The 72,089-nt window shown below is 40.5% G+C and overlaps 1 protein-coding gene across 1 annotated transcript; it reads right to left on the bottom strand.

The window, feature by feature from the left end:
• Window positions 1-36,755: 36,755 nt before the first annotated feature.
• Window positions 36,756-40,296, bottom strand: LOC147617947 (pentatricopeptide repeat-containing protein At2g33680-like). Its single transcript, XM_086776213.1, has 3 exons — window positions 40,123-40,296; window positions 39,831-39,913; window positions 36,756-39,731 (listed from the first exon to the last, which is right to left on the bottom strand). The coding sequence occupies exons 1-3, from the start codon at window positions 40,163-40,165 to the stop codon at window positions 37,266-37,268; spliced, it is 2,592 nt and encodes an 863-aa protein (XP_086632339.1). The 5' UTR covers window positions 40,166-40,296; the 3' UTR covers window positions 36,756-37,265.
• Window positions 40,297-72,089: the final 31,793 nt, after the last annotated feature.

Below are 72,089 nucleotides of genomic sequence, written 5' to 3'. Positions count from 1 at the left end.
AGAATGTGGTGGTGGGGTACTAGGGACTTTCCCTGCTACACTTTCCTAGCCGTCTACATGATTTGGGGTGGAAGGTGTTGGGGAAACATACATTGGGCGCATTGGGGGTGGTCTTGACTCTCTTCTTCTTTTCCTATACTGGGGAGCCCCCAACCCAAGCTTCACCATGAAATCCTTTGTCTTTGGTAGCACTATGTAATCTGATCCATAATTCTTCTTTATCTAGGGGAAGATCTTTGGGTCCTTAGGGGTGGCTCTCTGGTAAGGGAATCCTAGTAGCATGGCTAGCACATGTGTGAGGATACACGGGTTGACCACTTTGTTTCCATGCTTACTTAGGTAATGGTGAAGTCCCTATAGAGCATGCTAGCCCAATCATCTTTGTCACCCTTGTGCAACCTATAAACCTTGTGCATATCTACTCTGTTGTACATGTCTGCTGGCTTGACCTACATAATCATTGATGCCACCTGACATAAATTTTCTAGCTTTGGATCCTGAGGATAGATAATTTGGCACCATTGTTAACCTTGTTGGTTGGGAAAATATCCAAGAAATCTAGCTTCTTTGAGAAGGGTATTAGTACCAACAAAGGTTAGGCGGAGGGATTCGTAGAGCAGCAGATAGATTGCCTTCTTTGAAGCATAGTAACATTTTTTACTTTCGATACTGAAGGGACTTTTTCTAAATTTCTGCCAATTACTTGGCCTAGATAAAGATACTTTTTCTCGGTGGATATTTTCATATTCTTTCTCAAATTTCTCAAGTGAAATATACTCAATATTCTTCTTTTGAGTAAAAGATTCATGGGATTTACAAAAATCAATTCTACCCATATTTCCCAATAAATTTAATAATGCTCAAAATTTCACTTTTGATAAATACTCATAATTTGAATTATGCCAAAAACTCATCTTTTACCATTTAATTTCTTGGATCTCAATTATCATTGAATTCCTCTTTTTGCATAAAATAAATTTACCAAAAATTACTCTTTTATCATTTAAATACTTGAGTCTCAATTATCATGGGAATTCCTCTTTTTGCATAAAAATAAATCTACCAAAAATTACTCTTTTACCATTTAAATACTTGATTTTCAAATATCACGAAAATTCCTTTTTTTTTTGCATAAAATAAATTTACCAAAAATTACTCTTTTACCATTTAAATACTTGATTCTCAAATATCATGGAAATTCCTCTTTTTTCATAAAAATAAATTTACCAAAAATTACTCTTTTTCCAATTAATTACTTGATTCTCAAATATCATGAAAATTTCTCTTTTTGCATAAAAATAAATTTACCAAATATTTCTCTTTTTTCATTTTCTCTTTTGTTAATTAATTATTTATGCATAAACACTAAAATTTTATTTCCCATGAATATGATGAAAATCATTCTTTTAGCATAGGATGTCCAATCCTAGAATATGGTAGGAAGTCCTCTTTTAGCATTATGCATAAAAATAAGATATGTGTTAATTTCTAAAAATTTTACCATGGCTTCGCTGCTATTACATATAATTTTCAATTTTTCCTGAAAAGAATAAGACTTTGTAATACAATTATGATAGAAGAACTAACCTTAAACTTAAATCCAATTTATGGAATTAAATCATAAATTTACCATAATTTCATTAACATAAAAGCATAAAAATACTGTTTTCTTAACCTCTAGCTTAACAAGCTTAGAGTTTGGTTTTGAATTAAGAATTTATAAAAAAGAATTAGCCAGAGGAATGACTATTCTTTTGGGAGAGAGATATATACATAAAAAGCATTTAAAATAAGCATAAAGATTAACTTTTTTGTGATTAATCATTAAAGTTCTTAGAGAAAACTTGATTTGCATTAAAAACATCTAATTAGAAACTTCTCAAGCTTGAGAGGGGTTGAGAAGTGAAATCATTTGAGAATCATTAGGACCTCAATGGAGTCTTCTTGGGCCCTTTTATTTGGCAGTTTAAGGAGTCAAACCTTTTCTCTTAAGAAGAAACGTTTTCTAATTTGAAGCTTCAAAACGGCTACTTTATTCGAATTTGAATTTTGGGGGAGAAATGGAATTTAAAATCTAGCGGATAAAACCATATCATGTAACATATCTATGGAAAGCTCTTGATGCGTAGATCACGGATATGTAATCTCCGCTCAAATCGGAGCTTGTATGTAGAAGTTATGGAGGTCCGAAAATTGTAAAATTGCCCCCCCTCCCCCTTTTGGGGGAAAAAGTGCACCCTTTGACCACTCTTACACCTCTCTTAATCACCCATGGTTTTTGCTTACATGGCGGGCTCCTATTTGTCAAAAAGTTAAACGTTTCCATAACCTCATGGCAAATTAAAGGGCCCAAAAAGACTCCATTGAGTTCCTAATGATTAACAAAAACCATGAAATTTCTTCTTACCTCTAGGTTTAGCTTGCTTCTTTATCTAGAAGTGAAGCCCCCAACCAATCAATTTGTTTAATGTGTTGAGAAGAGCAACTCCAAGAGTCGTTGTAGAGAGAGAGATCTCCAAGCTCCCAAGAGAGAGAAAAATTTAAGGGATAATAGAAAATATGATTATTTTAATATAATACTAGCATGGTATAGCTCCAATATTTTTTTACAAAAGACTAAGGGTCTACTTATAGATTAGGGAGACCACTAACCAAGTCCAACTGGATTTTAGAATTTTTCAGGTTTAGTTTGACTCAATTTGGACAAGATTTGGACCAGTTTAGCTCCCTTTTTTATTTGGTTTGATCTAGGAGAGAGGAGAGATAAAAATATCACAATTTTTTTGAATTAAAAACCCTTTCATACATGTAAAAAAGGCGCCTACCTCAAGAGTCCCGCTCTCCTTATTACCAAGGTGTCAAAAATGCATCATTATTTCAAAATAACTAATTTTTTTAGTAATATCTCATAATTTTTAACTAATAAACCTTGTACTCAGTCAACTCTTCATCTTATGTGAGCATTTACTCATTTTTGGGTTTTTTTAATTCGTTGGATTTATCTCATCCCAACACTTGGATTAATCCGATTGGCCCATTGGAACCTTAATTGGACCATAATCCATTTTTTTTTGAAATTGTAGACCCTTAGGCTAAGGTCCCTTATACCATTTTCAATTAATTCCTAATGCACATTGGAAAGTTCATTTTGAACTTCTGTTTCAGGGGAATCCATTTTAGACACTAGGATTTTTATATCCAAAGATATCTAAATTTTGGATTATCTCTCTCTAGGCCAAAACAGGGTAAAACAAGATCTTTCTTCTATTTCAGAGAGGGGAATAATTTCAAGAACACAAGGGGAGGTTCCTACATCCTACCCCACTTAAAAAACACGAGATGTCCTCATCTTGCTGTAGCTGGAGGATAAACTCTTTCACCCTAAGATCCAACTAATTCTGGGGCTCCTTATAGTCTGGTCAACCCACACAGAATCCTGGGATAAAGATCCCTTCTACAAGAAGAACACACAGAACTTATTATCAGAGAACAGTTCATTCAAAACATAACATTCATATCCTTAACACAATAATGGTCCATCATACCGAAAATTTCATCTAAATATTCCTCCACGAGAATTTCAGTTATGCAGGTTCTCAATTTGTCATCCCTTAATTAAATTCACTGAGTCAAAGGTTAACAGCAACAATCTGTCAGCACAATCCACTAATCTCATAGTGATTTGCTGAAGTCATAATCATCATTCCAGTTACTAACATCATCACTAGGATTCATCCCATTCATCCTCATTGTGGCTTTGTTCAACTTATCTTCCTTCAACCAGAATTCAGGAATCATCATCTTTCAATCAAAATCCAAATCAACTCATCAATTTTCAACCAAAATTCTAAAATCATATCAACTAGTATACGAATTCATCCTCTGAATAGCATTTTTTCTTATAACTTCAAGGTCTTAGATTTACTCGTATATATTGTCAGTAAAGAGCTGTAGATATACCCGCGGTATATACGGGTAGTCACGGTCCTTGGAGCTATAAGGTAAGTACCATCATATCTAGGCCTTAACCAAGTCAGGGATTCCATACAATTGCAGTACTTCCATCTAAAGACCCAGTTTTCAATTTATGAATCTTCATTAATGAATATCAATTTGTATGAATTTCATCACATAATTACAATCTTTTACTAGTACTTCATAAATTTTTGATATTTTTGGCTTCTTGGTTGTTTCACTTTAGCCAATTCACTCTGATACTAGCTGAAAGATCCCTGCCTCCTCCGCACAACAAATTCTGGGGGTGCTAGCAGCGGAAGTAGTACTTCACTTTTATGTTAATAAAATTATGGTAAATTTATGATTTAATTCCATAAATTGGATTTAAGTTTAAGGTTAATTCTTCTATCATAATCATATTACAAAGTCTTATTCTTTTCTAAAAAAATTAAAAATTATATGTAATAGCAGCGAAGCTATGGCAAAATTTTTAGAAATTAACACATATCTTATTTTTATGCATAATGCTAAAAGAGGACTTCCTACCATATTCTAGGATTGGACATCCCATGCTAAAAGAATGATTTTCATCATATTCATGGGAAACAAAATTTTAGTGTTTATGCATAAATAATTAATTTTTTTTTTAAAAAAAGAGGAACTCCCATGATAATTGAGAATCAAGTAATTGAAAAAGAGTAATTTTTGGTAAATTTATTTTTATAAAAAAAGAGGAATTCCCATGATGTTTGAGAATCAAGTATTTAAATGGTAAAAGAGTAATTTTTGGTAAATTTTTTTTAATGCAAAAAGAGGAATTCCCATGATAATTAAGAATCAAGTATTTAAATGGTAAAAGAGTAATTTTTGGTAAATTTATTTTTATGCAAAAAGAGGAATTCCCATTGAGAATCAAGTATTTAAATGGTAAAAGAGTAATTTTTGGTAAATTTATTTTATTCAAAAAGAGGAATTCCCATGATAATTGAGATCCAAGAAATTAAATGGTAAAAGATGAATTTTGGCATAATTTAAATTATAAGTATTTATCAAAAGTGAAATTTTGAGCATTATTAAATTTATTGAAAAATATGGGTAGAATTGATTTTTGTAGGCTAAGTAATTGGCAAAAATTTAGAAAAAGTCCCTTTGGTATTGAAAGTAGAAAATGTTACTAAATGTGAATAAGATGTGATAAGATGTGAATGCGATGTGATAGGATGTGAATAAGATGTGATAGGATGTGAGTGGATGTGAGTGATAAGATGTGATGTAAATGGATGTGAATGTGGATGTGATGAGATGTTGATGGAATGTGATGTGGATGTGGATGTGAAGAGTTGTGGATGGGATGTGATGTGATGTAAATAGATGTGGATGTGAATGTAATGAGATGTGATGATATGTGAAAGGATGTGATGTGATGTAAATGGATGAGAATGAGATGTGGATGTGATGTAATGTGGATGGAATGTATGTGATGTGATGTGGATGCAATGAATGTGATGGATGTGAATGGGTGTGATGGATGTGAATGGGTGTGATGGATGTGATGAGATGTGATGAGATGTGAATGGATGCGATGAGATATGAATGTAATGTGATAATATCTAAATGGATGTGATGCAATGTGATATAATGAGATGAAAATGGATGTGAGTATGATGTGACATGAATGGATGAGATGTGAATGGATGTGACGTGAATGGATGAGATGAAAATGGATGTGAGTATGATGTGACGTAAATGGATGAGATGTGATGTGAATGAATGTGATGTGATAAGATGTGGATCTGAATGAATATAAATGAATATGATGTAATGTGAATGGATGGATGAGATGTAAGGTAGATGAATGTGATGTGATGTGGATCTAGGTAGATGTGAATGGATGAGATGTGATGTGATGTGATGTGATGTGGATATGGGTAAATGTGAATGGATGAGATGTGATGTGATGTGGATATGGGTAGATGTGAATGGATGAGATGTGATGAGGAAAGATGTGATGAGATGTAATATGATGTGATTGGATGAGAATGAATGAAGACGATGGGAATACATATGATTGGATGTGGAATAAGCAATGTGAATTGATGTAGAAGAATGTGGAATAACGAGAAATGATGTGGAAAGATGAGATGTTGTTAGAAATTGTATTTATGACATGTTTTTAAATGACTGTTTTATGTCAAGAATGTTGAGAAATCATTTTGACCATCTTGTGAATGAGGTCATGGGTGGAGACCTAATTGATAAAGTTGCAACAGCTAATGGAGAGTCAACTCAATGGAGGACGTCTCGTGTAGCAAGGTCGACAGAGGTTTTGACCAACCTTGGTTCAATTTAAATTGTGAGCTTTCGATACAGTGGATGAGGGACCAAGGAGGCGGCCTATGAGTGAAGTGCTAGGTGACCTCCTGCGAAGGAGCCCCTAGAGGGTGCTGACCATACGGTGCTCGGCGGTCTCTAGGTCACCGAAGATACCCACGCGTGCATCAAGGAAGAAAATGGAACAAGGTTTTAGAGTTGTTTTATGAACTCGGGCATGGATCTGGTTGATTGTCCTTTTGCTGGTCCTCAACGGATGAGTCCATGGCTCTTTTATATGGATCTGTCGGTTGATCTTGCTGATCTTCAACAGAGAGTCCATCTGGATTTTCTTATGTGATTATATTGCCGGGTATTATGAGCTAGGAACTATTGAAAAGGCCCCTGAGTGAACAGGTGGTGAACGTTCTGGTTGTTGCCAATGATGCCATAGGTACACCGATGAAGGAATGATTGGAAAATAGAATTCAAGCTAGATATTTTGATACTACGATTTCATTAAAAGATTGTTTTAAAGACAGTTGAATCTATGAAAACATGCAAATTCATATTGGGTGTGTAAGTGGTGTGACTATCTTGAAGTTTGCTTGAAGCGCCTATTTAGGGGCCTAGGAACTCTTTTCCCTGGTACTAGGACAAAACATAACCAAATTTCTAAATGGATCCTGTCACTATAGTGGTTGGGGGCGGTTGGCTAACCCATGGGATTAGATGGGTTAGGTTGGATTGATGGATCCCTAAAATGAGACTCAATTTTGTTAAGTTACGATAAATGAAGTAAATCCCGGATAACCCTCGTTCTATGGTAAAGAATCAACAACTGTGCCTCTTGATAGCGTTGGACTCTATGATCCAAGTGCAAGTCTTTTCCTTGATCTGACCATGAGACTTACGGGTTCAGTCGGATCAGTTTGGTTAGTGATGACCTTGACTACAATAGAATAAAATTATCCTGGAGGAATCACCTATGTCTGCTGGGCAAGGGAAGTTTTTCCGAGTTCGGTTTTGGAAGAACCGAGGGATTAGTCTCTTGTCCGGATATCCGTGGGTGAGGCCCCGAGTGAGAGGCTCTGCCCTGTGCAAGAAGTGCTACTTCCACTTCTAGCACCCCCGGAATTTGTTGTGCGGAGGGGGCAAGGATCTTTCAGCTAGCGAAAGTTTGAGATTTTAGGGTTACTTGTCAACTTTTCAGACTTCTTAGCCGTTTTATCTCGAGATTTTAGGGTTACTTGTCAACTTTTCAGACTTCTTAGCCGTTTTATCTCGAGAAGTAAGATTGTAGCACCAATAGCGGCGGTAAGGGAACAATTGTATCGCGGCATGTCCATAGCCCAGTATCGCTGTCTCATGCATACACATTGAGGCATTGATTTTCTGGAGGCATGTTGCTCTATGTATATATTGCAAACCTTATGTAAATAAAGAATGTTTTGTGAAAAATTTCTAGTTGTCTAAGTGATTTTGACTATCAAATATTGAGTTTAAAGAAATACGATCTGTTTTCTTGGACGTATGTCATAGATCTTTAGTAAGAACGATTACCTTGTTTAAAGTAATTATTTATGAACTTCTTAAGTCTTAGTCTCGAGACGAAGTCAAGTAGAAATTTAACGATGTATCATTTTGGCAGAATTATGAGACATGCAAATCGTGTGGCACACAGCCAGATCCTCTCACGGATGAGGAAGAGCTTAACTGTTAAATCCCTAAGATCTCTCTAGATAATTGTTATGCATAAACATGCATAAATTAGGCATAAACTCAACCACCCAACCACCCCCGAGCCCAAGGGATGCACACATGAATAATAAATGAAATACATCATACCTCTACCTTGATGTCCCAATACCATCAAGAGATATAACTCCAATCCAATAGCATGTAGCTATAGTGTGAAATGGTAGATGAGTAGATATGAACCTCTACACAAGAAAGCATAACATAGCCTTGGTCTCATAAGCCTAAGCCTCCAAGCCCCCTAAGCCTCCAAGCCTCCAAGCCATAAAAATACTATTTTATTAATCTCTAGCTTAACAAGCTTAGTGTTTGGTTTTGAATTAAGAATTTATCAATGAGAAGCATTCTTTTTCTAAAGAATTAGCCATAGGAATGACTATTCTTTTGGGAGAGAGATATATACATAAAAAGCATTCAAGCAAGTCAGGGATTCCATACAATTGCGGTACTTCCATCTGAAGACCCAATTTCCAATTTATGAATCTTCATTCTGAATATCAATTTGTATGAATTTTATCACACAATTACAATCTTTTACTGGTACTTCATAAATTTTTGACATTTATGGCTTCTCGGTTGTTTCACTTTAGCCAATTCGCCAGCTAAAAGATCCCTACCCCCTCCGCACAAAAAATTTCGGGGGTGCTAGCAGCGGAAGTAGCACTTCTTGCATAGGGCAGAGCCTCTCACTTGGGGCCTCGCCCACGGATATCCGGACAAGAGACTAATCCCTCGGTTCTTCCAAAAGCAAACTTGGAAAAACTTTCGCTAGGTGAAAGATCCCTGCCCCCTTCGCTCAACAAATTCCGAGGGTGCTAGCAGCAGAAGTAGCACTTCTTGCGTAGGGCAGAGCCTCTCACTCGGGGTCTCACCCACGGATATCCAGACAAGAGACTAATCCCTCGGTTCTTCCAAAACCGAACCCAGAAAAACTTCCCTCGCCCAACAGACATAGGTGATTTCTCTAGGATAATTTTATTCTATCGTAGTCAAGGTCATCACTAACCAAACTCATCTGACTGAACCCGTAAGTCTCATGGTCAGATCAAGGAAAAGACTTGCACTTGGATCATAGAGTCCAATGCTTTTTTCCTCATCAAGAGGCACAGCCGTTGATTCTTTTCCATAGAACAAGGGTTATCTAGGATTTACTTCAACTATCGTAACTTAAGATAATTGAGTCTCATTTTAGGGATCCATTAGTCCAGCCTAACCCCATCCAATCCCATGGGTTAGCCAACCGCCCAACCACCCACTGTAGTGACAGGATCCATTTAGAAATTTGGTTATGTTTTGTCTCGGGTACCAAGGAAAAGAGTTCCTAGGCCCCCTAGCCAACGCTTCAAGCAAACTTCAAGATAGTCACACCACTTACACACCCAATATGAATTTGCCTGTTTTCACAGATTCGACTATCTTTAAAACAATCTTTTAATGAAACCGTAGTATCACTGATCATAATCCTTCAAAATATCCAGCTTGAATTTTAATTTCCAATCATTCCTTCATCGGTGTACCTATGGCATCATTGGCAACCAGAACGCTCACCACCTGCTCACTCAAGGGCCTTTTCAATAGTTCCTAGCTCATAGTAACCAGCAATATAATCACATAAGAAAATCTAGATGGACTCTCCGTTGAAGATCAACAAGATCAACAAGATCAACCAACAGATCCATAATATAAAAGAGCCATGGACTCATCCATTGAGGATCAACAAAGACAATCAACCAGATCCATGTCCGAGTTTATAAAACAACTCTAACACCTTGTTCCATTTTCTTCCTCGACGCATGCGTGGATCTTTGGCGACCCCCCAGAGCCCGAGCACCGTATGGTCAAGACCCTATAGGCTCCTTCGTAGGTCACCTAGCGTTTCACTCATAGGCAGCTTCTTGGTCCCTTATCCACCGTACTGGAAGCTCACAATTTAAATCAAACCGAGGCTGGTCAAAACCTCTGTCGACCTTGCTACGCGAGACATCCTCCGTTGACTCTCCGTCAACTATTGCAACTTTATCAATTAGGTCTCCACCCACGACCTCATTCACAAGATGGTCAAAATGCTTTCCCAACATTCTTGACATAAAACATTCATTTAAAAACAGGTCATAAATACAGTTTCTAACAACATCTCATCTTTCCATATTATTCCACATCATTTCTCGTTATTCCACATTCTTCAACATCAATTCACATTGCTTATTCCACATCCAGTCATCATATGTATTCCCATCCTCTTCATTCATTCTCATCCAATCACATCATATTACATCTCATCACATCTATCCTCGTCACATCTCATCCATTCACATCTACCCATATCCACATCACATCACATCACATCCATTCACATCACATCTCATCCATTCACATCTACCCATATCCACATCACATCACATCACATCCATTCACATCACATCTCATCCATTCACATCTACCTAGATCCACATCACATCACATTCATCCACCTTACATCTCATCCATCCATCCATTCACATTACATCACATTCATTTATATTCATTCAGATCCACATCTTATCACATCACATCCATCCACATCACATCTTATCCATTCACGTCACATCATACTCACATCCATTTTCATCTCATTATATCATATTCACATTTTCATCTCATTATATCATATTTACATTGCATCACATTCACTCACATCCATCATCACACCCATTCACATCTATCCTCATCACATCTCATCCATTCACATCTACCCATATCCACATCACATCACATCCATTCACATCTACCCATATCCACTCACATCCATCATCACACCCATTCACATCTATCCTCATCACATCTCATCCATTCACATCTACCCATATCCATCATCATACCCATTCATATCTATCCTCATCACATCTCATCCATTCACATCTACCCATATCCACATCACATCACATCACATCCATTCACATCTACCTAGATCCACATCACATCACATTCATCCACCGTATATCTCATCCATCCATCCATTCACATTACATTACATTCAGTTATATTCATTCAGATCCACATCTCATCACATCACATCCATCCACATCACATCTCATCCATTCACGTCACATCATACTCACATCCATTTTCATCTCATTATATCATATTCACATTGCATCACATCCATTTAGATATTATCACATTACATCACATTATATCATATTCACATTTTCATCTCATTATATCATATTCAAATATATTGCATCACATCCACTCACATCCATCATCACATCCATTCACATCCATCACACCCATTTACATCCATCACATTCATTGCATCCACATCATATCACATACATTCCATCCACATCTCATTCTCATCCATTTACATCCATTTACATCACATCACATCCTTTCACATATCATCACATCTTATCACATTCACATCCACATCCATTTACATCACATCACATCTCATCCATAACTCTTCACATCCACATCCATTTACATCACATCCACATCCATTTACATTACATCACATCCCATCCATAACTCTTCACATCCATATCCATTTACATCACATCACATTCCATCCACATCTCATCACATCCACATCCACATCCATTTACATCACATCACATTCATATCTTATCACATCCACTCATATCCTATCACATCGCATTCGCATCTTATCACATCGTATTCACATCTTATTCACATTTAGTAACATTTTCTACTTTCGATACCGAAGGGACTTTTTCTAAATTTGTGCCAATTACTTAGCCTAGATAAAGGTACTTTTTCTCGATGGATATTTTCATATTCTTTCTCAAATTTCTCAAGTGAAATATATTCAATATTCTCCTTTTGAGTAAAAGATTCATGGGATTTACAAAAATCAATTCTACCCATATTTCTCAATAAATTTAATAATGCTCAAAATTTCACTTTTGATAAATACTCATAATTTGAATTATGCCAAAAATTCATCTTTTACCATTTAATTTCTTGGATCTCAATTATCATGGAAATTCCTCTTTTTGCATAAAATAAATTTACCAAAAATTACTCTTTTACCATTTAAATACTTGATTCTCAATTATCATGGAAATTTCTCTTTTTTCATAAAAATAAATTTACCAAAAATTACTCTTACCATTTAAATACTTAATTCTCAAATATCTTTACCAAAAATTACTCTTTTTCTATTTAATTACTTGATTCTCAAAATCATGGAAATTTCTCTTTTTTGTATAAAAATAAATTTACCAAATATTCATCTTTTTCCATTTAATTACTTGATTCTCAATTATCATAAGAGTTCCTCTTTTTTTTTAATTAATTATTTATGCATAAACACTAAAATTTTGTTTTCCATGAATATGATGAAAATCATTCTTTTAGCATAGGATGTCCAATCCTAGAATATGGTAGGAAGTCCTCTTTTAGCATTATGCATAAAAATAAGATATGTGTTAATTTCTAAAAATTTTGCCATAGCTTCGCTGCTATTACATATAATTTTTAATTTTTCTAGAAAAGAATAAGACTTTGTAATACAATTATGATAGAAGAACTAACCTTAAACTTAAATCCAATTTATGGAATTAAATCATAAATTTACCATAATTTTATTAACATAAAAGCATAAAAATACTGTTTTCTTAACCTCTAGCTTAACAAGCTTAGAGTTTGGTTCTGAATTAAGAATTTATCAATGAGAAGCATTCTTTTTCTAAAGAATTAGCCATAGGAATTACTATTCTTTTGGGAGAGATATATACATAAAAAGCATTCAAAATAAGCATAAAGATTAACTTTTTTGTGATTAATCATTAAAGTTCTTAGAGAAAGCTTGATTTGCATTAAAAACAACTAATTAGAAACTTCTCAAGCTTGAGAGGGGTTGAGAAGTGAAATCATTTGAGAATGTTAACAAAAACCATGAAATTCCTTCTTACCCCTAGGTTTGGCTTGCTTCTTTATCTAGAAGTGAAGCCCCCAACCAATCAATTGGTTTAGTGAGTTTAGAAGAACAACTCCAAGAGTTGTTGTAACGAGAGACAGCTCCAAGCTCCCAAGAGAGAAAAATTTAAGGGATAGTAGAAAATATGATTATTTTAATATAATACTGGCATGGTATAGCTCCAATATTTTTTTTCAAAAGACTAAGGATCTATTTATAGGTGCGGGAGACCACTAACCAAGTCCAACTAGGTTCTAGAATTTTCGAGGTTCAGTTTGACTCAATTTGGACAAGATTTGGACCAGTTGGCTCCCTTTTTTATTTGGTTTGATCCAGGAGAGAGGAGAGATAAAAATATCACAATTTTTTTGAATTAAAAACCCTTCCACACATGTGAAAAAGGCACCTACCTCAAGAGTCCCCCTCTCCTTACCAAGGTGTCAAAAATGCATCATTATTCCAAAATATCTCTTTTTTTAGTAATATCTCATAATTTTTAACTATAACCTTGTACTCAGTCAACTCTTCATCTTATGTGAGCATTTACTCATTTTTAGTTTTTTCTTTTATTCTTTGGATTTATCTCATCCTAAAACTTGGATTAATCCAATTTGCTCACCATTGGAACCTTAATTGGACCATAATTCAAAAATTTCTGAAAATGTAGACCCTTAGGATAAGGTCCCTTATACCATTCTCAATTAATTCCTAATGCACATTGGAAAGTTCATTTTGAACTTCTGTTTCAGGGGAATCCATTTTAGACACTAGGAGGATTTTTATATCCAAAGATATCTAAATTTTGGATTATCTCTCTCTAGACATTTTCTCTCTCTAGGCCAAAACAGGGTAAAACAAGATCTTTCTTCTATTTTAGAGAGGGGAATAATTTCAAGAATAGAAGGGGAGGTTCTTACACCTTTTCACCTCAAAAGCTAGAGGGAGGAATCTTACACTAATAGAATTGACTAGCTTTAACAAGAGCGATTCCCACTTTTAATGGCAATGTAAAATGGAAAATTTTTGAGTTTGTATGGTTTTGGGGCCAAGATTTTGTAGTTAAGGTGATGGAGGACCATGATTGTATAGCCTATCATGGTTTTGCATATATGAGATATTAATATTGAGGTTTATAAGGACCTCGCCTAGGGTGGTGCCTTAATACCAGGATGGAGGGAAGAAGGTGAGGGAAGATAATCATTGACCCATACTTACCGGCCTGGCGATGACCAATCAAGCATACAGGTTAAGAGAGATAATAAGGCCACTTAATAAGGATGCACATGGGAGACCAAGGTGATCCTACCTTGAGATGGCTATGGTCGGTGTGGTGGTGAAGGTGTATGAGTAATAGGTGTAGGTGTAGATGCTTAGAAGATGAAGCTTGAAAACTCAAAAATGGAAAAGATAAAAAGAAGAAGAAGAACTCACCTATTTATAGCTAGTGGGATCATGATGGTGGTGGCACGTTGGGAGATTTATGTATATAACACGTGGTAGTATCTTATTGGCCTAGGAATGTGTGACGTGATCATGCCTACCATTATCGAGATCATGTTGTGAGGTGGCTCGGTGATGGCCTCTACTACACCACCAGCAGGCACATAAGAAAACATACACGGATGAGAACTGGGAGACACCAAGATCTCGGCTCTAAGGGCACCAATCAAACTGGCTGCTATCATCAGCCCTCTAGCTGACACAAATGACACCTCAACACCCTCTATCCAACCTTGTTGACTCCTCAAGTTGTCCTCTCGGGTCAGCACTAATCTCTAACACCTCTGAACTTATGTCTATATCGTCCAACTGACTACCACTGACATCCAACTGACTACCACTGACATCCAACTGACCAAAACAACTCTGTGTGCTGATGCTCAGTTGACTCGCAGAGCAGCTGACTCCAAAATGACTATGCTGACCAAACTGATCCTGACTCAACTGACAGCTCACTTCTAACTCAGCTGGATCAGTTTTCCTCTTACCTATGTCCCATTGACACTTCTAGACCCTCGATACACTCTATCCCCATAAGGGTCCAATGTTATAGGCACTCAACCGACTTCAGCTGACATTGAGATGACTTTAGAACCCCCCATTCAGCCCATTATACCGTCTGACTGTTGGACTGATAGGCAGCTCTAACTGTTGCTAACAACCTTCTAATTGTCATACCTGATAGATAAACACTTCCCTCACACCACCCAAACAAACCAGGCCAAGCCTTCTAAACATTCGGTTGATCATATCTGATGGTGGTCAGCTGACCTTCAGCTGACACTGTACCTTCTCAACTGACTGATGCTTAGTGAACGCTAACTCAACAACAGCACACCAAACACCAAACCAATACACACATGTGCTCAATCACCAAGATCTCAATCAAAACCACACATATCTGACAATAAAACATCATAACAAATGGCTATATATCCACACACAGCTGACACTAACCAAGCTCTGTCTTCATCCGATATACAAAACTCAACAGTGTCTCAAAATAGCCCTGAGACCTAGGCACAAACAAAAGAAGAAAACACCACAAATCTCAAGGATCCCCATAGGTGGGACCTCAGCAACACAACTTCAAACTCCTTGAATCCACTATCGTGCACAATAGGTCACTCTCACAAAAACCAGCACTCAGCTGCTCTGACAAGGAGGGAGCAATAGTTGAGGTAGAACTGATCTGGATCAAGTCTCTAACAGAGTTCAGCTCCTCTGAGATCCTAGGGGACATACCTCCTACAAGACTCTCTGGCCTCCAAGCTCTGCTCTGATCCAAGCCAATTTCTCACACTGCACCTAAATTCTCTTTTGCAAACTGGAGAAACAGTATGAACTCTAGCCTGCAACCTCAGTCCAAACAAACAGACCTGTAGGAGCCCACTGCAGTCTCACCTTTGGTGGTCTCTCAGGCCACACTGAAAAATGCCCTAATTGTGTCTCTTCAAGGTCGTCACCACCTCAATTCCTTCCACAACCTGCGTTGCCTGATTTCTTCGTTCATCCATGCACTTTCTATTTTATTTTGCACACTTGCTCTTATCCATTTGGTTGCCATACCGCTTCTACCATCATGGATCCATTTCACACCATGCTATGCCCACTTCATCTATCTACACACCATGTTTGGGAGGGGCTTTAGATTCTCCTTAGAACAAATGGTTGTGATCACGTTGGTGAATCTCACGGTGCCAATCATGTCAAGTAAGATGCATCAAAATAAAGTAGTTCAAGCATAAGCAATCACAACACACCCTGGGTGATTAATATATTTTAGTTTTGGTTCATTTTTTTGTGGCATGATTTTGGAGAGTTTAGAATCATAGCCTTGATTCTGCAGTGATTCATATAGAATCATGATTCTGCAGTGATTCATATAGAATCATGATGACGAGACTGTAAGTTTATAGGCATGTGAGGTTCCAGAGTGAAAGATGATTCGTAGTGGCAGTCATAGATGGCTCCCAAGATGAATTCGTAGTGGCAGTCATAGATGGCTCCCAAGATGAATTCTAGCAAATATTATGTGACATGATCAGAAATCATCGTCGTGTCTTTGTAGAATCATAGTGAATGAATCTGATTGGATTATGAGCATAGTGATTTCCTGAGGATTGTTAGTAGTGTTAGAACTCAATTCGCAAGTTAGTCCTCTACCATATCTTGTTCTATAGGATTGCCATTACCTTTACTAGCTTGATCTTTCATTGGTTGAAAACCAAGTATATCTAGATGATGCTCTTGATGTAGAAGGGGTATGTTAATATAACACTTGTAGTTCTTCCGTGGAACAAAGCAACTCTTTCTCCATCCATTGAATCGGCCACTCTATAGAATATGTAGCAGGTTCTTGTGTGAACATGTCCTGTTTGAACATGTGTTCTTGTGTATTTGCTCTATGATATCTCTACCCTTGGGGGCAGGGAATTGTGCAATTCACCTGGGAAGGTTTTCAACTTGGTTTATTTTTGGGCAACCACACTTCCTTTGTTACTTGGCTTAGGAGAGCTAATTTGCTAACATGGATCCATTTTTACTTTCTTTGTACTTTCTAAGTCTTCCTAGATCTGGCTTTGATGTACTAGCTCTAGGGTGATTAGTGGGGTCGATGGTGAGGTTCTTGCATAGAAGACTTTACTTCATTGCTTCATTATTTAGGTACCCAAATCTTCTTGTTCTCTTAATAGTATCCATGAACTCTTAGCAGTCATTTGGAAACCCAACATTAATGTGAACATCAGGCCTCTAGCTCTTAAAGGTTTGTTGTGAGCTGGCTCTTGCCTTTGCTTGACACACTAGCCTCCTTTCTTTGTGGCATTTGTAGTGTTTTTGGAGTGGGAAGACATGATAATGTCTTAGGGGGCTTTGGCTATATTTCTACTTGAGTATAGGAAACTCCACATTATCTATCCTTTGCTACTTAACTCTAGGAAATTCCACAGTGGCAAAATATATGTGGATCCTCCAAATCAAAAGTGAGCTATCCTTTGCTTCCAATCCACTTCACATCCCATAGTTGAGATCCAACTTTGTCCAAGTAGCATTTCCTCTTCCAAAGGACCTACACGCATTACAAAAACCTTACATGACCAAGGGTTATTTCTGGTGGAAATATTAACTTTTCAGCTTCCAAAGGCTCCTACTATTCCTGCATGCACACTTTTAACTTTCGAAGGCCCCTACTATTCTTGTATGCACACTTTTAACTTTGGCTGATCTTGACTCTTAACTCTAGTTTACTTAGCTTCACCCATGTTCCATTCAAGAGTAAGTTATGATTTTCCCTTGAGTCAATCATCGCAAAAAGATTTATTGTTTTTCCCTCCATAAAGTCCAACTTTGAGATGAACAGGCTCTATCTCTCAAGGTCCTCCACTTTGATTAGGGTTAGAGTAGCCATGTTTATTTGTAGTGTTAGCCCATTTTGTTTTACCTTGGCTTTGGCTGCCCTTGTCTTAGCCTCTTCTTGTGCCTCTTTCCTGAGCCTATCTTGTTTCAACTTTTCTTGTTTCTTTTTGCATGACTCTTCCAACATGTCTTGGGTTAAGTGTCCATAGTAATTTTTTAGTTTTCTACCATTTATGTAGCCTTGTATCTTGACTACATCAATGATTTTAATGCAAGCCTCACCTTGGGAGGTGAGATCTGCAATTCTAAATGGCCCTAGCCCTTAATATTTTAGGTTTCTCTTCTTGGATGCACCAACTCCGTACATAAGTACCAAGTCTCTGTCCCATAGCTCTTTAGATTTTAGATTTTAGATTTTGATCAAACCATTATTTGCACGCCTGATCTTCTCTACTATCATTCCATGAGTTAAAATGCAAGAAATTGTGGTGGATCAAAATATAAAACTAATGCCATGATTAATAGGCCTACTAATTAAACGTTAAAATCACCAAGAGATGATCAAGATAATAACTTAATAAACCAAAAACTATCTTCATTAATCTCACACAAATGAGGGTTAAGAGTACATCATTTTATAGCTCTCATGAAGTTCCATCCCATAAGATATGTGCACCCTTATGCTATCCATGTGTCCATAAATTCTCACACTCCATGTGTGACCTTATGCTTTCCATGTGCTACCTTTTTTACCATTGACGTCACCTTTACATGTAAACATACAAATCAACCTTTGATCTAGAACCCTTAGTATTTCTTCTTTCTTTCTAATGTGCATGCTATTTCAATACTCCCCCTTAATGTGATGAGGATCTATCACCTAACATTATATAGTAGACCTACACTCCTAGTCATATGCTAGAGTGGTCTATCTTAAATCATCATGTGGGCTACAATGTTGGCTTTGACTTGACACCTTATACACGGGAGAATGTGGTTATAACCAAGGGGTGAGAAGCCATACCTTTTTTTCCTATATTTCCTTTAGCAATCTTCAATCACTGGGTGTATTGGCTTGTTCTTCGCTTTAGACTCAGAGACTTTGACAAGCTTGGTCTTCTTGTTTGCAAAACGACTCACTGGGGTTATGTTCCTAGTTTTTTTAAGAGTTCTTTCTTGGCTCACACACTCATTCCACGTATGCTCATTTGGCCATATTACCTCAAAGGTTAAATTTTTTCGACTCACGGTCAAGAATTTGCCTGCTCATGTTGGTGGCATTTATAAGGGTTACAATTTTTTTGGTCAAAATATTTGTCGATGATGATGTTTTTGTTGCTGATGTAGTAGATGCCCAAGGTTTTGCCGATGAAACTTGATGATGAATACACTCTTGCACACATCATGTATGTAGAAGAAGCCTAATTTAATGTGCCCATATACTCAACTGATCCTTTCAATGCCCATATGAACACCCCTTATTTAGAACCTCTTCACACCAAGTTGTTGAGCTAATCTTATCTTACAGGTTTTTTTTATATTTTTTTCTACCACAAAAAGTATGTCTCTGCACACACGACAGCGCAGATGCTCTTGCTTTCTCTCTCATTCGACTGTGGTACTTGTTGCTCGTGAGCTACTGATTGAGGCCCTTCTTTTGCTCTCGCTTCTCTACTTTTCTACCTTGAGGATAATGTCTGGTTGATGCTTTTGAACCCTACTTACTGAGCTTGCATGATGGCATGCCCTGATGCTTACATATATGTGTGTGCACTGCTCTGAGATAATTTGTGCCATTTCTTTGTGCCTTTTCCAATGCCTTGAACTACTAAGGGCGGAGGGAGTTACATACACTCAATTGCTGGTCTTCTCTCCCTTCCTTTTCTTTGTGGCAATTGTGTGGATGCCAGACTACTCAAGAAGTTAAAATCTTCTTACTAAGGCTACCCTCTAAGCACTCTTAGGCCTGTTACACATACCCCACCGCCCATGTATGGGCGTGGGAGATTACCTGCCCATGAATTATGGGCGATGGATACCCCCACCACATCAGCATGGGCAGGCAGGGGTATGGCGATGTGTAATGGGCCTTATTGTGTACTCTTGTTCTTATCTTTATGTCCCTGGAACCCAAATGGAAGTTTAACAAGTCCTAATCACCCTAGTTAAGAGCCCTAGGCTTTGATAATACAAAGTTAAAATACAAGAACTTATGGTGGATCAAAACATAAAACTAATGCCATGATTAATAGGCCTACTAATTAAATGTTAAAATCACCAAGAGATTGAGCAAGATAATAAGCTTAATAAACCAAAAATAGTCATCATTAATCTTATACAAATGAGTGTTAAGAGTATATCATCTTATAGTTCTCATGGAGTTCCATTCTACAAGATATGTGCACCCTTGTGCTATCCATGTGTCCCATAAATGCTCACACTCCTCCATGTGCCACCTTATGCTTTTCATGTGCTACCTTTTTGATCATTAACTTCACCTTTTACATGTAACCATACAGATCAACCTTTGATCTAGGACCCTTATTCTTTTTTCTTTCTTTCTAATGTGCATGCTCTCTCTCTCTCTCTCTCTCTCTCTCTCTCTCTCTCTACACTTATTCTTTTTTCTTTCTTTCTAATGTGCATGCTCTCTCTCTCTCTCTCTCTCTACACTTATTGCACCCTCACACTCGTATTTCAATACCATGGAGAGCGACCACTCTAGTTTCATTGAGCTTTTCTAACTCAACCAACTTCTCAGCTATAGCATTCTCCCTAAGATATTCTTTCATTGTTATCTGCTCAAGCTCGGCGCTAAATATTCCATAAGCATCACTGCCTCAATCCCATAGTTGAGCCAAAAAGGAGTTTGTCTTATAGCTACCTTACAAGAAGTCCTATAGACCCACATTGTTGCTATTAACTTATACTGAGGTTATACTCCTAATCGTTATGAACTAGCCTCTATAGTCTTGGTTAGGATACCACAAAAGAATTTATTAGTACTTTATTCCTACCCATTAGCTTGAGGATAGTATGGCGATGACTTTCGGTGCACCGCCAAAATTCCAGTCAATGACCTCATTGATAAAATGGGAACCCTTATCGCTAACCAACTCTAGGAGACACTGAAACCTTGATATCACATGCTCGTATAAGAATTTGGCAGTTGTACGAGCATTTGCCTTTTGTGTGTCTTTTTCTTCTACCCACTTAGTGAAATAGTCTATGGCAACAATTACGTTTGATGCGTAATTGGGCTAACAGGTCCAACAAAGTCTATTCCCCATTTTTTGAAAAGGTTGTTGCACAATGATCCAAACTAAAGGCATTCTATCTTGTCAATGAGGAATGTTAAAGCATTGGCATTCATCAGTGTTTGATGAATTCCATGGCATCATCAAACATGGTTGGCCACCATAGCCTTGCTTGTAGGATCTTTTGAGTAGTTACTTTGCCCCCATAAAATATCCACCAATGATCCCACTATGAGCTTCTTCCAAAATAGTCACAAGAAGTTATCCTCCCTAACACAATGTTAGATACCTGTAACGCCGCTACGGGCGCTACCACAGGAGGGGACGGCCTCTGGCTCACCACCCAGCCATAGAGGAAGAATGAGGATTGCCCCTCATCCCCCAGGCTATATAGTGTCTGGCCTGCCGTCCACACTAGCCTGGCCGCCCATGACTCCGCATGGGCATCCTCTCCCGGATGGCCACGTCCTTGGCCATCCGGTCTGCCGTCGGTCACAGGCGTTACAACCTACGTGACATTACCCCCCCTTAGGAAGAGTTTTCATCCTCGAAAACAAACTGGGAAAACCTTTTGGAAATTGCACTACGGCGTTCCCAGGCAGCTACCTCCTCATCCCTATCTGTCCATTTAACAAGTACCTCCTGGTACACTTTATGTCGGATTTGTCTGTCGTCACGATACTCTAGAATCTTTTCAGGTTCATGTGGTATCTTTGGTGGCTCTATCAAGTCCACTAAAATCTCTGGAGAAACTGCGTTCTCTAACCCGTGAACTGATTTCTTCAGTTTACTGACATGGAAGATAGGATGGACTTGAGAACTCTCCGGTAACTCAAGTTTATATGTTACGTCCCCAATCTTCTTAAGGATTTTAAAAGGACCACAATATCTCGGAGAAAGTTTATCACACTTTCCTGTTTTCATGGTTTCCGACTGCGCAGGAACCTTAAGGAATACAAAGTCACCTTCTGCAAAGGTCACCTTTCTACGTCCTTTATCCGCATAACTTTTAGCGCGATCCTGAGCGCTACGAATGCTCTCACTTGCGGCTCTAAGCATATCATTCATTTGACAGATTGAATCTTCTCCTTTTCTAGGCCTACAGCCATCGGAGATCTCAGCTGGAATCCATACATTAACATGAATGGTGTAGATCCAGTCTCGCTGAGTGTTTGGAGCTGTTATAGGCAAACTCCAATAAGGGCAAGTACTCTTCCCAATTAGATTGCTTCTTACTAACATAAGAACGCAACATATCCTCTAGAATTTGGTTAACTCTTTCAATTTGACCATCAGACTCCGGATGATCTGCTGTACTCATACTCAAAGTAGTATCCAACTTTTTGAAGACTTCCCTCCAAAAATGACTGTTGAACTTTCTATCTCTATCCGACACTATATCTGCGAGCAGGCCATATAGCTTGTAGAGATGTTCAATAAAGAGTTTTGCCAACTCTGGCGTTTTAACAGTTTTCTTCATGGCGATAAACTTTGCCATTTTAGTTAACCTGTCCACTACCACCCACACCGAGTCATTCCCTCGACTCGTCTTGGGTAAACCGGTAATGAAATCCATGGAAATGCTTTCCCATTTCCCTTGAGGAATCTCCAGTAGATGGAGTAGTCCTCCAACCTTAAGACGTTCATGTTTATTGACCTGGCACTTATTGCATTTCAGCACATAAGTCTAGACGTCCTTAAACAAACTAGGCCAATAAAACTGTCTTTTTACTAGTGCATAAGTCTTTTGAATCCTGGGATGACCCGCACTTGGACTATCATGACTTTCTTTAAGAATTTGGGCCCGAAAGTCACCAATAGTTGGTACACATACTCTACCCTTGTAGAGTAAGTACCCGTCGTCAATGGAGTAATTAGCATATTTCTCTCCCCGATGAAGTTTATCACTCCCCTTTGAAGCCATGGCTGTCAAAGGTGATGAAGGGCCTACGTCAGAGCTCTCCTGCTCCAAAATATACCCAGAAGACACGGCTAGTCTCTCCGGACTAACTCTCGCTTCCCTTCCCGTTGCACCTTCGGCTAGTCTCTCCGGACTAGCAATATGTGCCAATGAGGGAGGTGGTCGCGTCTATGACGAAGTGCGTACGCGTACAGCGCGCCAGACCTCTGTAAAAGATGGATCGTGCTCACATAAACCACGTAGGGACTCCAAGAAATTGTTCTTGAAGACTGTGAAACTAAGTTCATTAATCTGTGGCATGCGACTAAGTGCATCTGCCACCACGTTATACTTACCTTTCTGGTAACGTATCTGAAGGTCAAACTCCTGTAGAATCTCCACCCACCGAGCTTTTCTACCCTTCAGTTCATTTTGACTTGAAAGCCATTTCAGACTTTCATGGTCCGTCCGAACCTCAAAAGTAGCACCATATAAATAGTGTCTCCACTTTTTTAGTGCATGAACTATCGCTAGTAACTCTCGTTTATAAGCCGAGTAGTTACGCTGTGCACGATCTAACTTTTTACTCTCAAATGCAATTGGGCGTCCCCTTTGCATAAGTACGGCCCCAATGGCCTCATTACTAGTGTTCCAAAAGAAACGGCTCATTTGGATCGACAATAGTCAAAATAGGTGCAACTGCTACGGTCACCTTGAGCTTATCAAAGCTTTTCTGTTGGGCGTCCCCCCAACTAATGTTTTTAGTTTTTGATCGTAACTGGTCAGTCTCAACGGGACTGCGATCTTCGCGTAGTCCTTTACATACTATCGGTAGAACCCCGACATGCCAAGAAAAATCTGCAGTTCCTCGAGATTCTTCGGTGCTGGCCATTTAAGAATAGCCTCTACTTTTTCAGGCTTCATCCGCGTACCATCGGCGGATATAATATGGCCAAGGTAGTGAATTTCTGTTTCAAAAAATTCACATTTGCTCTTCTTTGCAAATAGTTTGTGCTTTTGCAACAACTCGAACACTAGACGCAAATGCTCTATGTGTTCTTTCTGTGTCTTACTGTACACAAGAATATCATCTAGGAAAACTACTACGAATTTTCCCAGATATGGACGTAAAATGCTGTCCATCAGCATCATAAACGTCACTGGAGCATTGGTTAGCCCAAATGGCATAACCAAAAACTCAAAATGCCCGAAACGGGTCCTAAATGCTGTCTTCGCATTTGCTCTTCTTTGCAAATAGTTTGTGCTTTCGCAACAACTCGAACACTAGACGCAAATGCTCTATGTGTTCTTTCTGTGTCTTACTGTACACAAGAATATCATCTAGGAAAACTACTACGAATTTTTCCAGATATGGACGTAAAATGCTGTCCATCAACGTCATAAATGTCGCTGGAGCATTGGTTAGCCCAAATGGCATAACCAAAAACTCAAAATGCCTGAAACGGGTCCTAAATGCTATCTTCGCAACATCTTCTGCTTTTTTTCTAACCTGATGATACCCAGATCTCAGGTCTATTTTTGTAAAGTATCTTGATCCATAGAGTTGATCAAACAACTCATCCATGCATGGCATTGGATACTTGTTCTTAATCGTTATTTGATTAAGAGCCCTATAGTCTATGCACATCCGCATAGATCCGTCTTTCTTCTTTACCAGAAGAGTAGGTGATGCCCACGGACTTGAACTAGGCCGAATAAAGCCTTTGTTCAAATATTCCGTTAATTGTTTTTCCACCTCCTGTGCCTCCGGAGTGGCTTAATCTATAAGCAGGTTTACTTATAGGTTTTGATCCTGGCATAACTTCGATGCCATGGTCTACTTCTCTAGATGGTGGTAAATCATCTGGTAGATCATCAGGAAAAACATCCTGAAATTCCTCTAATAAATTTATTAAAGTATCTATGTACTTTTTCTTTAATGTCTCATTCACCTTGGATTTTATGTATGAATCACATGCATGCCAAACAGGGTTTTCAAACAGTGGGTCTCGTCCAAGGCTATCTTGTTTTCCTTGTTTGTCTATGCAAACATCATTTACAGTTTCATCTACGAAAACAGAATTTAAAAGAGGGTAACAAGCATATACCTCTACTATCTGGTCTCTACGGACCGCTGTACACAGCTCCATGGAGGAAATAAGTGGTGTGGCGGGGATAGTACGGTCGCCCTGCAGGGTAATGACTCTACCTCCATGCTCAAAACATAGCGTATTATGTAGGTAATTCCGAAATAGACTAGGGCCCAAGCCATATAGCCACTCCCTGCCTAGATATACGTCTGCTCTGGCTAAGTGCATGACCTGAAAGTCAAGCGGAGCCTCGTAGTCCTGCATAGATAATGGGACCCCCAATACTACGGTATTCCATACCGTTTTGTCATATCCGTTGGCTAGGCCAACAGTATACTCATGATCACTCCGGGTCTCAGTCAACCCCAACTTCTTGACTAACGAGTAGTTCAAGAAGTTGTGGCTAGCTCCATCATCAATAAAAACTGTGACTCTACGGCCACCTATGGTGCCATACATGCGCACCATGTCATGCGGACCTACAATAGGCTGCCACATTGCTGGTGTCACTGAACAAGCGTGATGCTCATCACAATGACACACTGTCACCTCTCTGAACTCTGCGGAACTGAGAGGGAGTCTCTACACTGTATGCAACTGCCTAGAAGATTTACATCTTTTTTGGGCTCGTTTTGCCACTCGTGCTGGCTTTAGGCTTTGGACACTCAGCCTTTGTGTGCCTTACATCATTGCAATTAAAGCATCGATTTTCTTTTCGCGCTTTAATATACTGCTCTTTCTTTTGGATTTCGCTGTCTCTTTTCTTCCTGGTGGATGGTCGCGGTTTTTTAGACCAATGACCACCCTGTCCTTCCTGGTCCGTCCTATCCCCTTGTTTATCACTGTGGAACCCTTTTCTTTTAAGGCATGACCTCCTCTTTTCACTACCCTCGGTCCTGCTAGAACCACCACGCGCACTACGGCGCTTGATGTCATCGAATATCTGCGCGTACTTAATTGCCTCTGCTAAGTCTTTAGGTTGTAAGGGCTCTACGTACTCAAGGTAATCATCTTTGAGGCCTCTCTTAAAGCCTCGCAATGTCTGGAATGCATCGATTCCCTTTAGCTTGAGTACTATCTCCCTATAGTCTGAGATGTACTGAGTTAGGGATTTGTTTTCCATCGAGCACTTGTCCCATAACTCCCAGCTTCTCTCTGCCTCATTAACAGGCAAAAATTCTTTTCAAAACATCGTTTCAAACTCCGTCCAAGTGGCAAGACGAGTTGTCAAACTCATCCACCACTTGTACGCTTTGCCAGTTAATGAGAGGCTAGCCTCTACGGGCTGTATACGGCTAGGTTGCTGTCGCAGCGCGTGCAAATCTGACCACTTCGCTAGAAACATATTGACCGAGTCTTTGTTTCTCTCCTTCTCCTCGCCACCAAAACTAGGCGGCTTTAAGTCTTTTAATAACGGCGAAGCTGTTGCTACGGACGGCCCCGTAGGCGCATCGGCATGTACTCTTGCAACCACTGGCGAGGCTACGCTCACCCGTGCCGCAGGAGCTCGGCTACCACAAGGAGTCAGAGTACTATCCGAGGCGGCTGTCAGTGCATCTAACCGTGTGGAGATGCTCTGTAGCATCGTGACTAAATCAACCTGGACTTTACCCATATTGTTTAGTTTGGCATTAAGATATTTAAACAGTCCACTAGAGAGCTCCGTCTCTGTCAGGACGTCGACAGGGTCCAATAGGTCATAATCATCGTCGTCATACTCTAAGAGGTCCTCCTTGGTCCCCTCGGCGACGTCGGTGTTCATGTCCTCTGGCTCATCGGCCAGAAAGGGGTCATCTGCTAATGCGGCCGCTGTGGGCTCACTGGGTCCTAAGGCGGGGTCAATAGACGAGGAGGGCGCTGGCGGATCACGCGTGATCGACGAGTGCACTCTGGACCGAACAACGGTCAGGCGTGTACGGCCTGACAATTCGGTCGGGGTCAATCGGTCGGGGTCAAACCCACGACCGAGGACAAGAGACCTGAAAAACCTAGAGAAGTAGAAGGCGGTGGGGACACACTACGCCTAGCAGACATCTTTAATTCTTGCAAAAAACAATGTGAGAACTCAAAAATTACAAAAAAAAAACGCTAATAAAATGAGCAGTGGTGGAGAGAGAATAGTCACCCCCCTTTACGGTCGCCTGTCGATTTGTGTTGCGCTGCGAGCCTCCAGACAGCGCCGCTTCCCTGGGATGCTCCGATCCAAGAGAAAAAAATGCTTGCAATTCGCTTTGTTGTGTGTGACGGGGAGAGAGAGAGAGAGAGAGAGAGAGAGAGAGAGAGAGAGAGAGAGAGAGAGAGAGAGAGAGAGAGAGAGAGAGAGAGAGAGAGAGAGAGAGAGTTCTTCCCTTAAAAAATGTCTTCCTTTCAATTCTGGCTGCCTCCCTCCACACACTCCATTGTGGAGATAAGGATGAGAAGATGAATGGTTGAAAACCATTGAGTGGGCTCCGGGGTCCCCCGGTCACCCTGACGACCCAATCGAACCGACGCTCTGATACCAGTGTTAGATACCTGTAACGCCGCTACAGGCACTACCACAGGAGGGGACGGCCTCTGGCTCACCACCCAGCCATAGAGGAAGAATGAGGATTGCCCCTCATCCCCCAGGCTATATAGTGTGTGGCTTGTCGTCCACACTAGCCTGGCCGCCCATGACTCCGCATGGGCGTCCTCTCCCACTGAACCCCGGATGGCCACGTCCTTGGCCATCCAGTCTGCCGCCGTCGTCGGTCACAGGCGTTACAGCCTACGTGACACACAACATGATCTTTGCCTAGCTTATACAATTAACCAGTTATCAATTGGTAAGGTGCTGCTAACTTAATAAGTTGTATGGTTTGCCTGATGAAAATCCATATGCTAGATATTCGTAGATTTCTTCACTCCATTCCGTTACTAGATCTAGTTTAAATAGCATAGCATCTAGTAGTTCATCATCAACACCAGTGGGCAGGTTATCCCTTAGGTATTATTGACATGTGAGTTTGCTAATACATCATGTTGCAAACCTTTTCTCATTGTGACAATAAAGTCAAAGCCCATCAATAGCAACAACTAGCAGGGTAATTTGTCCAATTATGTAAGATTTGTTGACAAGGTACAACAAAGCTTGAGGATCCACAAAGAAGATGAACTTATTAGCCCCCAATCGACAGTGTCTATACCTTCTTTTAATTGCATATACTATGTCTAATTCTTTCTTTTCTGTTATGGTATAATTCATCTCAGCTTCATTGAGCTATCGACTTGCAAAGTAGATTGGGTAGTCTAATTTATACTCTCCTAGTTTGTCAAAACACACCCAATGGTAAAGTTTGATACATCAATATGCACATAGAACATGACGTTCCAATTTGGTGGTCTCAAGATAGGTGCACTAGCTAATGCCCTCTTCAATTCATTGTAAGCTTTGATATTCTTCTCAGTCCATTCAAACATAGTTAAAAGTTTATACAATAGCCTAGAAATGTACTCATAGAACACAATGAACCTTCAGTAATAGCCTACATGACCCAGAAACCATTATACTCCTTTGTGATTTAGTAGGTGGTGACTCTAATATGAGTTTTACCTTGCTATCATTAGTGGAAATTCCATTCTTAAACACTATATGCTTGATATCACTTCATGCTTTATGCAAATCGGCATTTCAAAGGGTTTAAAAATATATGATATAATTGACACATTTCAAACACTTTTCTGAGGCAAGCTAAATGCTCCATCCATTGTAAATGCATATAGAGGTCATCAATGAACACTTCCAACCATTTTTGTGAGCATTCCTTTGAAAGCTATGTGCTCATTAACCTCTGGAATTTTTGTGAGCAATCCTTTGAAAGCTATGTGCTCATTAACCATTTTTGTAAGCAATCCTTTGAAAGCTATGTGCTCATTAACCTCTGGAATTTTGTAGAAGTATTGGTAAGTCCAAATGGCATGACCTTGTATGCAAAGGTTTCCCATGTGGTGGTGAAAGTTGTTTTATGTTGGTCCTCCAAAGCAATGGATACTTGGTTATATCCTAAGAATCTGTCTAAGAAACTGTAAGCTTTTGCCCTAGCCACTCTTTCCAAAACATTCTCTACGTAGTGATCCCTGTGGTTTGTTGCATTCACTTTCTTCAAATCGACACACATGCAAAGCTTTCTGTTTTTCTTGCATATAATCATAATTGATGATATCCAATCATTGTGCGCAATCTTGTGAATAAATAAAATCCATAGCACAACGAATTTGTCAATTTCATCCTTGACAATTGCTAAGTATTTTAAATTCATTTGGTAAGAATATTGCTTGATTAGCCTTAAACATTCCATGATAAGAATGGTGTGCTGAACTACATTTGGCAGCACACCCTTCATGTTCTTATAGTTCCAAGCAAATCAGTCCTTGAACTCTTTTAAATGAGTAATCAATGCCTCTTCCTCTTGTGTGGTTAGGTCGCAATGATGACTAGTTTGGATCTTCACCATGCTCTACAATATCTACCTTCACCTTCGTAAGTCCATCATATAAGACCCCTGCTTGTTCACCCTTTGAGCATTAAGTGAACCACTTTCTTTTCATCAATATCAAAGGTTTTAAAATTTTTTGAAACCTTCTGCAAGCTAAGCTTCTCCTCCTTTCTTTCTAATGCCCTTTTTGCTTCCCGTTTAGCTTCAGCCAATGCTTTATTTTGTTTCCTTCTTTTTGATCTTATTGGTTGGGAGTTTCTTTACTTACTTTTGGCTCTTGTGGTGTTTGTAGTATTACCTAGCTAAACTCTTCTCCCCAATTCTTAGAGAGATCCTCATGAATTTTAGAGGCTGTAACATATATTAGCCATTGAGTATCCATGGGTCTTCTTCTAAAGAATATCATCCTGGTTAACATGATATCACTTCTTCCTCATCCATCTTTGGAACTTCAACCTTGTAAGGGCTTAATCTAAAGCTTCCTTCTTGCCAATCAAATTCAGACTCTTTCTCTTCTGAAGAGCTTTCCCATGACGTGTCCCCATCACAGATGGCCTCATTATGCACATCATGGTGAATTGACATTTCATCCTTCCAATCTTGTTCCACAAAATTTGTTCTAGACTTCCCCATGACATCTATTGTGGCTAGTACATGCATCTAGTTTTTGCAAAAATCCCCATTTGGAAGAGGAGTATACAAGATGTTCACTTCCTATGACACTTGTAGTTTTTCATGGGGTTACACATAGTTGTATTGAGTTTATTCTTTTTGTGGTTTTAGAATCATTTCCAAATAATCCTCCATCCATGGGATGTATCTTCCATGTTTGCACATCTACTTTGTGAGCCCTTTCGTAGGTAAATGTGATCCATGGTGGCCCATCGTGAACCAACTTAGCACTCCTCATAAAAGGTCTACTAAGAATCACATGGTATGAATCTATGTGTCCAGTAAAGTTCATGACCATAAATGTACAGTAGTAGAGAAAAAAGTGAAGACTTTCATCTTCAGGTTCTACAAAACTCCCATAGACTGTGATGTGGTACCATCAACAACCATTTTTACAATGAGGTTTGTTTGCTCTAAGATTGTTTTCTCCATTTTTTCCAACATTGCTTTGTCATGATACTTACTCCGGGCACACCATTAAGGATTGCAAGAGCTTGATATGAACCATTGGAAGTGTTGCATTTTTGTCGTCACTCTCATACTACTTTCCCATATGATAAATGGTATTTGAACTAGTTCTAGCAAGTCATCCCTTCCCTCAAATGATTCTAAATCCTCCTCCTCATCGATAGGCAAGGTAATTCTTTGTTAGTTGGTGGATTGGCTTGCATTCTACCTTCCACCTAATCTTTAAAATCATTCCAAAGTTAGGGGCTTCCTCTCAAGCAAGTTATAGTTGGCATTTTTATCTTTGCAGAGAGAAATGTTCTTAGCCCTACCACATCTCTGGGTGTTCAGTCTCGACCACCAACATCATTATTGTATGATTCTAGGATAGTATTTATTAAGTCATACAAAGAATATTCTCCTCCTTCCTCAAACATCCTAAACAACAAATCATTCTTTCTTCTGAATCGATCTCACCCTCGCTGTATTTTGACATGGGTTCTAGTACATTCGGGTATTTTATTTTTCCCATGGTGTTTCATCCAAGAAGACCATTTCAGTAGCCTAGATGGCTTGAAGCAATTCCTCAAACCTCTTTTAGCTTTCTCAAACTAGGGCTTGTGCAGCCTCTAGTTTCTCTATTTCCTTGTGGGCATTTGGTTACTCACCCAGCCCTCTTGGTGTCCTAGGTTCATTGGCTTGTTTGGTTTCTTTTGGTGTCACCACTTCCTTTTTTCTCGTCTCAGCACATATCTTGGCTCGACTTGGTGGTTGTAGTCTTGACCGTTGCCTCACCTAAACCATCTTAAATCATCATTGCAAAGTCTCCCCATTCCACTTTCTTTGTCCTTCTTCTTCTTCTTTTGAGTAGAAGACTTAGCTTCTCCATTTTTTTTGGGGTCTTTAGTGCTTGTGCACAAGTCATGACATTAAGTGGTGTTTCCACCACTCTTGATTGTACCCCAATAATTTGGAGTCTTGTGTTAGGATTAGTGGTCGTTAAAGACTCTCTAGTGCCTCTATAAGGATAGCCCTTGATTAGATGGTCAATTCCACATTTTACACAATTGAAACTTGGGTGTGTACTGACTTGAACATTTTTCAGGTTTGTTTCATTGACCTTGTGAGGACACAACCACATGATGAGGTCCTTGACAGTGATAGCATTGCATTGGGACTCTCCTTGTTGTGGCATTAATCTCCTTGCCCTTCCATTGCACTATAGCTTATAACACTAGCATTGGTGTGTTTCCTTGCATTAGAAAATACCATGGTGTTACCTCCCAAGTGTCATCTAACTCCTCCATGTTTTCCCAAGGTTCTCATACACATTCTCCTTCTTCTAGCACCTCCTCATGATTATTTGATTACTTGGCACTATGCGACATACTAATGGTTATGGTGGTAGGACATGTGATAGAGTAGGAACTTTGGGTACTCTATACATTCCCTTGTTTGGTTTTGTATGTTTGACAAATTTGCCCTTGGAGCATGCCCTTGCCTAAGTGCTACAGGTAAGGCTAATTGTTGCCACCACATGTGGAAGGAAATTGAGGTACTTATAGTTGTTGTGTTTGACATCAACTAAGGATCCTAAATGCTTGTGTGATTTTGTCAACATATTGAGCACCATACCAACTATTATCATCAGGGATATAGATGTTGGTTCATTGGACACATCCCTCACCTCCTTTAGCTTTATCTTATCTACCTAGAAGTGTTGCGCTTATCTCGTCGAGGGTCATATCCTTTATTCGTCTCTCCGAGGTTATCGCACTCATTTGGCTCAACACATGTGGAGCTACCAAAATAATGGATTTGGCATCATCAGCTTGTGGTAACTCAAGCATATTATCCTTGAAGTGAATGGCTAATTTGCAACAATCATCAAGAGAGGTTGGCTTATCCCCACCAACTAGTAGTCATGCATCCTCGTGTCTCTTATTCCCCAACAGGGAAGCATGGCAACAATTTCTCATCTATCAACCTTTCCCTAGGCTTACACCTTGAGTTCAGGTTTTTAGACATGAGATATAACCTCTCATAGACTCATGCCCTTCTTGCTTAATCTTGTATAATTAGGCTATAACACTGCCACTTATCTTTGGTTCGTGCAAACCTTGGTACAAACACACTCTTAAAAGCCATGTGAAATCAATTCTATCATTCGACTTAAGTGATCAATACCATTGGTGCATTCAAATATTTTTGTTTGGTTACTAATCAAACCACAACCGATTCGAATATCTTGAGGTGTTGTATGGTGGCAAGCCCTTGCACCATAGAAAGAGTGCAGGAACAAACCAATTTCATGGGGCTTTGCCCAACCACACTCGGGAGCATACAATAGCTCGACCAAGAAGCCAATGTTCCATGACCTAGCTCACAATTACATGGGCAGGGTGTGTTACTACTCACCTCGTGAATACTTGTGCTTGGGATTCTTGGTGGAGACGATCAGTGTTACTGTGCAGCCACACTCCAAAGCTCCACTCCACACTGCCACACTCCAAAGGAAGCTTGACCCTCTTCATAGATTGCTCTCACACTCACTCTCACATGCAAGCAAGCAAGCATACATAAGAGCTCAAACAAGCAATTAACCAAGCAAATAGCATTAGCATAAGATCATAGATAGAGAAGAAGAGCACTCTCTTTGATTAGCATAAAAGAATGAGTTGTGAGAGTTACATTTTGCCTCTTATGTGTGGCTACTAGGGTTTACACTCTTGGACGACCAAAGTTAAAATTAGGTCCTAGGGCTCATTCGACCACTCTAGCTTGTGTAACACCTAATCCACAAATAGCACTCTCTACCTAAAATCCCATAGTGTGCCTTTAAAATAGACAAGCAGCGAGCACACACGTTGATGTGTTGGGAAGACCTGCCTCTATAGCCGTCTGAACACACCACCATGAGGAGGAAATAACCACCAACAAGCACCACAACCCAACACCAAACACCAAACACCAACAAAAGATACCAGTCTACTCAGCCTGGCGTCCCTTGATCCACAGCTAACACAAGCAGGCACTTGAACACACACCAAACCCTTTTAAAAAGTACAGTTGGTTACTCCAAACGTCCTCCCATGTCAGCTTTGACCTCCCAAAGCTTTGATCTTCACTCCCACATCTCCATATGATTTCAGCTCTACTGACCGCCAATTGACTAGAAACACTCTCTGTTTGACACAGATAGATCAGATGTTGACAATATACCTACTTCTGAATGCTAACGCACTTTCTTCCAAAAAAATATTCTCCAGGATCCTCCACTATCCTCTAGCTCTAGCTACACTTAAATCCACAACCCCAGAAACTTCCGTGGACCCTTCTTTAGCCTCTCTGACTGGATTGACCGAAATATTGACTTAGCTATCAGAAACAGAACTGGCTGATTCAGCAACTTCACTTGAATCAAAAGCTTACTTCCACATATCCTCTGAATCTCCCTGACCCATAGGTTACACTGATCGCAAGATATCACATCTAAGTCTCTCTACTGACAGTAGCCGTCTCCCAACTGACTGTGCTGACCAAACTGATTCCGTCTCAGCTGCTGACTGTTGCTGAATCAACCGATTTAGGCTCTCCTCTCCTCTATGTCTGCTGCTGACACTTCTAGATCCTCACACGTAACCACCCTAATAGCTCCAAATTCTAGTTTTGAAGAAACTAGGAATCCTTCACAACAGAGGATACCAGATCATGATTGTGGGGCATAAGCCCAATTCAACATCTAAACTCGAATATGGCCAAACGAGACTATGGAGGCGAGTCATCTAAAGGAGGCCCCAAGCCGGAACACCAATGGTGGGTGAAAGAAAAGCCACGAGCAAACGAGTTAGAAGCCAAGCCAGCAACACTGGAATCAGTCTACGCCTTACAATGTTATGGCTTCCCCATAGCTAACAAAGTCCCAATCTTCATTGATACTAATAAGATACCCTGGGAGAGATGGCTAATGCCGTCAACAATGCGTGGAATTCAGCCAAATCTCTTGGACAACCCGCAAGTGATATTGCCGGTTAGGGGGAAGAACCAAGAGTTCTATCTGGACTCCAATGGGACGGTGTATATTCCAACAAGAGACGAAAAGGTTAGACCTTTGGCCATGGGCGCGATGAGATAAAAGGCCTAGAAGATTACACGAAGCTCCTCAGCTCCCTAATGTCATTGATAAATTCTTCTTGAGGAGGCTTAGAGTCGACATGAAGGAATCGTACTATATGAGGGCACCTCGTGTAACCTCTACACAATCAATGATATTCCTAGGGACTTGCACAAGGGTCATTTTGATTCCCTAATGCTCCCCTAGAGAGCAATTGTTACCAGCAAAGCCATTGATCAAACAACATATGTTGATGAGAAAGGTAACACCTATACCCCAAGCCTTGCCAAGGAGGAAAGAAATACATAAAGATTGGGGGGGGGGGGGGGGGGGGACCCTTAGCCTACCAGAGAAAAAGAAAAATAGGAGGAAGGGAAGCAAGAACTTTTCCATAGGAATTCACTTCAAGAAGAGGCACTCCAACAGAGGAAGAATTCTTATTCTATAGCCATAGACAAGATGCCAACTTTTGGGTTTTTTTCTCACTATAACCAATCAGAGAAGACACAAATGGCAATTGTATATATGCTATGAAGCAGTCATAATAACGGACATATAGTTGTCAACAAATATTAGTATTTTACCTACTTTATGTAGAAATAAAATAGCAATCATATGCATGCTTTATGATTGCTTTTTGTTGTAGTCAAATAAGTCTCTTGTGCCTACTTCATGTTTACAGCATCATGCATGCTATATGACTTATGTACACACTCCTTTGACTTCTTTATAGTAGTCTCTTGCCTACTTTTACTTTTATAACATCATTCAATCCTGCTTTATGACTAGTTTGACTTTCGTAGCAATCAAATAGCAGTCTCTTGCATACTATATGACTATTATGTAGCAATAAAACATCCATCTTATAGCACTCTTATGCATGCTTTAGGGAGGATTTTTAGCAATCTAATGCCTACTTTATGACTCATTCATCGCTTAAGAAGTGCCATATGATGACTATTATACATCACTTATGCATATGATATAATACTACCATATAGCAATCAATAAATAGTAGTCTTCTACATTTTTCATGACTGCCATGAGACCACTACATAGCAAGCATACTTTCTATTTGACTGCTATATGATTCCTATATAGTAATCTTTCCTTCTATGATTGCGATTACTATAGTCATCTTTCCTTCTAAGATTGACTGCTATTTCATCGTAACTTGCAGACATATGATACATTTTATCCTACTCGTTTTCAAAGACATGTTGTTTGCTTATGGCAAGCTCACTAGAGAACAAAGAGACAATGTATGAAGAGAGTAGTCTACATCAGAACTTCTATAAAAAAATAAGTGTGTTGTTGTGACCATTCATGTAGAGATACGCCCTCATGTAATTAGATGGGCCACTAGAACAAGATCTTTGGTTTAAAAATTGCTCAAGGTACTAGTAGTTTGAGCAGCCCAACCATTCTGACCTTGTTGCATTAGCAAGGCATTGGAGAAAATGCACATACAGCAAGTTCCACAGCAATGAGCACAAGAATGGATGGCCACACACTACACAATCAACACAATAGCAAAGCATTGGACAAAATGCACATACAGCAATGAGCACAAGTGTGGCTGGCCACACACTACACGCAATCAACACAATAGCAAAGCATTGGACAAAATGCACATATAGCTAGCTCCACAGCAATGAGCATGAGTGTGAATGGCCACATACTACACACAATCAACACAGAGAACGCAGCATGTGGATGGCCACACACTACACGCCATCAACGCAATAGCAAAGCATTGGACAAAATGCACATATAGCTAGCTCCACAGCAATGAGCATGAGTGTGAATGGCCACATACTACACACAATCAACACACAGAACGCAGCACAACCATAGGGAATCATTGTCCTTATCGGATTGCCCAAAAAAAAAAGAGCACATGCTCCATACCAAGAGATGCACAAGAACTGCACCTATTACTATATATATATATGAAAAACAACAGCAACCTTCTTGTCCTTTGGGCAGGTTTGCACATTATCTCCACTATGTCATCAATGAGCTTTGATTATGTTCTCAATAGAGTTGGACAAAAGATACAATCACCTTATGTGAACTGGTAAAAGCGACGGAAACATAGCAATGCCGCAAGTTAATGACGTTAGATGGCAAGTAGCCAAAGCAACCGAGGATAGGCACAGTGACAGATTGTTGACACCAAGGGAAGGGGAGGCAGAACGGTAACAACTGAAGGTGGGGATAAGCAAAAGTGCCAGTAATAGATACTTCAGGAATAATGGAGTGCTGCTTGAGCATAGCTAACTCAAGAAAACAATGCACAGGCAAGTGCTAATATAGTTTTCTATTCCAAACATCACAATGGGTATTTTGAGATCCCTTTCATAAGATCAATGCTGAAATCAGTTTTGTCTCCTTAAAAGTTGAATTTTGAGACCCTTTCATAAGATCAATGCTGAAATCAGTTTTGTCTCCTTAAAAGTTGAATTTTGGGTGCATATCCAACAATGTCCTGGATGCTTCCATGCTGCCTGCCATAATGTTCAGATTCTTTGCTCCTCCATCATGTCGGTATCTGCATACATGTTATACATACAAACATAAGCTGCAGCTTCTTTTTCATCCAATTGCACTGCCTGTTCAAAGGCCTGTCTTCCAAGCTCAACATTGCCCCACTTTCGACAAGCAGCCAACAAAGTAAGCCACATCACAACATTGGAGTGGTATGTTGTTTTCTTCATCATTGCTACTGCCATGTCTAGTTGGCCTGCACGGCCAAGGGCATCAACCATGCAAGTGAGGTGCTCAAGAGTTGGAGTGACACCATAGTCTTTGCTCATGGCCTCAAAGTACATCTGGCTCTTTTCTACGAGACCTGCATGACTGCAAGCATTAAGAACACTAACAAATGTGACAAGATTTGGTTTATTACCTTCTCCTCTCATTTGGTCAAAGATACAGAAAAAATTTTCGATTTTTCCTAGCTGGGCATATCCTGTAATCAGCGAATTCCATGAGACTATGTCTCGAACTGGAAGCTTGTCAAACACATCCTGTGCTGCTGCAAGCAATCCACATTTAGCATACATATCGACCAAGGCAGTGCCAACAACAGGATTGCTTTCCAACAGCCCTTCTCTCTCAATGTCCGCATGTATTTCTCTACCCTTGTTTATGGCTCCTATGCTGCCACAAGCATTCAAGCTGCAAGAAAACGTGACAGCATTTGGAGAGACACCCTCACATTGCATCTGTTTGAAACAGTCCAGTGCTTCCTCACCCAGGTCATGCTGCGCATATCCTGTCATCAATGCAGTCCATAAGACTACATTTCGATGTGGAAGCATGTCAAACACTTCTTGTGCTTCTGCTAGCATTCCACATTTGGAATACATATCCACCAATGCATTGCCAAGAACAAGGTCTCCTTTCAATAGCCCCTTTCTGGACATCTCCGCATGTATTTTACTGCCTTTGTCTGCGGCTCTGATGCTGCCGCAGGCTTTTAAGCTACAAATGAACGTGATAACGTTTGGAGAGACACCCTCAAGTTGCATCTGTTCAAAACAGTTTAGCGCTTCCTCACCACGCTCACATTGCACATATCCTGCAATCAGTGCATTCCATGAGACTACATCATGAACCACAAGCTTGTCAAACACTTCTTGTGCTTTTGCTAGCAGGCCACATTTGGCATACATATCAACCAACGCATTGCCAAGAACAAGGTCAGATTTCAACAACCCCTTTCTAGTAATATCAGCATGTATTTCTCTGCCCTTGTTTGAGGCTCCAATGCTGCCACAAGCTTTCAAGCTGCAAGCAAATGTGACAGCATTTGGAGAGACACCCTCAAGTTGCATCTGTTTGAAACAGTTCAATGCTTCCTCAGCACGCTCATGTTGAGCATATCCTGCAATCAGTGCAGTCCATGAGACTACATCACGAACAGGCAGCTTGTCAAACACTTCCTGCGCTTTAGCAAGTGACCCAGACTTTGCATACATATCGACCAACGCACTGCCAACAAGACAGTTTGTTTTCAACAACCCATTTCTGGCGATCTCAGCATGTATTTCACTGCCCTTGTCTGTGGCTCCAATGCTGCCACAGGCTTTCAAGCTGGAAGCGAACGTGATCGCATTTGGAGAGACGCCCTCAAGTTGCATCTGTTCAAAACAGTTCAGTGCCTCCTCACCATGCTCGTGTTGTGCATATCCTGCAATAAGTGCATTCCATGTGACTACATCTCGAACTGGAAGAATGTCAAACACTTCTTGTGCTTTTGCAAGTGAGCCACATTTAGCATACATATTGACCAACGTACTTCCAACAAAAAGGTCTCTTTTCAGCAGCCCCTTTCTGGCAATCTCAGCATGTATTTCACGGCCTCTTTCCATGTCTTTCAGCTTCGCACAAGCCTTCAGTAAGGCGACAAAAGTATGCCCACTTGGATGTAAAGAATCCTCTTGCATTTTTTGATACAGGGTCAGAGCATGCCTTGCCTCCCCACATTTGATGTAACCGTTTATGAGAGAATTCCAAGAAGACTCAGTCCTGGAAACCAACCTGTCAAAAACCTTCTGAGCGTGGCACATGCTTCCAACTTCCACCAGCATGGAGACTAGGTAGCTCCCGAGTAATCTATGAGCTTCCAGCCCGCTTCTGTGCATGTAGGCATGCAAGCGCAAAGCAAAGACTAGATTTTTCTCTTTTGTACACTTACGTACAATGCATACAAGGTCCTCAACTGAAGGCTGGGGTAACATCCCTTCTTCCAAAGAAGCAAGTGCATCCTCTAAGCTAAGGGTACCCCAACCACCACCACCATCACCACCGCTCCTGATGCTCATGCTGCTGTTGTAGTTCTTCTCCTCTCCCAGCACTGCTTTGGGCAATCTGACAGAAGACTCTTCCATGGCTTTAACCCAGTTTGGATTGAGGCAGCCGTCCATCCACAGCAACTCCCTGCTAGCTTTATGCATAAAGTCCGGAGCCTTCAGGTTTGTCTGTTTGGTCCACAACAGCGACAACAGCAAGGCTCAGCCTCGATCCAAACAGCAGCTTGCTTCAACCTTCTTCTGTGCGAGAACGTTGCACCCACTTACTTTGCTCTTTCGGTGATCCCACCACCGAGAGGGATCTGCAACGTAATTCTTCCATAGGTGCTCGACACTTGCTCTTGAACTACCTGCTAAACGCAACTCCCAACCATGTCGAACCACACGAAAACACACACACTTTTTTTTCTTTTCTTTTCTTTTTGCAACACGCAAGAAAACAAACACACACACACACACACACACACACACACACACACACACACCACCACCACCACCACCACCACCAAAAAGAGGACGCAAGCCAGTGATCTCCTAGCATATACTTTCTTACACGTACCTACACACGAGAGCTGCATAGCTTTCTCGGGCAGCAGTTGCATGTCAAGGCTTTCTCGCGCAGCGTGAGGGCTCGGAAGACCCCGGCGTCCCTGGAGGCTGGACCCTAAGTTGGGGGAGCAGGCCACCACGTTATAATATGCAAATATATCATCTGATGTTGCGTTGCTCCATATTGTTCAACAACGACCTTCCACTACTAGTGCGGAGATAAAGAATTAATCAAGTCTAAGAGGAGGATTAGGTGATATTAGCAAGGGAACTCCATTTAAGCTAAGTTGCAATGAGAGTAACTAAATTGCAGGCAAGGGTTTAGAAGGGATCCTATTCAAAAAATTTGAAGAGGGGCTGCAAGTGTTTAAGGACTTGCAATTGGAAGGGATTCTATTCGCAAATTTTGAAGAGGGGAAGGTGCTGCAAGTGTTTAAAGAACTTGGGTCTTATTCTTCTCTCAAAAACCCATTACATGGAATGATAATATCAAGCTAACTTATGGTCAAGCAATGGAGACTCTTATGAATATGGATTATCAAATATGAGAATTGATTCCGCTTTTGTTATTATCTTCTCTGGATTTTCAAAGAGGTTTAAATATTTCGTTTAGGTATCAATTTTTCATGCAACTTCATCATCAATGGTGTGTATGAAGGAGAGGTTACAAGGTTAATTTTGAATCATCAGTGGCAATACTTACAATGGTGTGTATGAAGGAGAAGTTACAAGGTTAATTTTGAAACATCAGTGGTAATACTTATGAAGATCGATGGTTTTTTGTGAAGTTTAATCTACTTGGCATCATCAACATCACATAATATGGTAAAGCTTTGGATATCTTTTAAGATTTTTTGGAGGAATCATTTGATCAAGATTTTGAGCACGATTCATGAGAATGGGAAAGGGATTATTTAAATATTTAAGACAGAAAGATAAGAACTTTAGATTGAATGAGATCAAGAATGAGGCTACTTTCTTTACAGGCTGAATTGAGATCCTCCGATATGTGAATGAGGAGTGACAGTGAGATAGACCACGTGGTCAATGTAAGGTTCCCCCCTTCCAAAATAGAGAAAACACTTAAGATAGTCCACTAAGTCTTAACTTGGAGAAAATTTCCTATTCATCAACACCTTGACCATGTGGAGATTCAAGGATACGATTCATAGGTAAGACCTAGTCCTATCTCGCAGGGAGGAGCGTGATCTTCTAAAAATCAAATCACCCATAGGGTAATTGATCATAAATTGGACAACTACTAGACTTCTTCTAGAATAGAGTTGCCCAAGAACCTATTTATCTAGCGTAGGGCTTTCACTTAATCTGTTAGAAAGCTACCCGACTAATCGGGTCCACCCGTCCGTAGGATGGTGCCGTCGGGGCATTCCATCCTCCCACTTTCCACCCTACTCACGCGTCAATTTGTTTTCTAATTAATCCTACCACACTGTTTGACATAAATAAACATGTTCCTTAATTAAGGCCCTTTTCACAAGGTTTGTTAAAACAGTCTTTTTCCACAATACAATAATGCTAAAGACAAGATTTATAAAAAAAGTTTATACATGAATCAATTTCATACAAGCCAAACCGGCTCTCTTATTCTTTTTCTTTATATCACCGATGATCTAGAATTTGGCCTTCCAGCCTCTACATGCTGGGCAAAACCCTACGGGACCATACACCTCATCATCGGCCGCTGGTAAGAACTCAAGCCGGCCTATCGCCCTCTCAGGCTCCATCGCTCGATCCTCCCGCCCCTCAGAGGGATGTCTGCACACTAGGGTGGGCTTATTCACTGCACTAGCCTGGGCCCTCAGAACTAGACAGCATCATAATCTCTTGCCTCAATCGGCGAACCTTATACCTTGGGCCATTTCCGGGCTTTGCTAATGACGTCGCTCGGCTACACAAGCACGGAACGGAGTTAGCATCGAAGCCAAGAAAAACTTACACTCTTTAAAGATAACAATTTCAATACAATTTATTGAATACAGCATCACTCAATTCGTAGCTTCATACAATTTTATTATTTTAAAAGAAAAAGATACACATTTTAAAAGAAAAAGATACACATTTATTATCACTAATATATTAAAAAAACTCTTCTTTAAAAGATAACCAAGCTAACCTGGCCACCATTTCCTTGAGAAGCTTGTAAAACGGGAGGGTTGGGGCCGTATTGGGAGCATCTTCTCTAATCTCATTGTTGCGCGCTCCTCTCGAGGCAATATTCTGACGTTTTCGAGATGGGGCCATCTTGGACATCGTCTTGTAGGGCTCGCTGTCGCGGTCAAAACGCTCCAGTCAAATCTCAATTCTGAGATCGTTTGCTCACCGTATAAGCAAAAGACCACAGCGCATGAACCCTCTCTAAGGCCAAAACCTCTTGCTAAAGTCCACGCAAATAGGGGAGGGGGAAAAATTGTGAGGACACCACCTTCTAGCAAGGAGGGGGGGTAGAGGGGAGTTGCCCTTATCTGAAAAGTGGCAAATGAGGGGGTGTTGAGAGGGGTGGCAGCAAGGGGCGGCTGTACTACAGCAAGTACACTGTGCAGGAACAGATGGCGGTACGGATGGCGGCACATCAGAGCATAGGTAGAATGAGGGGGTGTTGAGAGGGGCGGCTGTACTACAGCAAGTACACTGTGCAAGAACACATGGCGGTACGGATGGCGGCACATCAGAGCATAGGCTACGCAGAAATGCGTGCTATCCATGGAGCACCCCGGCGGGGGTCTATATAGCTATGGGGTACGGGTGTGGGCACTACACAAAGCAAGGTCAAAAGGACAGTGTACCGGCAAAGACTGTAGATCTGTGGCCTGCATGACTCAGGGGAAAAGGTACGGTGGTGGGGTTAATAGGAGAAAGAGGTGGTACTCATGTACCTTATCTAGTCAGAGGCAGCATGGGTGTCCACCTAGCGGTGCGTGTGGACCACACAGTGGGCGACCGACCTTTGGTTCTTGTGCGGCCATCGTACGGGCACCCTGGTAAGTGTGGACGGGCAAATTTTGGGACAGGGTCCCCAAATTTGGGACATTGGCCTCAATTTGCGTGCTGGACTGCCTCGGGGGCGAAATTTTTTTTGTCCGAGATGTTCTCCTGGTCGTTGGGGTGCAGACCGTTCATCAATCAGACGCCCGGTCGTGCATTTATTAAGGTTTAAAGGTCATTGCTTTTTAACTAAAAATAACCAAAATTTACGTATAAGCTTGATCCGGTGTCCGTTTTGGATGCTGTAAAATCCTATAACAGGGTAAAATCACACACAGCTTCTAAATTTGGGATCAAAATTTGAAGATTCTAAGTAGAAATAGCTCAACTAATAAAATCATTGGTTTTTATACCATAAAAACTCATAAATTCATCTATTACATGGACATTTCTTTATTAGTGAAGATGGGTATGTTACATCCTTCCCCCCTTAAAGAAATTGAGATGTCCTCATCTCGTCATGAATTGAGGATAATCCTTTAAGAGTGTACCTTCGTCTTCCCAAGTTGCATCCTCTTCAGGGTAATCTTTCCACTATACTAGATGTTCTACAAGAGTTCTATTTCGGAGTTGCCTTTCCCTAGAATCTATGATCCTACTGGGCTGTAATTCAAGGACTCCTTGAGTAGGGATTACAACTTGTTCATCATCAAGAATATGATCGAGACTGGGTACATAAGGCTTTAACAAACTTACATGAAATACATTGTGGACTTTGATATGGGCTGGGAGCTGGAGTTTATAGGCACTTTTACCTAGACACTTGATAACTGTATAGGGACCACAATACCTAGGGCTGAGCTTCTTATATTTCCCAAGTGATAGAGAACTTCGTTTGGGTCGCACTCGTAGAAGAACTTTGTCTCCTTCCTTGAAGATCCTTTCAGACCTCTTGGTGTCAGCATAATGCTTTTGTCAATCTTGGGCAGCTGTAATATCCTTTTGGATTGCCTTGGTTTGTTCCTCCATCTTTTCGAGCATTTTCCTGGATGCCTCAACTCTTATGGTCGGATCAGAGAAATTTAGAGGAGACAAGCATTCTTGCCCATAGAGTGCTTTGAATGGTGACATTCCTATGCTCTGATGAGTGCTCTGATGAGATGTATTATAGGCAAATTCTACTAGAGGAAGGTATTGAATCCACCTTCTTGGTTCCCGTCCACAATATTCTCTGAGAATGTCTTCAATTACTTGATTGACTCTCCCAGTCTGGCCATCAGTGTCTCTCTGAATGATAAGCTATGCTAAAGCAAAGTTGAGTTCCCAGGGCTTGAAATAAGGACTGCCAGAACTTTGAAGTGAAGTCAGAATCCCGATCACTTACTATCCTTTTTGGGAGACCATGAAGTTTGAGGACTTCCTTGATGAATATTCAAGCAACATCAGAAGCTTTGAAGGTCTTCTTTGCTGGTATAAGGTGAGCTACTTTGGTAAGTAAGTCCACTACTACTAGAATGGAGTCATATCCTCCTTGTACAGTGGGGAGACTTGTGACAAAATCCATACTAATGCACTCCCACTTCATTGGGGAATATCCAAGGGTTGAAGTTTCCCAGGCATCTTGACCCTTTCAGCTTTGATCCTTTGGCAGCATGAGAGAGGTACCGAAGAACATCATTTTTCAAGCCTACCCAATGAAAGCTCCTTCTTACGGTATTTAATGTTTTTACATAGCCTGGGTGTCCTACAACAGGACTATCATGAGCTTCATGGAGGATTAGTTTCTTTAAAGCAGGATCCTTAGGGATACATAGCGTGTGATTGAAGTAGAGGCTTCCTTCATGAGTGGAGTATCCCTTGATTAGATTCTTCTCTTTCTCTGAATTTCCCCTTCTTCTACTAACTTCATCATCCTCTGATAATCTGGATCATGAGATGAGATTTCTTCCACCTTGACCAGTATGGGATTATTTGGCATTGAAATTGCACTTAAGAAAAATTTGCGAGCTAAGTGCATCTGCATTATCTTTCCTAGGGCGGAATTTAATGTCGAAGTCATATTCTTGTAGAATTTCAATCCATCTCCTTTGTCGCATGTTGAGGTTAGGCTGGGTGAAGATCCACTTCAGACTTTTGTGGTCAGTTACAAGTTGGAATTTGCCCCTTAAGAGATAATGTCTCCATAATTTGAGTCAATGAACAACTACTAAGAGCTCCAAATCATGGGTGGCATAATTTGCTTGCTTCAGCTTGCGGGAAGTATAAGCGATTGGTCTTCCTTCTTGGCCTAAGACACCACCAAGTGCTAGACTACTGGCATCAAAAACCACTTCGAATTCCTTGGTGAAATCAGGAAGTTTCAGGACTAGGGCGGCAGAAGTAATAATGACCTTGAGCTGATCAAAACTGTTTTGATGGATTGGCAACCACACTATTTTGCAATCCTTCTTAAGAAGATCCGTCAAAGGTGCAGCTACCAGGGCATAATCTTTGATAAAAATCCTATACCATCCCATGATTCCCAAAAACCCACGAACTTCACAAACTAATTTAGGGGGTGGCCACTCCAAAATATCTTTGACCTTGGCGGGGTCTACTGAGATGCCATCTTTGGAGACGATGAACCCAAGATACTCAATTTGATGAGTAAAGAAGGTACATTTGCTCTTCTTGGCATAGAGTTTGTGTCTACGCAACAATTGCAGAACTCTACGCGCACATGCTCCTCATGCTCTTCCATTCATTTGGAGTAGATTAAGATGTCATTAAAAAAAACAAGTACAAAGTCATCCAAGTAAGGACGGAATATATTTTGCATTAGGCGGTTGAAGGTTGCAGGAGCATTGGTTATCCCGAATGACATTACAGTAAACTCATAGTGGCCATAACGAGTATTGAAGGCTGTCTTGGGTATATCTGCTTCCTTTACTTTGATCTGATAGTAACCAGACCTCAAATCTATTTTTGAGAAGACTTTGGCCCCATGAAGCCTGTCAAGAAGTTTGTCGATGCGAGGGATAGGATACTTATTCTTGACACTGACTTGATTTAGCCCTCAATAATCTATGCAGAGGAGGAGAGTTCCGTCCTTCTTTTTTTGGAAAAGGACAGGTGCCCCCCAAGGAGAGCTACTAGGGCGTACGAATCCTTGCTCAATAAGTTGGGAAAGTTGCTCTTTAAGTTTAATGGCTTCAATAAGGGACATTTTATAGGGCGTTTTTGAGACGGGTTGAGCTCCAAGGATCACCTCGATTTCATGATCGACTTCTCGAGGAGGTGGTAGCCCTGTAAGCTCGTCAAGGAAGATGTCAGAGAATTCTTGGAGCCAAGAGGGTTCTGTCTCCTTACTAGGTTCAATGGCTTTGTTGAGCTTGACTAAGAAAACTTGCTAACCCTTACATGTTCCCTTGAGAAGATGTTTTGCCTTGACTACCCTAGATTTAGGTTTTCCTGTTATCCCCTGAACGGATATTACTTGGCCATGCTCATTTTCAAAAGTGATACTCCCCTGGTTACAATGAATGCTAGCTTTGTTCGCAATTAACCAATCCATCCTAAGGATTCCATCATAAATTCCTAATGGCAAGACTCTAAAGTGGATTACCCAGCTCAAAATCAAGGTTTCCTACAGAGTGGCGAGATACTACTTCTTTCCCACTGGCTAACTCTACAGTCATTCTTCTAGCTGTTTTTTGACCCAAGTTTAATTTTTACAAACACCTAGGAGAAAGAAATGAATGGGTACTGCCACAATCAATCAAAAACTAGAATGGCTTACCGTGAAGAGTGGCTGGGGTTTGGATTACACCAAATTGTTTATTCGGACCTTGGTGTTCTATTGCTGCATGGATGGTGGCGCGCTCTTCTTCAGCCATTTCCAAGGTCAGTTCTTCACTTATAATACAAGCGGTCCTAGCAACTGCTCCTCCACGACCTCTGCCACGTCCACCGCCTCTTGCACCTTGGTGGATAGGGGTTCCATGGCCTTGATTTCTTCTGCCACCTTAGGAAAATGATGTTGCTATCTTGGGACAGTTGGCCCTAAAGTGTCCCGGCTCATTGCACTCAAAACACAGAGGGCTTTCTTTGGAAGAAGAAGCATACGAGCAGGGGACAAAAGAGTTACTTTGTCGCCCTCTGTTGTAGTAGGGAAAATTCTGTTGGGGTTTCTTGTAGGGTTGATCTTTAGGATTTGCCTCAGGGTAAGACCTCTTTTGAGGTTGCCACAATCAATCAAAAACTGGAATGGCTTAATTGGGTACTGCCACAATCAATCAAAAACTGGAATGGCTTACCGTGAAGAGTGGCTGGGGTTTGGATTACACCAAATTGTTTATTCGGACCTTGGTGTTCTATTGCTGCATGGACGGTGGCGCGCTCTTCTTCAGCCATTTCCAAGGTCAGTTCTTCACTTATAATACAAGTGGTCCTAGCAACTGCTCCTCCACGACCTCTGCCACGTCCACCGCCTCTTGCACCTTGGTGGATAGGGGTTCCATGGCCTTGATTTCTTCTGCCACCTTAGGGAAACGATCTTGCCATCTTGGGACAGTTGGCCCTAAAGTGTCCCGGCTCATTGCACTCAAAACACAGAGGGCTTTCTTTGGAAGAAGAAGCATACGAGCACAGGGGACAAAAGAGTTACTTTGTCGCCCTCTGTTGTAGTAGGGAAAATTCTGTTGGGGTTTCTTGTAGGGTTGATCTTTAGGATTTGCCTCAGGGTAAGACCTCTTTTGAGGTTGCCACAATCAATCAAAAACTGGAATGGCTTAATTGGGTACTGCCACAATCAATCAAAAACTGGAATGGCTTACCGTGAAGAGTGGCTGGGGTTTGGATTACACCAAATTGTTTATTCGGACCTTGGTGTTCTATTGCTGCATGGACGGTGGCGCGCTCTTCTTCAGCCATTTCCAAGGTCAGTTCTTCACTTATAATACAAGCGGTCCTAGCAACTGCTCCTCCACGACCTCTGCCACGTCCACCGCCTCTTGCACCTTGGTGGATAGGGGTTCCATGGCCTTGATTTCTTCTGCCACCTTAGGGAAACGATCTTGCCATCTTGGGACAGTTGGCCCTAAAGTGTCCCGGCTCATTGCACTCAAAACACAGAGGGCTTTCTTTGGAAGAAGAAGCATACGAGCACAGGGGACAAAAGAGTTACTTTGTCGCCCTCTGTTGTAGTAGGGAAAATTCTGTTGGGGTTTCTTGTAGGGTTGATCTTTAGGATTTGCCTCAGGGTAAGACCTCTTTTGAGGCTTAGGTTTGTCAGTTCTCATTTCTTTTACAAGGGGTTTTGCTTATATGAGAGCATCTTGTAATGTGCTTGGCCTCATTGCTTCAAGGCGGGAATCTAAGGGTTCATTTAACCCAAACGAGCCACTTGCTGGGAAGTAGTCATAGCTGGGGGCATACTTCCGAAGAGTGATAAATTTGGAATAGTAGTCCTCAAGAGTTAAGCTGCACTGCCTAAGACTAAAAAACTCATTCATCTTTATGGATTCATGGGATGGGGGAAGATATCTTTCCTTCACGGCCTGCTTGAAGTCTTCCCACGTTTGAGAATGCTCGATGACTTCCTTGTCACCGGCACCACTGTTTTCACCAGGGTTTAGCATCTCCGATGAGGCAAAACCGTGCAAGCATAGACTGAATTGCTACTCAATACCGGCGACAAAGAAATAATCATCCATCGCTTCAATCCAGACTTCAGCATCCTTCTCAATCTTGAACCTTCTCCTTTAAAGGAGGGAGCTTGCATTTGCTTGAGCAGGAGCTTCTTCTCCTAGATATCAGTGTAAAGCGCATTGGGAAGTGGAGGCTGATCGTCCTGGCCACCATTGTAAACATAATTTTAAGATTACAAGATTCATACTTGCACAACACTTGTTTTGGAGAGTAAAACATTGAAATTATTTTATTTCTAAATATTTACAAGGACGAATTTTATTACAAAGATCTGAGACTAATATAATTAGTTTTATTGCCATTAAGGAAAATTTCTAAGCTTGACTATGACATAAGGGTAGAGCGGTCCACATAGGTGAAGTATGGGGGTTCCGTTGTAGTTTCTAAGACTCTAAAAACTGATGGTAAGGGTGTAGACTCTGGATTGGGGTCGGTTCCAACACAGCTACTCTGTCAGGTAAGATCTGCATCACTTGGTCATGAACCCAACGATCCTGAGGTGTGCGAATCCCATCTATAGTCACAGAGGTGTCGGCCCTGGGAGTACCGACGAACCAAAATAAACGGATCATCTTCAACTTTTCAATCCAACGAATCTGCTTTAGGTCGATGGTAAGGTTCCCAATTCGATCCTCTCGGATGAAGAAATATCTCGGCCCACAACTCCAGAAATCTCTACCCCATCCTCTTTCAATACGAGAGAAATGGGGGAGGGACATCTTCTCTAGTATCTGCACCATGGTGTCATGGAACTCAAAATCTTCCTCTTCCTACAATCATTCAAACATCAATTCAACTTGCTTTTTAGTAGGATGTTTTTATTAATTAGCATTATGTTAGGTAAAACATACATTGCAAAACAGCCCTTAAATGGCAAGTCCTAGGAGCTAAGATCGGCTCTGATACCAATTGTAAGGTTTTCCCCTTCCAAAATAGGGGAAACACTTAAGATAGTCCTAGGAGCTAAGATCGCCTCTGATACCAATTGTAAGGTTCTCCCCTTCCAAAATAGGGAAAACAATTAAGATAGTCCACTAAGTCTTAACTTGGAGAAAATTTCCTATTCATCGACACCTTGACCATGTAGAGATTCAAGGATACAATTCATAGGTAAGACCTAGTCCTATCCCGCAGGGGGGAGCGTAACCTTCTAAAAATCAAATCACCCATAGGGTAATTGATCATAAATTGGGCAACTACTAGACTTGATTTCTAGAGAGGCAATGCAATTTTCCTCATCCATGCAAGGCACAGCCGCCGCTGGCCTAGTCTCCTAGAATAGAGCTGTGCAAGAACCTATTTATCTAGCGTAGGGCTTTCACTTACTCTGTTGGAAAGCTACCCGACTAATCGGGTCCACCCGTCCGTAGGATGGTGCCGTCGGGGCATTCCATCCTCCCACTTTCCACCCTACTCACGTGTCAATTTGTTTTCTAATTAATCCTACCACACTGTTTGATATAAATAAACATGTTCCTTAATTAAGGCCCTTTTCACAAGGTTTGTTAAAACAGTCTTTTTCCACAATACAATAATGCCAAAGACAAGATTTATAAAAAAAAGTTTATACATGAATCAATTTCATACAAGCCAAACCGGCTCTCTTATTCTTTTCCTTTATAACGTCGATGATCTAGAATTCAGCCTTCTAGTTAACATTAAAAAGAGCTAACATTCACTAAAAAATACATTGTTTGATGCAATGGATGCAAACTAAGCCTAATACAAACTATGCGCAAGCCCTAAGAACATGAAAAACCACAATAACAACAACAGCAGCAACAGGGTGGACCTGATGAGTTAGGTAACTTTCCAACAGATTTATTTATTATAATCCGTAGTAAAATTAAGACCCCGAACAAGTTTCATTTTAGGAGAATGAGCTAGTGGCTTCTTTGAACCAAGTGTGGGACTTGTTCCATTCTCGATCATGCACATTGAGTGCTGTTCGATATGAGGAATAGATTCCTTTTAGAATGAATACATTTCCCCTAGTAGCGAGATAGAGTTAGGTTCCTTAATATGCTCGTATCCTCATATTTTTGAGAGATCGAGATGTTGGCAATCGGAGACCACATGACATAGCCGCCTAACATCAAAAGGATTTGCTTGGCCTAGCTATGGCGGCAACAGGGACCTTACAAGCCATATATGCATGGAAACCATTTGACATATACTTCCCCCCTATGGATCTATACAAAGGGTACCAACTTTACATGTAGACACATTTTTATCCATAGACACAAAGTGTCTAAAGTATATAAAAACCTCTAAACATACTATCTATCATTGACATGTATACATCATGGATATAACTGCCATAATTGCAGTGCATAATGTGTTAAGAATCCTAATATGGGATTGATCATGGTGGTAGGCATAAGATTAAGCATTAAATTAACGTGGGTTGAACCACACCAAGAAATCCATTGCTAGCTAGATAGATAGATAGATAGATGGATAGAGAGAGAGAGAGAGAGAGAGAGAGAGAGAGAGAGAGAGAGAGTGCACACTCAACAAGATTCCTTTATTATATATGCATATGAACCATACAATGAAAGGTTTCTAATATAAATAGCCTCTAGCACATTTTTCTTTACACATCATCATGCCATGTGGCAATCCCTTTTCCACATTCTTTTATGTGGCTCTCACAATTCAACTCACACAAGATAATATCTTGCACCTATAAGGTATGTTAACACACTCAACCAAATAACATGAGCTTTACATTGCACATTTCAACACCCCTCCTCAATGTAAAATTAGGTGTGTGAGGTAACCTCGTAAAACAATTCAACTCACACAAGATAATATCTTCCACCTCTAGGGTACATTCACTCACTCGACCAAATAACCCGACCTTTATTTACATTACACATTTCAACACCCCTCCTCAATGTAAAATTAAGTGTGTGAACTAACCATCTCTCCAACCAAGTTGACCAACTCACCTTTCAATCTTAACAATTTGGCATTGCCAATCTCAACACTCCCCCTCAATGCAAATTGGAGTGTGTGTGTGTGTGTGTGTGTGTGTGTAGCTAACCTAACACCTTAAGTTTGTTTTGGGCACCATTTTGCATGAGCGGAGCCACCCAAGTGCTTTTTAGAAAACCATGTGCTGCTTGGGAGAAGGAACCAACCAATTCGACCCACTCACTTCTCAACCTCAACAATTTGGCATTGCCAATCTCAACACTCCCCCTCATTGCAAATTGGAGTGTTCAAGTGTGTGTGCATGTGTCTAGCTAACCGAGATACCTCAAGTCTTGTTTCGAGTACCATTTTGCTCGGGTAGAGACCCCGAGTTCTTCTTGGACAACCATATGCCCAAGATAAGGAACCAACCTAGAGAGTTGATGCCCATGCATGCACAACTCAACCCACACCACATTACAAATTGTTTCAAGCACCCACAATTTCAGGCAGGGTACCCTCATAGTCTAGGTGAGAAAATACAATCGTTTTTATGCATCAAGGCAAGGGCAAGGCACCCATCCAATATGGTCAAAATCCATGGCTTTCGTGAAGCTAATATCCACCCAATTTTTTAGGGCTAAGAAATTTTCCAAAAAAATGTTTGAAGCCTTCCCAAAAAGATGCATGTGAGTAACCCCTTATATGGGGCACCGTTTACACCAACTATTTTAAATATTAAGGCTTTTTAAAACCTTATCTTTATGGTTAAGGATTCACCCACACCACAAAAAAAGAGAGAGTTTTTTGTCAATGCTACTTAGCTCATCACCTTTTTGATAAAATGCTATTCTGCCACATACATGTTACTATGCTTAGATGCTTGCTCTCTCTTACTTCTACACAAGCTCCTATGTTTGCCCAGCTTCAGAGTTGTTAATAGAACTCGATGAGATGTGTCTCTCCTCTCTTTGTCACTCTGAATAAACCAGCTATCTCCATGCTCCACATTACACATAGATATCATGGCATGCTGCTATTTTTCCTCTCATCCAATGTTGCAATTAGTGTGAGGCTTAAGCACAACAGAGGTGTCCACTTGTATAGATTAAACAATAATCAAGAGCCAACCTTAGCTCTGATACCATGTTAAGAATCCTAATATGGGATTGATCATGGTGGTAGACATAAGATTAAGCATAAGATTAATGTGGGTTGAATCACACCAAGAAAGCCATTGCTAGAGAAAGAGAGACTAGAGAGTGCACACTCAACAAGACTCCTCTATTGCATATGCATATGAACCATACAATGAAAGGCTTCTAATATAGATAGCCTCTAGCCCAATCTTCTTTACACATCATCATGCCATGTGGCAATCCCTTTTCCAAATTATTTTATGTGGCTGTCATAATTCAATTCACATAAGATAATATCTTAAACCTACGTTCACACACTCAACCAAATAACCTGAGTTTTATTTTACATTACACATTTCAACACAATGAATGCCCAATCTCATCCTATACATAGTTCATTGGCTCCTTCTTTTCAAAACTTAGTGGTGATGCATCAACCATAGCCATCCATGCCTGACTCTTTCTTCTTCTCCTTCTCTAGTCTTTTTCTACATTAATTGCAATAATGGCTTGGCTTTTGACAATAGTTACATTTACCTCCTTTATTCTTAGGCTTATCTCACCCCCCTTCTTAGCATCCTTGCCAAAGACTGGGCTAATTCTACCTTTGGCTTGTAAAAGGCTTTGCCTTTTAAACTTTTGATCTCCCACATGTATACTAGTTTGGTTTTGTTAAGATTTCTCTCCTTGCAAGAGCACTGCAACCAACACATCAAACATAAGGGCATTGGGAATCATGAGCTAAATTGTGGATGAAAAACCCTGGTAATCTGGTAAAGCTGTGAGAACAATAATCACTAATAAAGTGTTCGGATAGGCCTCATCAATCATGGAAGCTGCTCTCTGAGATCTTTTATCCTTGTGAGAAACCCATCCATTAAGTCTCCCTCATTCTTCTACTCAGACTCTAATGGCTTATGCCACTTAATGCCTCGTTATACCCACCTGGTAAAGCATAACAAGCGTATCCCAATATTATACCCACCTGGTAAAGCATAACAAGCGTATCCCAATCTTACTTGGTAGTTTTACATAGGCAAAAATGAGGAATAATTCTCCTTTTCATAGGGAAAGTTTCACCAATGCATGTGCCTGTTCATCCTTGCTATCCCACCTAGCTTATTCCATCGTGAGAGGTGTGAAGGCAGATATATCGAAATTATATTTAAACTAGTTTCACCATCTATAGTACTTGTACTATCTTGTGCTAGCGAGATATGGTGTGTTTGTGCCAATAATAATGTTTCAAAGCCCTTTGTCAACCAGTACATGATGTATTATATATGACCACAATGGGGAGTTGGTCCTGTCAAGTTTATCAAGCTTATCCTCAGTGTGGGAAGCATCCCAAATACATCATTGCTCACCATTTTTAGCTTACAAATAACGAATCTCTAACACACATGAAAATGTCCCAACTACCTACTATCTACAGGGACTATCAATGCCCATTGATGAATGTAACCGAGATGGCTCTGCCAGTAAATCATTTAGAACCACAACAAGGAGTTGGTCTTGCCAAGCTTATCCTCAGTGAAAAGCATCCCAAATACATCATTGCTTCTTGCCAATTTCAGTTGATCCCGTTAAGCTTATCCTTAGTGGAAAGCATCCTAAATACATCATTGCTTACCATTTTTAGTATGAAAATAACAAATCTTTGACGCAAAATGCAAAACGTCCCAACTACCTTATTGGAGTGGAGAGACCAAGGTAGCTACCACACATGTAGATCCAGCAAGCAAGTAGCGATGGATAAAAGCACAACACTTAAACTAGATTGATGAGAATTAAGTGGAGAAGTACAAGTGAAGTGACATAAGAAAGTTACTTACACACACTCATAAGAGTGTGTACACATGCTCGGGGGAAAAACCTCCTATGGAGGGAAAAAGCCCTTGCCCATTATTAGCCTACATTCCCACATCACTACCATATAAATGGCTACACTGCAGGATCCTAAAAATGATATTCCATAGGGATCTTATCAAAGTTGCCCCTACAAAGGTCTCATAGCTTCAATATGCTTCCAGAGACTTCTAGAGAAAAAACCTCCTATGGAGGGAAAAAGCCCTTGCCCATTATTAGCCTACATTCCCACATCACTACCATATAAATGGCTACACTGCAGGATCCTAAAAATGATATTCCATAGGGATCTTATCAAAGTTGCCCCTACAAAGGTCTCATAGCTTCAATATGCTTCCAGAGACTTCTAGAGAAGTCATACCAAATTAACTGTAACATACCCATCTTCACTAATAAAGAAATGTCCATGTAATAGATGAATTTATGAGTTTTTATGGTATAAAAATCAATGATTTTATTAAATAAGCCATTTCTACTTAGAATCTTCAAATTTTGAGCCCAAATTTAGAATCTGCACGTGATTTTACCCTAATATAAGATTTTACAGCATCCAAAACAGACACCGGATCAAGCTTATACGCAAATTTTGGTTATTTTTAGTTAAAAAACAATGACCTTTAAACCTTAATAAATGCACGACCGGGCGTCCGATTGAAACAGTCTATACCCCAACGACCAGGAGAACATCTTGGACAAAAAAAAAATCGTCCCCTGGGGCGGTCCGGCATGCATATATCGAGGTCCACGTCCCAAATTTGGGGACCCCGTCCCAAAATTAGACCATACACACTTACCAAGGTGCCCATATGATGGCCGCACAAGAACCAAAGGTCGATCGCCCACTGTGTGGTCCACACGTACCGCTACGTAGACACCCATGCTGCCTCTGACCAGATAAGGTGCATGCATGCATACCACCCCTGCCCCCTGTTAACCACCACCGTACCTTTTTCCCTGAGTCATGTAGGCCACAGATCTATAGCCTTTGCCGGTACATCGTCCTTTCAACCTTGCTTTGTGTAGCACCCACACCCATACCCCACAGCTATATATAGACCCCCAGGGTGCTCCATGGGTAGCACGCATTTCTGCGTAGCTTATGCTCTGCTATCATACGGGCACCCTGGTAAGTACTTGCTGTAGTACAGCTGCCCGTCCGTATCGCCATCTATTCCTACGCAGTGTACTTGCTGCAGTACAGCCGCCCCTTGCTGCCACCCCTCTCCACACCCCCTCATTTGTTGCCACTTTTCAGATAAGGATAACTCCCCTCTCCACACCCCCTCATTTGTTGCCACTTTTCAGATAAGGATAACTCCCCACTACCCCCCCTTGCTATAGAAGGCAGTGTCCTTAACTCTTCTCCCCCCCCTCCCCCCCCTCCCTCCCCCCCACGTTTTTGTGTTAAGGACATCTCATAATCCCCCCCCATTTGTGAGGACTTTAGCAAGAGGTTTTGGCCTTAGAGATGGTTCATGCGCTGTGGTCTTTTTCTCATACGGTGAGCAAATGATCTCAGAATTGAGATCTGACTGGAGCATTTCGATCGTGACAGCGAGCCCTACAAGACGACGTCCAAGATGGCCCCATCCCAAAAACGTTAGAATATTACCTCAAGAGGAGTGCACAACAATGAGATTAGAGAAGATGCTCCCAATGCGGCCCCAACCCTCCCGTTACAACCCTCAAGGAAATGGTGGCCAAGTTAGCTTGGTTATCTTTTAAAGAAGACTTTTTTTTTAAATATTAGTGTTACTAAATGTGTATCTTTTCCTTTTAAAATAATAAAATTGTATAAAGCTATGAATTGAGTGATGTTGTATTCAATAAATTGTATGAAGCTACGAATTGAGTGATGATGTATTCAATAAATTGTATTGAAATTGTTATCTTTAAAGAGTGCAAGTTTTTCCTGGCTTCGTTGCTAACTCCGTTCCGTGCTTGTGTAGCCGGGCAGCGTCGTTAGCAAAGCCCGCGGGCGAATGGCCCAAGGTATCCCTTATACCATTGGGAGAATAAGATTCGTCGATTGAGGCGAGAGATTATGATGTTGTCTAGTTCTGAGGGCCGAGGCTAGTGCGGTGAATAAGCCCACCCTAGTGTGCAGACATCCCTCTGAAGAGCGGGAGGATCGAGCGATGGAGCCTGAGAGGGCATTGATGGGAGAGAAGAATATGCCGCATAGCTATTGGGCTGAGGTTGTTTCTACAGCAGTTAGGGCTCATCAAAAAGCTGACATCGAGCTCTTCAACTTCGGACTAAGTCGTTCGAAGTCAAAATCAACCATTTTGACCTCCAACCCACAACCTCAAAATTTGACCTGAGAATCGAGACAAAAATCAATCCAAAAACCATGAAAAATCACAAAAAAAGAGCGCGAAAACGACGACTTGCCATATTCTAGCTACTTTTTGAAATGACAAAATCACAGACAACTCAGGGAAACAAAGTTGTAGTACTGTAAAAATACTACAACTCCCTCATACAGAGTTTTTTAAAATTCCTTTTGAAACACCCTAAAAAACGTGCTGCTCTGGCCAACCATCCCAAATTAATAATAATGATCATATGACATACGTGGAATGCAAAAAGCAAGCTCAAGAGAGCATGCTTAGCTTGGTTGAATGTCTTACAGGGTCACCAGTTGTGATTGAGACTCATAATGCTAATCCTAAAAAAGTAACCAAAATACAAAGCCCAGAGGAGTACTGCTTCCCCTTCCAAGAGGAAGACATACTCTCTACAGAAGAGTCATTTGAGACAGATTGCATGAACTATATACTTGAGAAAGCACATGCGCAATTTGATAATTCCCTTCCTTTAAAAGATTCTATCATGGTGTGGTTGGATTTCCCTCTACAGGCAATTATGTTAAGGGTAAACGTGCATTGATTAGCCCTCGCGCTAGTCATAACATCATGACAATAGACACTTGGGTGTCATTGGTACAACCTAAACTCATCCCTATAGACTTGAACATGCCATGTTTGGGGTACTTCAAACATACAATGTATATTGAAACTAACCCCCTCACTTGTAAGTTTTTTGTGGTTGAGTATGTGTTGGAAGAAGATTTGGTCTTGGGGCATAACATCATGACAATAGACACTTGGGTGTCATTGGTACAACCTAGACTCATCCCTATAGACTTGAACATGCCATGTTTGGGGTACTTCAAACATACAATGTATATTGAAACTAACCCCCTCACTTGTAAGTTTTTTGTGGTTGAGTATGTGTTGGAAGAAGATTTGGTCTTGGGGCATAAATGGAATATTGTTGCCCTAGCACCACTGTGCTTTGCTAGCGATAGAGTCATCATGATAGTGAACAACAAAAAGTTGACAATACCATACTGCAAGGAAGAGGATCCAGCTTTAATGGATTTCTATGATCCTGAACACAAAAGGATACAAGCCTCTTCCACTAGAAGCTCCTCTACATAATGACCTACCATTTGCGTCAATGACCGACTCCGATAAAGCATCTACTCATTTAACCCCGTCCTCACCCAACAAAATTCAATGCCAAAACTCGCAATCAACAGCCATTCTTGAAAAAGTTCTCCCCACGCAACCATCTATCTCTAACAAGGAGCTCATCAAAGGAAAAGACCCGGAGCATATGCCTCTTCATCGACAAACTCACCAAAGGAGACAACCACATGCTCAAAGGCCCCGTCATCATTGACAATCCCTCTACAAGAGACTCTAACCTCATCATCGTCAACAATGCTCATGAGTCTCAAACCTGTAGCCTCCGTGCCAAAACCAAAGTTAAGGAGGGCCCTAAACCTTCCACATCAAACCAAAAGAAAACTCCACCAAGACAACCACAGTCAATATACCTTAATAGTATCTAGATGTGGATGGAGAAGCAGCTATTGGTAGCTCAAGGCTACTATAAAGGTGCCAATCAAATTTGGGTGCCTTGACAGTCAAAGCCTTCCTCAACGGAGCACTTGGAGGCCAAGGAAAAAGAAAAGTACTCCAGAACACCGTCCACAAAATCCTATGCGAGTTCCTCAAAGAACTCCACCAAGTCAACAAGTGTGAGTACCAAAAACACTATTACAGGTACAAGGGTACTACCAAAGAAATACTAAAGCTTGGGTCCCCAAGTGCATCACAAATTCCCCTAGGCTTGCACAAAGAAGGAAGCCTCAGCACCAAGCACATCGGCCACCAGTTTATAATGTTCATCAAAGATGGGTGTGTGTGCATGTGCTTCAAAAACAAGGATACTATGATGGTAATTCCATCATATGGTTGCTAAAATCGAACAATGTGAAGAAAGTCTCACCACCACCGACTTCAACCCCAATAGCTTCACCTAAAGCTTGACAAGAATGGAGGCCCAAGCAACAACAAGCAAAACACTCAACCACTCTCGTGCATTTAACACCAACACAAGAGCTTGTATGTTCAAGCAAAACACTCAACCACTCTCGTGCATTCAACACCAAGCAAAACACTCAACCGCTCTCGTGCATTCAACACCAACACAAGAGCTTGTGTTCAAGCAAACAATCAGCAATCTTACCTACTGCCTCGACAACATTTGAGCAACAAATTCAAGAATCAATACCCAAATCTGCAATGGAGACTTATGAGCGCATCAAGGACAAAATAACAATGCTCTTGTCGCCTCTCTGGATGTGAGAAATAAGTGCACAAGAACCTGTTGCTCGCAAGTCATGACCTAGTTGTCCTATAAAATCAATTAAAATCAAAAAACCATCGAGGTCAAAACCTGCAATTTCACGGAATTCCATCTCACAGCCCCTGCACTTCATGCAATTCCATTTCACAGAATTCCATCTCACAGCCTGCACTTCACGGAATCCCAGTTCTGCAATTTCACGGAATTCCATCTCACAGTCTGCTGCACTTCATGGAATTCCATTTCATAGAATTCTATCTCACAGCCTGCACTTCATGGAATTCCATCTCACAGCCTGTACTTTCATAGAAACACCATCTCACAGGATCAACTTTCATATGTTTAGGCCATCTCACGAAATATCCCTTCACGGCCAAAAAACCTGAAATCTCACGGGATTAGGCCATCTCACGCAATATCCCTTCATGGTTGCCAAAAAACCTGCAATCTCACGAGTTCAGGTTTCTCACGAATTACAGTCTCACAACTTAAGAACCTGCACTTTCACGATTTAAGCCTCATCCACGGATTAAGCCATCTCACGCATTAACACTTTCCCAACAATCTTCAATAGCCATTATGTATTTGTTAAGCTTATTGCTTACTATTCTTTTGGCTAAATTAATGTCACAACTACTTCATGAGTACATATCCATACTCATGCATAGGAGATCATTTGCACCAAAGCCTCACTATCAACAACTTCTAGATACATCTTTGGATGGGGGAGCCATGGTGGAGAAAAGCCTAGTCAATGGTACAACCCATCGCCTGGAATTTTCCTTCAACTTACAAACCTCTCCAAACGACGCCACCATCTTCACAAATCAATGATATGTAATCCTTAGTGAAAATATCTATATTAGCCTCGCAAGCCGATGTAATTCTTTCAATCCTCACCAACAAGTGGCTACTTCAACACACGGAGCAGTTCAATGATGAGAGTCTATATGACTCAATTCTTGTACTTCATGTATATCTGCTTCATAAGAGCACTTAAATATACATAAAAACATAAAAATCCCATGGGCGAAAGAAAGCAGGAATAGGTCCTACTTGATAATATTTGACAAGAATTCCGGCACACAAAGGGACATCATCAAGAAGGGGGGGATGTTAACCCAATTCTAGGGTTAACAAGATCTACCACCATTATCTTACATCAAGGAATCATGATAGATACACCAAAGGGTCATACATTCAAGATATGAAGCAATAGTATCCAAAGCTACAACTTGGATGGGTGCCCGTAATGGTATGACAGAGTATTTATGGTGATTCCCACTTCAAGAGTGTGTGGTAGCAAGTTAGGATGAAGTTCTAAGTGATGTACTTCATGGATATATTATGAGAGTAGTTATTGTAATATAATTAGGCCTCTTATGAGTCTAAAGTGCCCGGCGGCCTCAATTTAAGTGAGTGTGAACACTTATGGTAGCAATGTATATAAGTGGATTTCTCTCATAATACAACATACTCTCCCATTGTGTAATTGAGTCTTGCTCTTACTAATCCTCTTGCTTATCTTTCTCCCTAATGCATGCTAGTGAGTGTATGTGAGTGAAGTGAGGTGAGAGGAGGGATGAGTACCCATAGTGCAACGTGGAGGTGTGACAACGCTCGGGAGGCGCAGTGGAATTGCTTCTCAAGGAGTTGTAGAGCTAGGAGACCTCAAGGGTTACGAGTTCAACTATTGGAAAGATCCTCACGACAATTGCGGTTCACCAGGTAATCTCTTTTTAGATGTGTTTCAAGGAGGTTTAGGTTAGCCTTAATAAAGAGACCTTGAAATGAGTTCAGCGGCCAAATCCAGGCTTCCATATCTATGTCCATAGACATATCCAAACCAAAACAAAACTACCAATGATCAAGAGTTTGTTCTTCCAGCCTCAACCAGCTAGGCATATCCCATGGACCATACTCCCTCTTCGTTGGCCAGTCATCAAGGGCCAAGCGGGCCTATAGCCCCCTCAAGCATTGCCGCTCTCCTCAGAGGGGACTTCTACTCATGAGGTGGACTAATTCACTGCATTAGCATGGGCCTACAAAACTAGGCAACATTTTTAATCGCATGTCTACCCTCATCGGGCAAAAATCCAATTCCCAGTGTGGCATAGGGTTAGATTACCTTGGGCTAACTCTTGGCCTTGCTACTACTAGTAACCTGTGCGCCTAGCTACATAAGCAACAGTGGTGTTAACTAAGGGGGAAGGTGATGTACCTACAAATTAGCAAAATAAAACCAGCAACATATCCATTGAAATCAAGAAACATTTTCTTCTAAGCATTCATTTTCCAACAATTCATTGAGCGATAATATAGAAAGCAACATCAGACAGCAATGATCTTCTTAGCTAACAGTCCTTGACAATATAAAAAGGGAACCGTAAAGAAATCTAGGAGAAAGGTTACCCGTTTACAGTTTCGCTTGCTTTAGGACACTTAAAGGCATTTATGGAGAAGAAAAGTAGAAATTCCCCATATTGGAATCTTAATCTTTTAGGCTACTTACTCAACTTAAAAGTGAGGTGTAATTCTTCTACAATGCTAGTTGTAATCGTGCATCAAGTTTTGGTAATCTTGCTAGGAAAAAATCATTGCCACTAGGTGCTAAAGTAGAATAGCATTTGTGTGAATTTTTGCTTTGAGAGGAGCGAAGTCATTTGCATGGACGCATGCCTCCTCATTTCCGCCTTGGATGTCACGCAATTATTCATTCTGGTGGCATTTTGGCACCATAGTAGTGCATTTATTTATATGTATTTGCAGTGAATAGAAAGAGAGTGAGGTGGGTGTGAAATGCTAGAGATCACTAGGGGTGAGAGAGAGAGAGAGAGAGAGAGAGAGAGAGAGAGAGAGAGAGAGAGAGAGAGAGAGAGAGAGAAAGAGAGGATTCTAGGGATTAAACAAATTTGGAAATAGAGATTGTGTGGGCCTCGAAATCCTAAAGCTTCATTGAGAACAAATCCTATGCTAACCTTTAAGTCTTTTCATATGGGGGGCTTTTGGAGAAGGGCTTTCAAGGGGAAGGGATGGGAGTGAGGCTTTAGCTATGGGTAGCCTTGGCTAGGAGAGGCGGGTAGAAGAGTTTCTAGACATGTCCCAAAGCTGTAAGACACGGCGGGCTACTTCTTAAGGATTGCCTACTGAAGTGGGGAGGAGAAGGGGCTTATATAGATGCGGGGAGGGGGGTGCTTGTGCAAGGAGAGAGTGCCAGCAAGGGGCAAGTTCTTCTGGGGGGGGCACCATCTGGATAAGGTACATGGGTGGTAGGTGCATCGGGGAGAGAACACCACCTCTCTACGAGGGGTCTCAAAGGGGTGTAAGGGGGGAGGTGGCAAAAGGGGGGGTATGTGCACCACTTGTTGAGAGGGTTATACAAGGGGTGTACATGCAGAAAAGGGGAGGTGGCATGTGGGTATGTAGGGAGGCATGCCCTGGAGGGGGGGTGTTGTCCAAGAGTATGCCAAAATGGCTTGTGTCCAAACATTATAAGATACCAAATTAGCTACTCCTTTGCCTTACAATACACGTGTAAGTTCTCATCATGCATTCTATTCTTTTGCAGATCGTGCTCTCATTGCCATTATATATGCAATACAAAGGAACTTGTTTCCTTTGAGGAAATACATGATAATGATCATTGGATGTAGGCCATGCAAAATGAGTATGGCTCTATCCTCAATAATGACACTTGGTATTTGGCAGATTTGCCTTATGAGATAAAAAGGCCATGGGTATGAAGTGGGCATATAATCTTAAGCGTAAAGTTGGTGCATTGACTACTACAAGAAAAGGCTTATTTGCAAAGGGTATGCTCAAAAGAAGGGCATAGATTATGATGACACCTTTTTATTCATCTCATATGACTACAATTAAGTTTATTATTACACTAGCAATACATCATGGTTGGAATGTACATTAGTTGGATATTAAGACTGTCTTCTATTTACATGAGTTTTATATATCTCAGCCTCATGGTTTTATTAAGAAGGGACAAGGGTCTAAAGTATGTAGGTTAAAAAAGGCTTTATATGGGCTTAAACAGACTTTCAGAGCATGGTACGCGAAGATAAATGCATACTTGGTTACAAATGGTATTTGCAACATTTTAAACAAAAGTACCCTCTATGTAAAGAGGAGTAAAGATTGTTTTTTGCTCATCATTTTATACATTGATGACATGCTACTCATAGGCCCTAATAAGGAGAGGATTTCAGTCTTCAAGGCTGAATTACATGTTTCATTTGAGATGACAAATTTGGGCTCATTACATTTTTCTTTGGCAAACAATTTATGCAACATGAGAATAGTATTATGATGTTCCAATTAAAGTGCATACAAAGAATTCTTATAGGGTTTGGTCCTAAAGACTAAGGTTGTTGCTACGCTAGAAGAGACAAGTGCTAGGCTCTGACTCTAGAACTCAAGTCAACCATTTGATGTATCACTTCATCAATCAAACTGTTGGGTGCCTCATCTATCTATGTTAAGATGATAGATTTGGGCTCATTTCATTATTAATTGGGCATATAATTTATGCAATGAGATAATAGTATTGCGATGTTGCAGTCAAAGTACAGATAAAGACTGCTTATAAAGTTTGGTCCTGAAGCAATAGGCTATAAGCCTATTGCTACACCAGTAGAGGGCAGGTGCTAGGCTCAGTCTCTCTAGAATGCAGGTGAACCATTTAATGCATCACTTTATCATCAAGGAATTAGGGGTGCCTCATCTAACTATAAAATACGAGGCCATACATTCAATTTGGGGTCACCCAATAGAGTAGGTTTATGCACAGTCCAAGAAGTAAGCAATGGTAGGCTACCAAGCAAGTATTTTGATACTTACTACATGATACAAAATTCTCCCAAATGGCAAGCAAGAATAGTGCACGAGATATAAACTTTCATTACCGATCCCAATGTTTTTTGGCAAATAGCAAGCAAGAGTATTGCACAAGATATAAACCTCCATTAATGATCCCAATGTCTTTTGGTAAATGTACTCAATCCAATATTCATTTGAATATTCACAATATTCCAATAGATAGCGTGATAGAAAATTCTCCAAAATGGTCACAATTTCATGGTTAAACTTATGATTTTTACTAGAAAATATGTTTTGAAAAGGCACTCATGTAGGAGCTCAATCCACCTAATCTCACCAATCCCAGGCTCAAGTAATCCTCCACAAAGTCTCTACCTCCTCATCTATCTATGTTGAGATGATAGATTTGGGCTCACTGCATTATTATTTGTCCATACAATTTATGCAACGTGATAATATTATTGTGATGTTGTAGTCAAAGTACATATAAAGATTGCTTATAGAGTTTGGTCGTCTTGAAGCAATAGGCTATAAGCCTATTGCTACACTAGTAGAGGCACAGTCTCTAGAATGCAAGTGAACCATTTAATGCATCATGTTATCATCAAGCCATTAGTGGTGCCTCATCTAGCTATGAAATACGAGGCCATACATTCACTTTGGGGTCTCCCAATAGAGCAGGTTTATGCACAATCCTAGAAGTAAGCAGTGGTAGGCTACCAAGCAAGTATTTTGATACTTACTACATGATAAAAACAATTCTCTCAAATGGCAAGCAAGAATAGTGCACGAGATGTAAACTTCCATTACTAATCCCAATGTCTTTTGGCAAATAACAAGCAAGAGCAGTGCACAAGACATAAACCTCCATTAATGATCCCAATGTCTTTTGGTAAAGTACTCAATCCAATATTTGTTTAAATATTCACAATATATCCAATAGATAGTGATAAAAAATTCTCCAAAATGGTCACAATCTCATGGTTAAATTTATGATATTTGCTAGAAAAGATGTTTGGAAAAGGCACTCACGTAGGTGCTCAATCCACCTGATCTCACCAATCCCAAGCTCAAGTAAGCCTCCACAAAGTATCTACCTCCTCATCTATCTGTGTTAAGAAGATAGATTTCAACTCACTACATTATTATTTGGGCATACAATTTATGCAGTGTGATAATAGTACTGTGATGTTGTAGTCAAAGTACATGAAGAGTACTTATAAAGTTTGGTCTTGAAGCAAGGCTATAAGCCTATTGCTACACCAATAGAGGCAGGTGCTAGGCTCAATCTCTAGAAGTCAGGTGAACTATTTAATGCATCACTTTATCATCAAGCCATTAGGGGCTAATCTAGCTATGAAATACGAGGCCATGCATTCAGTTTGGGGTCTCCCAATAGAGCAGGTTTAGTCACAATCCTAGAAGTAAGCATTCGCAAGCTGTCAAGTGAGTATTATGATACTTACTACATGATTTTTTTAAAAATCCAAAATGGCAAGCAAGGCTAGTGCACGAGATGTAAACTTTCATTACCGATCCCAATGTCTTTTGGCAAATAGCAAGCAAGAGTAGTGCACAAGATGCAAACCTCCATTAATGATCCCAATGTCTTTTAGTAAATGTACTCAATCCAATATTTGTTTGAATAATCATAATATTCCAATAGATAGTGTGATAGAAAATTCTTCATAATGGTCATAATTTGGTTAAATTTATGATGTTTGTTTGAAAAGATGTTTGGAAAAGGCACTCATGTAGGAGCTCAATCCACTTAATCTCACCAATCCCAAGCTTAAGTAATCCTCCTCAAAGTCTCTACTTCCTCATCTATCTATGTTGAGATGATAGGTTTTGGCTCACTACATTATTATTTTGGCAATACAATTTATGCAGTGTGATAATAGTACTCCGATGTTGTAGTCAAAGTACATATAAAGATTGCTTATAGAGTTTGGTCCCGAAGTAATAGTCTATAAGCCTATTGCTACACCAGTAAAGGCAGGTGCTAATCTTAGTCTCTAGAATACATGTGAACCATTTAATGCATCACTTTATCATCATCAAGCCATTAGGGGTGCCTCATCTAGCTATGAAACACGAGGCCATACATTCAATTTGGGGTCTCCCAATAGAGCAGGTTTATGCATAGTCCTAGAAGTAAGCATTGGCAGGCTGCCAAGAGAGTATTCTGATACTTACCTCACCTCTTACGCGTGAACCCCTCGTCTGCTTTGCTTTCCATTGCTGAAGTAAACTTCTTCTTTATTCCCACCATCTAATACCTTGCTTTAAAGTATGGCCTTGGGTTTTTCCCTTTATTTGTGGATGTGCCGTTTATTCCATGTTGCCATTTTTCCTTTTAGTTTTATTATTGGGTTTTAAGGAATAAAACCACCCTCTATAGCCAGCTTTTATACAAAGGTTTCTTCAAACCTTTTTAAAATAGTATTTGTAGCACAAACCCATAGTCCCTGCTTTTCCTGAATACAGTGGGGATTGGTCACTAGTTCTAAATCCAAAAGTTGTGTGTACCTTAGATGGTTCTATGGCACCTACAGCACCAAGTAGGCCACCTATGTCGTTGGCCATCCTTGCTTGATCTTCTAAAAACATATGTATAGCTTTTATTCCTCCATCATTTCTTCAAATTGTACATCTACTAAATTGTGCAAAGAAGATAAGAGTAGATGTACAAAGAAGTCACGTCTACTCTTATCTTCTTTGCTTAGCCATTTGTTCTTCCAATGCTTCTTTTTCTTTGTTTGCTTGCTCCATCTTCTTGTTTACTTTATCCTTGCTTGATTTCTCACTACCCTCGGGTGGTTCTCTTTCTGATTTGTCTTGACCTTGATCTTTGAATGATCCTTGACTTAGATTGCCCTGAGCTAGAATTCCAAATTTCCTATTCCTACGTATGCTCGTGAATTTCTACTACCACTTTGCCTCAGGTCATCTCCATTTGAATCCGCTCCCTTTCACATCTTCGAGCTTAGGGTCATCTTTTTCTTCTTCCTCCTTCGAAGTTTCTTCTGCTTTGCTACCCTCCACGATTAAATCGTAATAAATTGAGGAAGAGAAAATACATTTTTATCCCAATTAAGAGCTTTTGACCTTTAATCAAGAATTTGTGTAAGTATGGGCATAATTTTACCAATTTAGAGGTTAAAACTTGATTAGAGAAGGGGGATAATTCTTAGTGTTGCTATAGATTTGGGGGTGAGATTAAGGCACCAAGGGTTTATGGTTTAGGGTGCTTAAAACAGAAGCTCTACATGCTATCGAGGGGGGATAGCCCAGCAAGATCAGATAGAGAAGTAAACACTGAAAGAACTAGGAGTACAAGGTAACAATTGAGGTAGGAAGAGTTACCACAAGGGGAGTAATCCTCAGCTTACTCCCATAATTTGAAGGGATTCTATAAATTCCCAAAGATAAGGGCAATGTGTTTCACCACTTCTATAAATTTGAAGGGATTCTATAAATTCCCAAAGATGAGGGCAATGTGTTTCACCACTTCTAGAGACCTAGAAATTGAGGAAAGAATGAGGGAAGCATAAGCTGAACTTAGGAGGCTTGAACAAGAGAATATCAGCTTAGATCTCCACATGGAGCTAAGAGGCTTGAACAAGAGAAGATTAGCGTAGATCTCCATAGGGAGCTAGAATTGATGAAAGAATGAGGGAAGCACAAGCCCAAATCAGGAGGTCTGAACAAGAGAAGATTAGCTTAGATCTCTGTAATTTAGCTGATGTAAGATGTGCTTTTGATATGGCAATGCCTAGGGAAGTTTCTTCCAACCTCAGTGGATTGAGACATGAAGGGGATTTGGTTACACGAGGCAATGCTAGGGAAACACAACAAATAATGGAGGAGCATATCCCACCTCACGAGCCTATTTTGGAGGACCTCAGGAATACCTAACCACTCTCACAATAGCACCTCTCTCAGGCATGATGTTCTGTGAAAAGAAAATTTGGACAAAACTTACACCAACACAAAAGTAGATGCAATGTTAAGAATTCCAGAGTTCCATAGTACATGAGAGACATGTTACACAAAGAGAACTTGAGAGAAATAGTCTTGGTTGATGGTATGAACAAAAATGTGGGAGTTGTCCCAATACCACCTGACCCAAGGATAAATGTAAATTGACATGTTGGAGCCACAAGAGACAGAGGCAAGGGCGGGACACCTTTAAAAAGGATGGCATACAAAGCCCCACCAAGGGAGCCAATTAGAGTAACCCCTCACATGGGAGAGTCACAACACCTACTTACCTATTAAGAATGGTTGAAGAAATAGGAAGGGGGTGTCTAGGGAGTTAGGTACCATACCGGCACCACAAAGAGTAACACCAATCATCAAGCCTAACCACATGGCAAGGTTAATGTAAAAATTCTCAAGTGATGGAGATGCCATGCAATATCTCAAGATAATTGAATTGGTGTGTGAAACTTGTGGTCCTTGATCAATGACCAAACAAAAATATTTGCATTCTACCTTACTTTAGAAGGAAAAGCACACCAATGGTATCGATCTCTTAAGCTAAATGACAGGATTAATTTTACACGGCTCAAGAGTGTGTTCATACTAAGATTTACATGAAGCAAAGAAAAGTGCAGACCACAACCACTAGGACCTTGCATAATGTTAATTAATCAAATGATTGCCTTTGCATTCAGAAAGTGCATTGTGAAGAGAATGTATAGAAAAGGTTTGAGTGGAAGAGAAGAGTTGTGAGAAATTATGTGTTTTGGGGTGTGGGTGAGTACTTGGTTAAGCCTAGAGGAAAGCTGCACTTGTTTTTTCTTTTAATTTTGATGTTTTCGTCACAAAACTTGCTACCATGAGTTGACAGATGTGATATTTTGTTTTCTGTTTTTTCTAAAAATTCACTAAAATTACAAAAACAAGGAGCTAATGACTGTGCTTATGACTTGCATTACATTCCTAGCCCCTTAGCACAGCCATTCTGGAACATTTGGATAGGTAAATTACACTCCAAACATCATTATGTCGATGCAGAGGCTAAGCACGTGAAAGTGCAGAAAACAGTTCACGACATGAATCACCTTCCACAATCAACACAACCGAAAATTTTGAGATTACCTTGCCAAAACTACGTTACCTTATCCTGACACATCTCACGCAATGAAACTGAAGGAATCTTACCCCATGAAATAGTAGCGAGGTATTTCATGACGCGAAACACAACCTGTTTCACGGTGTGAAACATTGACGACTTCATGATGTGAACCATTTCTGGTTTCACGGCGTGAACCACTCAGCACTTCATGACGTGAACCATTTGCTATTTCACAGCATGAACCCTTACTACTTCACAACATGAACCATATGTTGTTTCATGATGTGAATTGTCAGTTACACAGATCTAGTTCACGAACTAAGGGTTGTCAGGCTATAGTTAGGTGAGTACCTTAATTGCACAATTGGAGTCTATCCGACTCAGATCAAGGCAAATTTGACTTGAAATTATGAAGTGTCTACTAAACACGTGAAAGTTTGGCTAACAGTTCACGACGTGAACAATTTATGTTTTCTGCTACTTCATGACGTGGGTTGCATCTGTTGTTTCACAGCGTGAACCGCATCACGACCCAAAAACTTAGTTTGACAAAGACCCATGAAAAACGAATTGGGGTAGTGATTTAGCCTATCAAATCACATTCTCGTGCACTTGAGGTCCACTAAACTTATTGGAGACAAGCTTACTCTCGACGATAGTACATCAAACCACCCAAGTTCTTCCTACCTAAGGAGTGTGGGTCAAGGCCGCTCAACGACCCCCAGGGTTAGGAGAGAGAAGGAAAGTATGGCCAAGACAAATCAAGTCTTCTTCCCCACATCGGAAGAAATAGAAATAGACTTAAAGATGATTGAGGTGGATCAACAACTACAATTATTGAGCTTAAGAAAACAAGAGCTCGATACTCAACGAACAAGGGTGGAACAGAAGGAAATGGAGAATGTAGTAAGTCCATTTTAATCATGTGGCAAAGAACCAAAAATTTCTAGAAATGCCACTTGTGGATGGGCATGAGTGAAGGAGCAATACCAACACTAGAGCCCATCAATGAAGAGTCAAGAGCGCATACAAGAAATGATCAATGATCCTACCTTTTTGCAAGGCAGGAGCTCCTAATCCAACAAAGGCGGGCTAAGTCCGCTAATAATGAGCCAAGTGATGAGGATCTAGCCGGATCTAGCCATAGACCTGAATTTCCTAGAAGAATAATTGCAGGAAGGGGACGAGGTCTAGGTAGGGGGGGAGTAGCTCCTCAAAGACCAATCGTGGATCCAAATGCAGATCTTAATGCAGTCACAAGGACAAATCTACTAAGTATGGCCATAGAAATGAGTCGAGGAATGGTTAGGGAACTAGGCACTACTCTAGAATCCAGACCATCCCAAATGAAGCCACATATCATTTCCAAGCATGTACAAAAGTTCTCGGGGATGGAGGCCCGATCCAACATATTGAGATCTTTGAGTCAACCTGCAAAACCTGTGGACCAATGAGTGATATGATCATGATCCATGCTTTTTTGCTGACCCTAGAAGGAAAGGCTAATCAATGGTATCGAGAACCTTAAAGCCAGAGGATAAAATTAATTTCACTGGGAATAAGAATGTGTTCATACCAAGCTTTGCTCGAAGTGGTGACAGATGGAGTCCTATGGCTTAGCTCCACAATATCAAGCAGAAAGAAAATGAGTCCATGCGAGATTAAATATCTCGACTCAAGCACTTGAATTCAAGATGCAAGTTACCTTGCTTTTGGATAGGAGTCTAAGATTATAAAATGCATGATTATCTAGACCGGCTACTTTAGATACACGTTGTAAGCTGGCAATAGAATATGAAGACAATATACTTGAATTGCCACAACCTGAAAATGCCAAGGCAGCTTCAGTATAGCAACAACATCGCGAGTCTCAAGTCACCAAGACACAGGAACCCGGAGAGCAAGCAAGTTAGAAATATGACTATGGACAAGCTTAGTAATGCCATACAAGATAAATTAAAAGTCAAGGATGGGAGAGAAGCATCGGGGCATGCTCATCTCTACCCTTGGAGAGATCTGGTTGGGTGCTCCCTTTCCAAACTAAATCACACCACTATTGAATGCCCTCAACTAATAGTAAGGCAGTTACTCTATTGTGCTCATAGTGTGAGAATAGGGAACCATGACACTTCCATGTGCAAGTATCTGAGGGTCCAGCCCTTGTAGCATAACTCTCGGCACCGAGAGTGGGACTAGCCTTACCAGCACCACTAGTTCAACTTACTCTGCAACGGCTGCAAGGCAGCCAAACCCATCCTACTTACCAAGAGGGATGTTCCGGATACAAGACACATCACCTTTGTCGCCACTTGTTCTACCACCCACAACCACCACATGCTAAAATTAACTAGGTATTGATTGAGGAGCCCTTGGACGAGGGTGAAGTTGTGCGTGAGGTAGAAATCATATATGTATATGTAAGTATATATATATATATACATATACATACATACATATATATATATATATATATATATATATATATATATATATATGTATGTATGTATGTATGTATGTATGTATGTATGTATGTATGTATGTATATACACATATATATATACATATACATATACATATATATGTATATAAATATATATATATATATATATATATATACAAGTATATATATATATATATATATATATATATATATATATATATATATATATATATATACATACATATGAATATATATATGTGTATATACATACATACATACATACAAGAACACCACCTCTCTACGAGGGGTCTCAAAGGGGTGTAAGGGGGGAGGTGGCAAAAGGGGGGGTATGTGCACCACTTGTTGAGAGGGTTATACAAGGGGTGTACATGCAGAAAAGG

This window comes from Cibotium barometz, chromosome 36, assembly GCF_041138505.1.
Source record: "Cibotium barometz isolate CiBa-2024 chromosome 36, ASM4113850v1, whole genome shotgun sequence".
Lineage (NCBI taxonomy): Eukaryota > Viridiplantae > Streptophyta > Polypodiopsida > Cyatheales > Cibotiaceae > Cibotium > Cibotium barometz.
Note: the sequence above shows the minus strand (reverse complement) of the source record. Positions and strands in the feature narration are given on the sequence as shown.

What these genes read in the sequence shown, in the direction of transcription:
- LOC147617947 (XM_086776213.1), bottom strand. Translation starts at nt 40,165, where the DNA reads ATGCAACTGCTGCCCGAGAAAGCTATGCAGCTCTCGTGTGTAG. An exon ending in TATGCAGCTCTCGTGTGTAG is followed by an intron (nt 39,914 to 40,122) that starts GTACGTGTAAGA and finishes TGCGTTTAGCAG; the next exon opens with GTAGTTCAAGAGCAAGTGTC. An exon ending in GGGATCACCGAAAGAGCAAA is followed by an intron (nt 39,732 to 39,830) that starts GTAAGTGGGTGC and finishes TGGACCAAACAG; the next exon opens with ACAAACCTGAAGGCTCCGGA.